The 72,089-nt window shown below is 32.8% G+C and overlaps 7 protein-coding genes and 2 non-coding genes across 9 annotated transcripts in view; 4 read left to right on the forward strand and 5 right to left on the reverse strand.

Moving 5' to 3' along the window:
- Window positions 1–1,462, reverse strand: part of LOC126669497 (protein yippee-like At5g53940) — a 2,133-nt gene extending 671 nt beyond the window's left edge. The window contains exons 1-3 of the mRNA XM_050362981.2: window positions 1,316–1,462; window positions 769–812; window positions 1–70 (exon numbers count right to left, since the gene is read on the reverse strand). The exon at window positions 1–70 is cut by the window's left edge and continues 39 nt beyond it. Coding sequence (XP_050218938.2) covers window positions 1–70; window positions 769–812; window positions 1,316–1,411 — 210 coding nt within the window. The 5' untranslated portion in view covers window positions 1,412–1,462. The remainder of the gene's footprint in view (window positions 71–768; window positions 813–1,315) is intronic.
- A 12,671-nt stretch (window positions 1,463–14,133) lies between these two features.
- LOC126670775 (ethylene-responsive transcription factor 4) lies at window positions 14,134–15,357 on the reverse strand. Its single transcript, XM_050364596.2, has one exon. The coding sequence runs from the start codon at window positions 15,205–15,207 to the stop codon at window positions 14,449–14,451; it is 759 nt and encodes a 252-aa protein (XP_050220553.1). The 5' UTR covers window positions 15,208–15,357; the 3' UTR covers window positions 14,134–14,448.
- Window positions 15,358–33,294: 17,937 nt separating this feature from the next.
- Window positions 33,295–34,975, forward strand: LOC126669188 (putative pentatricopeptide repeat-containing protein At3g15200). The gene has a single exon (XM_050362586.2). The coding sequence runs from the start codon at window positions 33,443–33,445 to the stop codon at window positions 34,973–34,975; it is 1,533 nt and encodes a 510-aa protein (XP_050218543.1). The 5' UTR covers window positions 33,295–33,442.
- Window positions 34,976–36,208: 1,233 nt separating this feature from the next.
- Window positions 36,209–37,790, forward strand: LOC126669187 (pentatricopeptide repeat-containing protein At5g18475). The gene has a single exon (XM_050362585.1). It carries the CDS (start codon window positions 36,209–36,211, stop codon window positions 37,760–37,762), a length of 1,554 nt encoding a protein of 517 aa, XP_050218542.1. The 3' UTR covers window positions 37,763–37,790.
- Window positions 37,791–38,734: 944 nt separating this feature from the next.
- Window positions 38,735–38,889, forward strand: LOC126670877 (U12 minor spliceosomal RNA). Its single transcript, XR_007638867.1, has one exon. It is a non-coding gene; the product is annotated as a U12 minor spliceosomal RNA (small nuclear RNA).
- Window positions 38,890–41,503: 2,614 nt separating this feature from the next.
- On the forward strand, window positions 41,504–42,290 carry LOC126668251 (F-box/FBD/LRR-repeat protein At1g16930-like). The gene is made up of 2 exons (XM_050361457.2): window positions 41,504–42,103; window positions 42,189–42,290. Exons 1-2 carry the CDS (start codon window positions 41,504–41,506, stop codon window positions 42,288–42,290), a joined length of 702 nt encoding a protein of 233 aa, XP_050217414.2.
- Window positions 42,291–43,777: 1,487 nt separating this feature from the next.
- Window positions 43,778–43,910, reverse strand: LOC126670876 (U12 minor spliceosomal RNA). The gene has a single exon (XR_007638866.1). It is a non-coding gene; the product is annotated as a U12 minor spliceosomal RNA (small nuclear RNA).
- Window positions 43,911–46,846: 2,936 nt separating this feature from the next.
- Window positions 46,847–49,382, reverse strand: LOC126669189 (FBD-associated F-box protein At4g10400-like). Its single transcript, XM_050362587.2, has 4 exons — window positions 48,179–49,382; window positions 47,967–48,095; window positions 47,618–47,900; window positions 46,847–47,506 (listed from the first exon to the last, which is right to left on the reverse strand). Exons 1-3 carry the CDS (start codon window positions 49,094–49,096, stop codon window positions 47,625–47,627), a joined length of 1,323 nt encoding a protein of 440 aa, XP_050218544.1. The 5' UTR covers window positions 49,097–49,382; the 3' UTR covers window positions 46,847–47,506; window positions 47,618–47,624.
- Window positions 49,383–56,596: 7,214 nt separating this feature from the next.
- Window positions 56,597–59,290, reverse strand: LOC126669190 (30S ribosomal protein S20, chloroplastic). The gene is made up of 3 exons (XM_050362590.2): window positions 59,066–59,290; window positions 58,820–58,989; window positions 56,597–57,007 (listed from the first exon to the last, which is right to left on the reverse strand). Exons 1-3 carry the CDS (start codon window positions 59,205–59,207, stop codon window positions 56,771–56,773), a joined length of 549 nt encoding a protein of 182 aa, XP_050218547.1. The 5' UTR covers window positions 59,208–59,290; the 3' UTR covers window positions 56,597–56,770.
- Between the last annotated feature and the right edge of the window lie 12,799 nt (window positions 59,291–72,089).

Genomic DNA, 72,089 nt, shown 5'->3' on the forward strand with positions numbered 1-72,089 from the left:
TATATCAGCCACAGTATGCAATCCTGAAAGCATCATCCTCTCCTCTAAGGTTCCAATTGTGATGTTCACTCTGTAAATCATTAGCTCCGCAATATTAATTGAGCTTTACTATTAACATATATCCCTACAAAGCTAAACATGTAGATTTTTCTCAAGCTGTGTAATGAGAAACAATAAATGGATTCAGAATTTTTTTCAACCCGGACCTAACTTCTAATTCACTTCTGATTTTCCGGCAGCTCGGGCTTAACCTCCTTCTAGACCTAAATTCACTTCAACCCTACCTCTACTTTTTTTAAAACAATGTGCCCTATTCTTTAAAAATTTCCGATCCCCGTCGCGTTGGAGCGCACCCTAGCCTAAGGGTAGTTCCGTCCCTAACTATGAATTTGTCACACTTAAGTATACTGCGAACTACTCGTAGCATCTAGGCGATTGCTCCATTGTGTATCAAAACTTCTCCAATACGATTAAAAGTTCGAGCTCGAGAGTTACATATAGTAAACTAGTAAGGATAATGATTTGGAGTGTACATTGGCACAAAATGAAAGTCATATCAACGCAGCCTTTTGAATCTCATTTAAAATTTCTTAGTAAATTTTTTTTTAATATTTAATGGCTAGAGTGCATCCGCTCTGCGATGTGCACTCCGAATCATCACACAACGAATAATTATCCGAAAAAAATAATTACATTATATTGCACCTAAATTTACATCAAAATAAGTAGTTATAAGACGATACATGTGCAACTAAAAAAAGAACTCACGCATTATTGAAGAGGTATGCCTTTCCCCTGCGGCAATGAAAAGACTGTCCAAATAAATAAATAAAAACGTTATGAACACAACTAGAAATTTGATACTAAAATCAAATGCAATTTCTTCATCAAGAACACAAATGCAACCATTTTTAACCTTCTCTAATTAGATTGTATGTTGCACGAAAATGAAAACGTTCAATCCGAAAATGAAATTATATATAAATATGTTGGTGTTTCAATTTTTTTTTTTTTAAAAAAACGAAAATAGTTAATCTATTAATGATGATCATTACGCCTTTATCTTACTACTTATTTATCAATTTCCCTTGAACTTGCCACCTATGGGAAATTAACATTAAAACTAACTAAATTTTTATGTGAACTTATTAATCTTACTCATTAGTCTAAATTTTAATAAGTTAGATATAAATTTTTGATCAATTAGCCACTACAAACAATTTCAAAATTAATACATTGATAAGAAAAAAGTAACAAGTTGAAGGACTAATTAATAATATGAATGAAAGAATTGAGTAGATATGGTGATGAATACCCTGGAGACAAGATCAAGAGGAAGGGCTAAATGGGTATTACAGAATTTGCATCTGTAAGACCTGCCTTCTAGCTCCACCACAAATACTCTGCCCATGAAAAAAGCCTGGTTTTTTTTTTGCTCTTGGTATTGAAGAGTGCAAGTGGATAGCATTTGTTAGATTTTGGATTAGAAAGAGTGGTAATTATGACACATGCCCTTTACTTTGGCAACACATTACAACAATGCTACTACTTTTGTGACAAATATTTGATTTATCATACATCTTTGGCTTTATTTGATAGGCTAACGTCTTAAAAATTCTGACCTTAATATTTTTTTAATTCTATTTTAACATTAAAAATTTATTATTTTATTTTATATTTGGACCCTAAATTTTTATTTTTTATTAATATCTTTTGACTTAAATTAAAATTATTCAACTAACCATGTTTAAAGATAAAATTAAATTCATTTTTATAAAAAAAATTAAAATAAATCTTTAATTTTTAAAAACTAACTAAAAATTATAATTAAATTATAATTAATTTAAAATTTTAATTAATTTAACTAAAATTTAAATAAACTTTAAACATGTACAATTAATATATGCTATATATGGAGAACGTTTTTTAATATTTTTTCCAAATAAAAAGACACCAATTTAATATTTCAGGATACAATTAAAACGATAAATGCGAGATAGGATAAAATTGACAAGTTTTCTATTTCATGGTAGAATAGAAAAGGGGCTATAAGATAGGAGTTTTTTTTTAAAGTATTAGGCCTTATTTGATTTGATTAGTAAGGGCCTTTTTTTTATAAAAGTTATGTTATATTAATGGCAAATCAAAACACTACTTACTAAATTAAATGATAAATATAAAAAATATAAATATAAATTTAATATTTTTATAGACATAGAAACTAATTACGTTAATAGTATTGTTAAATAAAAAAATTACATTAGTGACGGAGTCTGTTTTCTTAACGGGTTAACTTGCAAAATAAAAATTAGGCTGCTAGTTGGACGGTGGCTATCCGATGAGCACTCCAATGATTAAGTCAGAGGTGTGGGGTACGCTTACTTCTGCATTTTTTTGACTGTTTGATGATTACTTAAGAGTTTTTAGAGGTATTGTAATAATATATGTTGGTAGGTATATACCTCAAACAACTTATATAATAGGAAGGTAAGGATATATCTAATAGTCTCCGAATAAGATTAATTTTTCTATATCGAAGTTGGCATAGTTTCAGTAGGATTCTTCAAGATATCTTCTAAATGGTTTAAATTTTCTAAATGATATTAGAACCTTCTATATTGATGTGTAGTTGTATGTAGACTAGTAGTCCGCTTTCAGATAAAATATTATGTTGATTATTTAGAGTAATGCTCTATCCGAACCTCATGGGGTTCGATCTTGATTGGGAGATTCTAAAGGGCTCACCTTTAACATGAGATCTTTAAGGATTTTGTTGTTAATTTAATCTTAAGTTGATCTTTTATGATAGGGTTCAGATACACGAATCTGGTACTTAGACCGATAGGTTCGACTTTCTAGCTCTCCAAAAAGTAAGCCAATTTACTTGGGTATTTTTCCTTTATGGAATTTAGTTGATTTTATCTTCATTTTGGCGAAACCATTGTTATGGCAAAGTGTGTCTTCTGGTGTTGTGGCGAAGCCTTTATCATGGCAAAGCCAGCTGTACAATTTTAAGTATCACCTTATTCTGCTCAAGCACGTCCACACAATCTCCAATTGTTGTTAATGGATGTTTGGCATGTGTTAAGATACATACGTCACTTTTTTTTTAGGATGTGTAAGCGTGTCAGTTTAGGATTTTTCTTTAATTCTACTGTCGTTTTGGCCATGTCTTTTTGGTTTCTCAATTTTTAATGGGGTATAGTAGTCTAATCATTGCTTCTCCCCTTTTCTGAGGCGAGACTCTTTAATTTCCCTTCTTTTTTCTCTCTTTGGTTTATACAAACCATTTTTTCATCTATTATACGTTTTCTCCTCTTCTTTTCTTTCTGAGTTGTCCTACGATTTTTTTGCCATTGTCATTCTCCCGAAGCTCTTTCTCTCGATTGGAGTTTTTTTCTTTTATTCAAGATTTTCTCGTTTTCATATTGCTCTGTACTTTGTCTTCGATCCATTAGATCTTCCGACCAAGTATTTGGTTTGCATTTGATCTTTGCTTTAACTTTTTTAAAACTGTCCTTCGATGTTTTTCATTGTTTCTCTTTGTGGCTTTTCATTTTTAATCCATTTTTTGATTTTGATCTTCTCGTTTTTCAAATTCATATAAGTTCTTTTTTATGTCCTCTTTTTTCCCTCAAATCATAGAATAGTATAGGGGCTTCAAAAAACCGTAGCTGATATGAAGGAGAACACGTGCAGTCTTTCCATGGAAAATTTTAGAGTTGTATCTTCTAAGTATAGCTTTCCTATAGGGTATATGACATTAAGAAGCTAAGTAGAGTTTTTAGGCTTCATCATAGTCCTCCTTTCAGAGATTTGATTATTTTGCTCGAAGAACATTTCATAGCAGTGCTCCGATTTTTTATAGAGCCTCTCATCCTAGATGCTTGTCTATAAGTAGAAATTCTCTTAGGAAAATTTCAAGCTAACACCATTAGGACTCTTGTTTGCTTTATTGAAGGTTGTAGGTTGTTACATCCCATAATTTGAAGTGATTAAATATTGCCGCGTCTAATGTTTTATTAGACGGAAGTACGTAAATTAAATTTAAACGTAAATTTAATTTACAAGTGTACCTAAAAATATATTATGGTATATGATTTCAAATTTAAATTTTTGGAAATTTAAATTTGAATATTTATATAATTAGTGGGGCTAAGAAAGCTTATAAATTAGAAATGAAATAGTTTATAAGTCCCGAAAAAATATTTTCGGTCTTAATATGCGCGATATAATTTAAATAGGTTATTGTTAAAGTTTTATAAAATTTGGATGTATAAATTTTATGAAGTTGGATTGATATGGACCTAATAAATCTTAAATGATTTATTAAAAATAAAATATAAGTCGGATGCGAATAAACATTATATTTTTATTCGTTTTATATTTTATTGGATTTTTGGATAAAATTTCACAAAATTTGGAAGTCGTTTCCGTTTGAGCTACAGACAAATAATTGAGAAGTTGGATTAATTTAGCCAAACATATATAAGTGTTTTGATTCAAATGAAATGAGCAACATAAGCTCTCTAGAAGTGATACGAAGCTAGGGTTTCGATCTAAACCGCTCATTTCTTGGTTCTGACTTTGTTTCTTCTCCTAATACTCGATTATCAAGGTATTAAACCGGTATTCTATGTTTATTTTGATATATTTTGAATATATATTTGTTTATAAACGGTTATCGATCTGAACGATCAAATTATACGTTCAAATTGCGATTTGATACGTAAACGTGTAGTAGGACGTTAAATTAGTGTGTGTGTGTGTGTGTACAGTATTCGGGCCGAGAAAGCAAGTCGGAATGGCCCTGGGATCGATTTCCCCGGGGTTGACCTTCTGTGCGCCCACACAGCTAGCTGTGTGAATGCAAAGCCAGTTTCGTGTGGATACACAGCGGCTTTGGCAAGGGGGGCCTATGGAATTCTACGGTGGACTTTCGGGGGGTGATTTCGAGGAGTTTCGCCTAGTAAGTCGATACGTTTTTCGACGATTAATAAACTTTTTGAATCAAACATTTTAAAACCTAAAGTTAGGTGTTAAAAGGAGGTTTCGTAAGTAAAACCAAATGTTTTAAAGGGACTCTAAGAGGTGTAAAATGGACGTTTAAAACAATTAGCATTCGGTTTCGCTAAACGATTAGTATATGTCTATGACTTGTTTTAACAATTAAGTCTATATTATAGAGTGGTTTTATTTAGATATTGCCATACCTAAAGTGACTTCTAAAGAGAAATTTGAACGTTTTCTTAAAGTGGGAATTGTTCATATGGTTTTAAAAAGGGAAAAGACGATAAGTGTTATATGTTTATGTGATTGTATGCCTTGTCTGGAACTAGGTTCCCGGACTTAGAAATTTATACCTAAAATGCGTATTGATGTTTTATCTTGTGTGTTTTATGTGTTGATACGACCAGCTCTCAAGCAGTCAGACCAGGACTCCAAGGAGTCAGTCACACATACACCAGGAATAAGTATCGGGCATAGCAGTATAGTGAGTTTACGTGTTTACTTTTGAATATCACTATTCAACTGTTTTAAATCCAGAAATTGTCGCACTAAGTATAAAACTTAGCCAAAAAAATATCCATTAGAACAAGCTACATATTATGTAGCAATAGGTCTGCGTGATCACCGGCACTGATACTAGAATAACTTCTATCGTTGGTATATAGGTAAATATGTCTGTGTTAAGTCATTGGGATGTTAATTGTTTTAATATCCCGCGTTTTTTCGACATATTCCGATAAGTTTCGGATCATGTTTTGAGTTGTGCATGGACTCGAGTTATCGTACCTTTATTTGTGTGTGGTTCGTTCATAGGTTCGAGTGGTGAGGCTTGTGGGTTAAGCCGGTGTCCCTGAGGGTGTCGTGCGCTTATATGCACGATTGTGCACCAAGCTTGAGTTATGCATGCATGTCCACTTAAGTGCATGATCGTGCACCTGGCTGGTGTACTACACGAACGTGCACTCGTGTGCACGATCGTGCACTGTCTCTGATAGAGACGTTGGACAGTTCTCTATAAATACGTAAGTTACGTATTTTATTTACTTTCACTCGTTTTTACTCCCTAGCCGACTTTTCCCAACCTCAAACACTTTGAAACACTCAACCCTTCATCCCTCTTCATTGCCTTGGATTAGGTAAGTTGCTTATGTTCGTTTTGTTATTTTATTCGGTAATCGTCATTATCGTTTTTAACTCTTATTTAATTCATTTTAGTTTTGATCTGAGGATTTCTTCGACTATACATTTGTACTCAACGCCCTCACTAATCATTACGCATTGCAATTGATTTCGGTACGTAAATCTCTTGGGTTTGAGCGATGATACGATTTACCGTTTTGATATTGCTACTGTACTTTTCTTGATGTCATTGCTGATCACCTTCGTTCCCATTGTTGATCTTGTGTATGTTTCCCTAAACCTTTAACAGATTGATATGGTCTGTCTTAAACCCTTTTGTTCGATTCGTGTCCGGTGTTGATCCGACATGAGATTGTTGACTACGTTTGTTCAAATGTGTTCTTGCCGATGATTTCATACCACCCTGTTGATTATTATTTTCTAGCATTGGTTTATATAAGTTATGGTGTTTATTAAGTGGGATTGCTTATTGTTTTAGATGTAGAATGGATTGTTTGGTTGGCCATGTATATCGTTGTTTAGCTTCTGTTCGTGTTTAATCTAGGTATTATGAATATTATGGTTGAGTTGTTCATATTCTTCATTGTGCATGATTATTGATAAATCACCAAATGAGATCCGAGCTCCACTAGCCTGCACCAACAGTAAACAGAGGTCAGAAGGAACTCCGGTGGGTGTCACCGGACGTTCGCTCCGACGCTTAAGCAAGATTTCAAGTAGAGGAAGAAGAAGAAGAGAAAAGAGTATTCAGAGTAGAGAAATAAGAAATTACCTAGGGTTTGTCCTTAAACCCCTTATTTATAGTTAGGGTTTAAGGACAAACCTTGCCTTGCTGGCAGGCAGTGCCTCATGTGGTCCTGCAATACGGTTATGCCTACGTGGAGGGTATTCTCGTATGGGACGCAGGTTGTTAGGTGTGTCAGGTGGAGGGAACATTCCTCACGCACCTGTCAGAGGATCTTCTGTGGTCCCAGGATCTGATACACGTGATTGTGCTTGTGGGCCAAACCTCGAAGCTCGGTTAAGACCTAAAGCTCGGAAGGTTCGGGCCTCACTCATATATTTTTAGTTCCTGAGTTAGACGTGTCTCGAGGCTCGGGTGGCATAGAAGCTCGGACAAGATCATTGATCCAACCTTATCTCAGGCACGCATCTCGGATGATGCTCGCGTGTTCATCGATCCGGTGACCCCCCCAGATCGCGTGGTCTCTGGTTTAGGAGATGGTCGGACGCCGAAGCCAGGTCGGTGGAATGCTTGACTTAGCGATGTTCGTTCTTGGCGAGGTTGCTTCGCCCCTACTAGATGTGCTACGTTATCAATTATTATGCATGGGATTTGATTTTTGGTTGACTTGATTCTTACCATATGCTTTTGGCCGATGGTTAACATTATTTAGAGTTGACATAATATTTAAATTGATTTTAATTGGATTGTTTGATATTTATTATTGGGAACGAAAATTGCTTTTAATATTTTAATTGAATAATTACTCGGGTAAATTACAATTTAGCTCTTAAATTTATGCTTTAGGTTCTAAACGTTTTTTTAACTTATTTTGATTAAGTGGTTGTCGGCAACTAATGCTTACTTTTGTTTAAAGCTATTGAGTTCTGTTTTCATTATGGTCTATTATTATATCAAAATTATTATTCTTGGAATTATAAAATGTGGTTTATATTTTTTTTATAAAACATTTGGATCGGGCTAGACTTGGGTCGCCCAACATGTGAGGTTACCTTGATAGTTATCGGTAACTCTGCTAACCCACTATTAGGAATTTGAAGTTATTTATTATTTAATAATTATTTAAATAATATTTTTTAAAACGGATTTTTAAAACGAGAACTCAATAGACTTGAAATTCCTTTAGAGTTAGAATTCGTTTTTAATAATTATTTGTTACCTTGTTTAGACTCGTTCATGCTTCGGAGACGAACCAGTATTAGATTGCTTGCTAGGTTATCACGTGGATTAGCAAGCAGTAAGTTTATATCGCTATTTACCGCTTTATCAAATAAATTGTATATATATTGTATAAACAGCTTTCGAACATTTTTTCGACATTATGGATCTGATTTGGAACTGGTTACTTGATGGTCATCATCGAGACTGCGTGCGTACCGGTATGATCATATGGTATTGAGGTAGGTTAGAGATACGTCTCGCCTTAGAAAAGGCACCAGTAGAAGATATGTCTCCTGGGACTCACGCGATTTATTTAAGTGGCAGTCGGGGATCAGTTATGGAGATACGTCTCACCGACACGACAAATGGATTTGGAATGGTGGTTCAGGGTTTCGATGATTATCCATAATGAATATATGTTTTATAAATGTTTTAAAGGTTTTCTAACTTAATAAATGTAAATGGTTATATGAACTCATCTCAGTATATCTGACCCCGTTATTTTCTCAAATTTTCCAGGATTATGATTTTGAGCAAGTCAGCTGGTCTCCGATTATTTATTTCCTCGGAGGTTTTACTTTATTTTAAATAAAGATGTTAAACTGTTTTAAACTCTTATACCGTAGTAGTACTTCATTGTCTTATGTTTCAGACTTAAGTTATTTGTTTAGACTCTTACTTTGTTGGAATGGTCCAACTGTTTATTTACTGCTAATTGGCATGTTTACATTATTTATGGTATTTATATATATTGTCATACTGTTGGAGTTTAAGATTTGAGGCAAGTATACTTTGGATATATGTTGCTTCTATATACTGCTAAATGAGGCTGAAGTTTCGGTTGCTTCCGATCATGTGGTTTTATGCAGGTACAATGTTTTAAATAATTATTAGTTGTTATCCGCAAGACTTGCTACGGGTTTCGGTACAACCATACCCATACCCTAGCGCCAGTCGGGATCCATGAAAATGGGTCATGACAATTGCTCTGACTTGACTGGTAAATCCTGAAATAGCAGTAACACGGTTACGGTCATAGACAAAGCTGTGATGGCAGTTTCATGGTTACAGTTCAGGTATCAAATTACAAAATTGGATGGTAGTGATTCAGTTCACGGTCTATGCTCTATAGTTAGGATAATTATTGTTACTTATAATTTTAATTATGTTTAATTAGTATTAAATTAGGATTAATTAGGATTAAAAATTAGGAAATCTAACTCTCTTTTTTGTATCATTTTGTGTTAGAGGGTTGTCTTTGATGTTAAAGTGCTAAGTTGCGGGTCTGTTTGATGAAAAAGTTTAAAAATAACTCTTTTCATATTTCGTGCCAAGTTGAGGGGGTGAATGTATCCCTTTTTAAAAAAAATATTATATTGTACATGGATTTAAAATATGTTTAACCTTTATTACTTTATTTAATAATTTCCTCAATTAAAAAAAACGTTACTTAAAATACCTTGTTGGATGTCCGTCATTAGCGTGTAATCACGCTCCTGAAATAACATTTTTTCTTAATTGAGGGTATTACTAAATAAAAATGAAGTTCAACGAATTCAGTTAATCAAAACATGTATAGTATAGTTAAAGGACCTAATTATGATTTATTCTTAATTTAAATGTTAAAAATTAACATTTAATAAAATCAAAAATCATCTATTCACTAATAAGAGTTATTAGGATTAATGGTATACTTATTCACTCTTGACTTATTTGAATGAATGTGATTCATTTTACCCACATACACATGCAAAAAAGAGATGAGTCATTCTTCTTTCCAAGGCAATCTTCAAGTAAGAAGAAAGTCTTTTCAAGAAATTTTATAAGTAAAAACTAAGGTAGAATTATTTAAAAAAAAAAGAATTTAGTCTTTTCAAAACATTCTTCGTCTTATTTCTTCTTTACTTTTTGATTCTCATTCTTATTTCTAGGTCCGTTCTACATATTAGAATTTGAACTTAGAATTAAATGAGCTTTTTGGTTGTTTCTACCAAAAAAAAGTTATTGTGATTATATATAATAGACTAAGCAAACATAAATTCTTTTTTCAAAGCATTTGGAAAAAACGTTATTGTGAAACTTCATCTTTTCTAATGCAATTTGAACACCAGGACATGTGATCTTTTGTTGATTTTTATTTGATCAAATTCAAATTGTATTATTTGATTTTAAATTAAGATAAAATTTCCCATCCTATTAGATTCTTGCTGCTTATGTACGGGAATTGAAAAATAGACCGATTTCATTCGATGAGGAATTATCTAACGGTTCCAATTGGATTTGAGTTTGTAGACGAGTTAGAGTTATATTCATAAATTTTTTTCTTTATCTTATTGGGTAATTTATGTATTCCAACTTTTCAAACGAGCTTAGTGATCGACCATTCGAGTTGGAACCGGTGTTATTAACTTTTTATTAGCTAAACTAGACTTGATTAGACAATAACTAGAAGAATAGTATCCAATAGAATGGCATGAGCTACCAAACAACGGAAGATTGTCTTATCTTATATCAATATCGAACAAATTATCATCATAGTCCAACAATATTTGATTTTGCAGCAGTATGGATAAGTTACTAATAACGTAGTATAATTAATAGGGGCGAAGCAACCTCGCCAAAAACGAACATCGCTAAGTCAAATATTTTTACCGACTTAGTACCAACAACAAATCTCGAGCTGTGACGATCAAGAGACACTTCGACTGGACACAGGAACCCGGAAACACATAATACAAACAACATACACAAGTCGGGCCCGATCACCTTGGGTTCATAGACCGGGTGACCTGGGGGAGTTACCAGACCGAAGACATCTAAGTACCATCTCGGACGCACACATTAGACAATATCGAATCAGAAACTCCGTCCGAGTTTTGGAACTGGAATATAACAGCCCGGTCTCGACAGTCCGGAAAAACGAGCTCCAGGATCTTACGATAATCCACACTCACATGTAACTGATCTTGGGACCACAGAAGATCCTCTGACAGGTGCGTGAGGAATGTTCCCTGCACCTGACACACCCAACAAACCGCGTCCAATACGGGGGATATTCGCCACGTAGGCATAATAGAATTATGAGACCACAAGAAAGAGAGCCTGCCAGCGAGACAAGGTTTGCACCAAAACCTTAATTATAAAAGGAGGTTTAAGGTGCAAACCCTAGGTAATTCTTTTTTATTCCCTGAATCATCTTCTTCCTTTCTCTTCTTCTACTTTCCCCACTGAAACTTACTTGAGCGTCGAAGCGAACGTCCGGTGACCTCCACCGAAAGTTCCTTCTGACCTCTGCTTTTGGTCTGTGCAGGTTAAACCGATCGGATCCACTCTTTTGATAATTTATCAATTACTATCACGTTCATGCTCTAAGCGTACCTGTTAAGTTGATTGTTTAAATTTAAATTTACTTCTTTAACAAGATGACAATGACTTGCTTATTGTCTTCGCAAACGATTTGAGAAATAATTATAAAATCTTTTCCAATTCAAGGTTCAAACTAATTAACGAATAGCTTGAGAAATTAACTTGTCCATTTAATTAGCTTGATCATGTTCTCAAATTTATTAAATAATTATTTAGTTTTTATTCTAATTTTTTAGGAAAAAGTAGATTATTTACTTTCTTTATAAACTTATACACAAAACTACTACAATTTTTGTAAAAATCACATTCATACATTTAAAATTTAAGACAAATTATTTTTTTTAAAAAAATATTTCCCAAAAGTATTGCATTAAAGAACACTAGAAAAATAATGCCAAAATCTAGTGATCAGTCGCCAGAATTCTATTGGAATATTTCCGGCCAAAGCTAGTCAACTTATGCTATATGGAGTGTGGACTAGATGATTTTTGTTAGCTCTTATGAATGGTTTTTAGAAGTATTTTTTAGGTATATTTTCAATATTAATTTATTATTGTTGTTTATTAACGACTGAGATATTTTAAGTGTTGTTTTTGTATTTTATAATATTTTGTATAATTTTGAAAAAAAATGTTAAATTTTTTATCGTGTAAAATATTATTATAATTTTTATTTTTATTTATTAAAAATTATATTTTTTACTAATAACTAATAAAATTAATGACTTCATCAAAAAAACATTAATGATGTTTTTTAAAATCAATCGCTCTTCTATCCTTTTTAATTATCAAAAATAACTAAAAAGAATACATTTAATAATTATTTTAATGCTAAATTTTGTAAAAAGGGCAAACCTTTTATAAAAGTTTCATAAAAATCTTAACCTTTCAATTTTGTCGATTTTGGTCAAAAATATATTATTTGGTTTCAATTGTGACCAACTCTCAATTTATTTTCAATTTTGCCTATGTGGCGTTTACGTGACATGCACATATATTGAAAGGTCAGGATTTTTGTGAAACTAAATACTTTATTTTTGGCAAAATCGACAAAATTGAAAGGTTACTTTTGTAAAATTAAATAATCAGTTTTTGGCCAAAATTGAAAAAATTGAAAGGTCGAAATTTTTGTGAAATTTTTATAAAAAAATTAGTATTTTTACGACATTTGGCCAAATTTTAATACTAAGAAAGTTATAGTTGAAAGGTGAAAGATTAGATGTGCACGTGACGACAACCAGAATCCCGACATGTTCCTCGTCAACACGGAATTACTGCCCCCACATTAAATGCAGCTCTCATTCTCTTTCTATTTTTAATTGACCCAAAACAACCAAAAAGGCGCGCTTTCGCCGTCGGTGCCGCCTCTAATATTTATCACTTGAGCAACCTACACGTAACGCCCACCTTATTACCCTGGACCCCACCTATCCACCCATGCCTTTCTTCTTAACCGTCGGATTATTATGATGCTGGAGATCTGCTCCGTTAAAAGGACAGGCAAGTACGCGTATCACGAGGAGATTTTGCAACAGTTTTTTTATGGGACCACTATTTCTCCCCCCATGCTTCTCATCATCAGCCCGCCCTCCTCCTCCCACCTTTCTCATACTTTTTTTTAATTTGTTTTAATTAATTAATTAATCCAATTTATCAGTTTAAGATTCATAACCGAAAATGTTCAAACAATATTAAAGCTCTTAACTACTGTTTTTATTCTAAATTAATACTAGATGTTTAAATTAATATGAATAATAAAATTTATTTAGCTCATATAAAATAAATTAATTTATAAATTAATTTTTTTATTTCTAATAATTTCTGTGTATTTCGTTTCAATTAAAATTAAAGCACATTTGAAGACCTCAATGCAGCAAAAATCACCAACTTTTCACATGTTTATATTTATCATAAATTTTTAATTTTGACAAAAATGTACACAAATTTTTCAATTTTTTTAAAACACTGGCACCGTTTTAGATGTAAAACAATAGTAATATTTTTCAAAAAAAACAAACAAACGTGGTTTTAATTGTAAAAATTAAAAAATTAATGTATTTTTTACAAAAATTAAAATTTTATATTAAATATGCAAAATACGCGAAAGTTTGTGATTTTTATTATGTATTTAAGCTTAATTTAAATAATATACTCCTACCCAAAAATAACAACAATTTGCTATTTGAACAACAATTTGCTAGATCGGCATAATTTTTTCTACGAACGGTCTTTTTTCTAAATATCAAAAATAAAAATTATAAATAATTTATTTTGATAAAAAAATAATTTTAATATAATATAATAGTAAATTATAAATTTAAAAGTTAAAATTTGATTTAGTAGTTTCAAGTCTTAACCTGTGAATAAGTTAAAGTCCATTAAATTCTGTAAATTATGTAGATATTAGATCAATTAAATTTTAAAATAATCTATATTTATTTTTGTTTTCTTCTAATAAAACTGTAGAAATCTAAAAAAATGTTTGGGTTTTGTACTGATTAGATCTGAATTATTTCAATATAGTATAATATCCATGGAGAAAATAAAGAAAAACCAAAGCCGTGTGGGGTTCCATACGTGGACGTCACGTGGGGGCGTTATAATTCAAACAATTCAACCACAACGCCGGCTACATGTCTGTCCGACACGTGTACACTTCCACCACATAGATACAAACAAACACAGTTCATTCTTCAAGATGCGCAGCCAAAATTACACACAACCACTAAATGACAAATTCTATTTTCTGTTTGGATGCTGAGAAACTGATGGAATTCAATCTGCCATACACTAGAGAATTTCAGAACAAAATTAGCTTCGTTTTTTCACTAATTGAAAGTAAAATTAGAAAACAACAGTTTATGTTGCCAAAAAAACAAGTATCACTTCTCTTCTTTATATACAAAACAAAGCAGATACGTAGTTATGTCAGATTTTCCTCAGGAAATGCACAAAACGACAGGCAGTTAAGCCAAAAACGACGGACACGGGACTTCCTTCCAAAATTAAAAAAGATAAAAACTCCGATCAGGCGACTTCCGCCGGAGGCGGCAGGTTTAGATCAAGATCAAGTGAGATTTCTTTCTTACAACTGCCACGCTCATGATCGTTCTCATAATCAACGACTGAGGATGAATCTGAATCACTCTGGACCCCACCACCATTCCCCATCGTAGCCGTTCGATCAAAAATCTGCTTTTTAAGACTACTTTTACTCTCTACCTGAGCGAAGGCGTCAAAGAAAATGACCGGTTTGGTAACCGCCGCGAGTGAAAACCACGCGCCTCCAGGAAAGTGAACGCCGTTGTGAAAATGCTGCTGTTGGTGGTGGTAATTATTGTTCTGCTGGCTATGAATGTTGAGACTCAGATCAAGAAGAGGCGGACGGAGAGGTGGAGGTGAAGCTGCGTACGGCAGTAAAGACGGCGGCGGAGACGATGACTCAACAGTACTGCTCTGGCTGGGGCTACGTAAAGAAGCCGAGGTGACAGCTACTCCAGCGGCGGCGCTGAGTTCGGAAAGGGAAGGGAAATTAGTTTTAGCTTTAATACCACGAAACTCACGAGCGGCGGCGTCATAAGCACGCGCCGCCTCTTCCGCAGTATCAAAAGTCCCAAGCCAAACACGCGTCTTCTTCCCCGGGTCCCGGATCTCCGCGGCGTAACGGCCCCACGGCCGTTTCCTAACGCCTCTATAACGGATCTCTTTACTATTACTATTAAGATCGTGAACGGAGTTACTACTACTACTATTATTATTATTATTAGATCTCTCCCGAGGAGCCATTTTATCTGAAACTTTCTGTTTGGATAGAGAGAAAATGAAAAGGAAAATAAAAAGTTGGGTTATGTTGAGGCAAGAAAATGGAGAGATATATATATAGTGAGAGAGAGGGAAGGCAAAGGTATGCTGCTTTTGTGGGGGTTGCTTGTGTGTTGGGCTGTGTTGGGCATACAGTCAAAGAAGGGACACGTGGCGTATTTTGCACGTTCAACTGTGGGTAAGTTTGCGATCTAATGAAGTGGTGACACGTTGCATATTTAGTGTGTGTAACCTTTGACAATAAAGCAGGATGAGTTTAACTTCAACCACTGATAACAACACTAATTAAGTTGATTATTATGGTAATGACCGATTCTATTGTCTGCCAATTTGGGTACTTTTTGAAACCTTTTATTTTTTGTTTGGCTGAATATATAGTTTGACCCCTGAACTTGTACCCTTTTACCCATCTAACCCCTAAACTTAACGTTCACCTATTGAACCCCTGAACTTGTTAAATAACCCGATTTGACCCCCGAACTTGATAAATACGTAAACATTGAACCCCTCCGTACACAATTTCTTCTAGAATGTTTCAAGTGACAGGTGGACACGAAGGGTTCAATATTTACAAATTTATCAAGTTCAGGGGTCAAATCGGATTATTTAACAAGTTCAGAGGTTCGATAGGTGAGACGTTAAGTTTAGAGGTTAGATGGGTAAAAGGGTACAAGTTCAGGGGTCAAACTATGTATTAAGCCTTTTTTGTTTCTCTTCTGGAATCATATTCATTATGTTACATTTCTTTTATCTAGATATAATAAATAAAACAAAAATAATTAAAAAAAATAAATTATGTTAATGTTTGATTAATAAAAGAACAGTATTTTTAACTTTTACATATAAAAATATATTCTTTTTTTCTATTTAAAATACCATAACCAACAACAAACGTTAAAAATTTTCTACCGGGCTGAAGAGCAAGAATAAATATAATATTTTTTATATATCACCAAAAATAATTAAATTTAAAATACATAATTATTTTAATAGAACACTGCAATTGATATCTTCCAAACTTTCGTAAAAAAAGAAAAGAAAAGAGAATTTTAATAAGAAAACGATTAATAGTCATTAAAAGGGATAAGATAAAAACTTTTAATACTTAATCAAATTACAATCAAAGTAAGTGTAGACACCTCTTTTTCGGACAGGTAGGAAAGTGATAAGATATTTAAACGTTTGATGATGATTTCCAAAAACATCTGTCCAAGTGACGAGTTAGTGATCTGCTTGTTAGAATTCAAGCGAACTAGATCAATGCGCAACGATAAGTTTGAATGACTGAAGCATAATTGCCGTAAAAAAACATGCTATTTTTATACACATGAATTTCTATATGTTTATATATGTGTTTTGTGTGTTTTTTGCACGCATTTGGCTGAAAACCAAACCAATATATGTCTCGATGGTCCTTATTTCCTCAGCACTTATAGATATTTGATCCACAACTTACATCTCGTTTTTGTGTTTTTGGGCTCATTGTTGGCAAATAATCGCAAGTGTACGATATCGCGTAAGTAATATAACTTGGAAGACCAAGTATCGATCCCACAGATACAATGGACTTAATCACTAATTTCAAATATTCTTTAATCGGCTAGCTAGAAAAATCAATAGAATTTTGTAATTTAATTAAAGTAATATAAACTGAAAACAAATAATAAAATAGGGTTTAAAACAATAAGATTAAAAAGTTCAAGGATTGATAATCCCAAATAAATAAGTAAAATTTTGAAATAGGATTTTTTAGTGATTTTATTGCGAATCGAGCTATTCTAAAGCACCGAACCCCGCCCTCTCAAGCCTCAAAGATCCGAATAAAATCACAACTTAATTAACTAACCAATTATTAACTCGCTCTCACGATATTAAAGCTGAATTAAATAATCAAATTATAATTATGAAGCAAACTCAATGACTACCTAAATTCCAACCCGCTCACACGGCGTTTTTCTCTAAGTTCTTAATTATCTATGTCTATTTAATTAACAATCTCTCAATTAGTTAACTAAACACAAACTCATGAACTAAGTAGCCAATTTAATCCAAGCAATAAGATTAATAATTAAGACACGAATTAACACTAATATATCCAATCCAAGTAATTACCAATTTATAAGTTCATATCAACCCTCGAACAAGGGTTTTAGTTACTCATATTAAAACTGAAACAAAACAAGAAGGATGATGAAGAAGAAAGCATAATTAAACAATAAATACCGGAGTTGTCAATTTCGGAAAGAATTGTCTTGATTAAGCTTGAAATTTTCAACAATCGTCTTGCAGAAACTAATTATAAACTACTTATAAACTGCTGGAAAAAAACTAAACTAAAAGTTATTTAATAAAAACTAAACTATAACTAATGTAATCTAATGTCTAATCTATTCATTGATTTTCTAACTAATGGTATTACAATGCATTTATATAGTGGAGGTAGTCCATGAATAATAAAATAACTCTAAATACAAGTCGGAATTGGATTAGGAGTTGCGTTGAAGTTGAAATAGGAGAAGAATCCAATTCGAACACTGATTCAGCCCTTTTTCGCATGTCTCGTTCGAGACAATGCATGGTACGTTCAAAATAAGTCAAGTCCCGTTCGAAATAATGGTGTCTCGTTCGAAATATAGGCAAAATTGCCTTGGTACGTTCGTACCTCAAATTCTCGTTCGAGACACAATTTCAGCTGCAGAACTACTAACTTCAAAACTTCATAACTCAATGTAGAAAACTCCAAATGAGTCGGTTCTTGAACCGTTGGAAAGCTTAAGACGTCTACTTTATTTCTTATGAAGAATATAAAGTCATTTGAAGTTTTTAACTGCTCCAAAATTATCAATGAATGCATCGGGGTCAGATTTTCATGTGTGCAAATGTGATTTCTTCATTCCTAAACTTCACGACTTCGATCTAATCCACGATTTACACTCTTTATTGCTCAAAACGCTCCATAATCACTAAATAATCCTTGAAACACTAACACACATTATAAAGCATAAAAACACTAAATAATGTATGAATAATACGATAAAAGCGATTAAGTACGCTTAGAAACGACTCGGAATATAGGAGTAATTTTACTCCTATCACTCATCTTTGCTCAGAATTGCTCCCTAGTTGAATTGCTACCCATGTAATTAGTTATAGGATTTATTTTTATAATTTTTCGAACCAATCTTCATTAGAATCCTTATGTCATGTCAATAATAGTGGCACATGCTATGTCATTATGGGATTTGAAGCCCAACCGTCGGGCCACCAACTTCCAACAGCAATTTATGCTTCATCATCCAGACCCAGAATCGATCCAGTTTAACCCAGTGAACTTATGTTGACGAGGGGAACGAATTCCTTGTATTGACTAGATCCTTAATCTGATTATATTGACATATAAATGGTAGACAACTGTCAAAAACTCTAAAAATAGGTTCAAAAGTATCGCTTAACCTTGTATGTATATCAACTGCCATTTAGATATGTAAACAATGTTTACTGCTTTGAATGTATGTCCAGATCCATCAATAACACGATTGATCAAATAATTATATTAATTTAGTTCTAAACTAATCAAATCACATAGAAATCTTAAGACTGCCATGAAAACTGTAATTAGTGGTTGTATAGGTATACAAGATGATAACTGTAATTAGTGGTTTTAGTCTTAATGCATATAATTAGAATACAATCCACCTTTGACTATTGCATGTTAGAAACCCCAGTGTAAGATGATTGTTTAAAAGTATTTGCTACTTGTCCACTATTCTAGTGCAGATCGAGTCATAAATGTAATGCATGTTTATATTTTTGCACTTATATTTCAGATAATTATTCTTCAGTCATTTACATTCCAGCATTCTATTTTTGGACTTCCTGCTTTGATGAGATGCTTATTCTAAATGGGATATGCTTAATAATTCGATAAAATCAATAAGTCAAGTACAAGAGTTGGTTGTGTCCACGAACCCGAATCTTTTGGTCTGATTCACAACGTCTCATCCATAGGCGCATGAGATTGTTTAGTCGGTAGAAAATTATTTCCTAGCTAAGAAAAGTTTGTGGACCTCCTTGAGATTCGTATGTTTGGCTTATCAAAAAACTATTAAAACGCAAGGAAAAACACTCTGATCTTAATGAAATAGAAATATAAAAGTGAGTTAGACATCCTAAAACATGAGTTTCCAAGCGGATTTTGAAGCTAATATGGCAAAAACACTAAGAACACAAAATATGGATGTGTTGTATAAAATATGTTAAAACAGCCTTAAACATGTTTTCAATCAATTTTCATGGAAATCATATCAAAAACACTAAGTTATGGCAGTTTATGAAAATATATGGCAGTTGTACTGAAAATAAATCTAAGCTTGCACCCTAGATTTATGAGATCTAACAGATCTAAAATATACATGGAAAAAGTGATAAAGAGATTAATATTCGATTTTGAAAAGTACCGTTCTGAATCTCTGGCTCGTTTTTTTGGTGATCTGGATGTAGAATTCGGTTTTGGATTAATGCACAACACTGCGTTCTTGAGTGTTTAAAGCGTTTCAGCTTGTTTGAAAGACTGGTGTTTGTGCGTGTATGCGAGGGGGCGTTCGGCCAAACTAGGGTTTCTCCTAGGGTTTATGTGCTTGATTTTTGTGTTTCTGGTCCAACCTATATCTAGGGTATCTAGAGGTTCTATATGGGGGGTGAAACTAGGGTTAGGCTTCCTAGAGTCTAAGTTAGATTAGAATTCTATTAGCTGGAGTTTTGTGAAGGAACTTGCAAACAGTTTAACTTTCAAAAATCATGTGATCCAGCCCTACCATACTGAGTTGAAAACATGGCCACATGTTCTATAGTTAAATTACCCTTCTTTTCTCTAAAAAAACAGACTAAACTCGGGAACTTTGTATCCCCTAGGAAAAGGGTAAAGTTTGTCAATCTAGTCTAGATATGGTTTCATATAAGACGTTATTGGCGTTGATCTCAGGTATACTCCCAGTTTCTCAATCTCGTCTAGTAGCCTTGACCGATCATAACCCCCACTATCTTCTTTGGTCGACATTCATTCCATTCCAGTAAAAGGGTCTTGCAAAAGAGCTTGAAAATTGATTATGGGATCAGCCACAACTTCTTTACCCGGTCTATGTGTCCCGTGCTCCCCTGCGACACTTGACTCTGCATCATTTTTGTTCAAAAGCCTGACTGTACTGTACAGCATACCAGATCGGTTGATCGGCTGTGCCTGATCGGCAAGTCCTCCCCGCGAGCCGATCCGTTCTGGTGTGCATCTGAGATCAACTCTCCGATTTGCTGTCTCGGTAATGCACTCTCTCGTCATGATTTTTGACATGATGGGACACGTAGTCGTCATTACTTTTATGTCCGACATGTTCTACCCTCTACACAACAGAAAGGTCATTCATTAAGTTCTTTTATGACAACTGCTACCTGACTCATGACTTCATCGAACATCGTTCAACTTTCCAGAACAATCATATTCCTTATGGTGGACATTTTGGTGGAAATTCGCGAGTGTGATCATTCAAATCTTCATCATAGACTTGATTAAGATCTTTTAGCCCAAGATCGACCGCCTTCCTCCTACGAGGGGTATGATTTTCCCATTTTATGGTAGGGAGTTTTTGTCATTCTTAGTCATGTTTGCTTCCAAATTAAAATCAAAATCCGCTAATGTCTCGCCTCCTTCCTATAAGCCTATTCGACCGGTCGAATGCGTATATCTCCCAGCTCCTTTAGTAGTATCAATTTTTGTGCTAACCATAAACACATCCCCAGTAGATGTTTACGGAAGTAATTCAATCGCTCGAATCGAATTTTTGAATTTATATTGGGCTCTATTCAGTTTTGATGTTTTAATCGATCTAGTCAATGAGACTTATCATAAATACAAAAAGTATTGTATTAATTTGGAGAATAAGAAGTCCAAGCAAGATCAATAGAAAATTAACCTATCAATCTAGAGACTATGAAATCCACGAAGGTTAATGTCCAACTATTTCGAAATTAAGTTTCAATACGAAGACTAGGATGAAAAAGTCTGAACTTTAATTTTAGTTGATAAAAATGTATGTGTTTCATTAATAAAAGTATTCAACTATTTATAGGAAAACCCCTATTATAGAAAAACCTATTCTAATAAAACACAAACTCAGCAATCCTATTTCAATGAGATATAATTTTTTATTTAGATAATTAATAAAAATAACTATATAAATCCTACTCTAATTTAACTATTGGGTCCAAACCCATGTCAGCCCATTGCAGTCCATGGCTTTAGTTATTGATATTTGGATCGGTGTAAACAATTATCAAACTGATCCAAATTTAATTTATCAATTCAGTTTAATTTTTTTTAATTTCAGTCGGTTTTATACACTCATAAATTTGACAGCTAATCTTGTAAGCGAAAAACAAATTACTCTACACATATTTTTGAATATACATATAAGTAAATACTATAAATTTTGAGATGTTGAATATTGAATAGTTTACACAAAAATATTCATGGATTGTCGATTTGTTTAAAGAATTTTTAATTTTTAATTTGAATTTTAGTTAATTTTAAAATTTTATATAATTGTTGGTGTTTTTATTTTTTGTGTTGTTTTTGTCTGATAACTTAACAAGCCAATTAAAATATCAATTAAATAAAATCTAAAAACAATTAAAATAATAATTAAAACTTAAGGACGATTTCGAGAAAGATATGATAGTGCACAAAATAATTAAGATATCTTCTTCAAAACTAGTACTAAATAGATTTTATTTTTTTCAAAGATAACATTACACTAAATTAGGTGTAATTGTTAGTGTTAATTTTTAAAAAATTTATAAAATCTACTGGCTGATAAAGGAGTGCATCGAACCCATGTTTTTTGCAAATGCAAATGTGAGTGTGACCATCCGGGCCAACACTCAATTGCAGTACTAAATAGATTTTATAAATATTGAACAATTTCATTAAAAGTTATATTTTATTAATGACCAAAGATGATATTTTAAACTACAAATTAATATATTTTTATAAAATGTTGTAAATTTAATTATGAATTCAATCAACTTATTTGAAAATAAAATATAGTAATTCAGTTTAATAGAACAAATGATATTAGTTAATAGATCTTAATTTTAAAAGTGTAAGATAAAGTTAAAACGAAAATAAAAATTGGAATAGTTAATGAAAGTTACTTTTGCTTTTACATTTTGACTAATAGTCCAAACCAATAAGCAATTTCTATAGCTTTACATTGGATTAGGACAGGACCACATTGGTGAGGCGTAGCCGACACAGACGGCGAGAAGGCGGAGGATCGGACAATTGTTAGAAAAAGAAGCCCAAAGATGGCGTCATCCAAAGTTTCACCGTTGTGTTAACCAACGAATGAGACAACTAAACAGACGGCGGCACAACCACAATATGCGGCATTGTTTGTCCGTCTAACCTGCCGTCAAAAACAGCATGTACTGCCGCCTAGCTTTTTATTTTTGGCTTAATTCCTTAAAAAAACCCCATCTTGTACTTTTTCTTCGTTTATACCCTGACCTTGTAAAAACACCATTTGTACCCAATTTTGGGTTTTTATGTTTCATCTCTACCCAAAAGCATTAAATTGTACTTTTTTTCATTTGGAAAAGAGTCTAAAACATACTTTTTTCTATTTTAAAATATACAAATAAATCCTTAAACTTAAAAAATAATCAAATACATCCAAATAATTAATTAATTTTTTTAATTTGATAAAATAATAAAAAATTAAAAAAAATTATTATTATTTTTAATTTTTTTGTCGGAAATATTTTTAAAAAATTAAACAAAATTCGAAATATTTTTTAAAAAAATTAAAAAAAATTATTATTATTTTTAATTTTTTGAAAAAGATGGTATTTTTGTACTATTAATAACATTAATATCTAATTCGTATATAAGTTAAAAATGAAGGATTGTTTTAAACTTTTTTTCAAATGAAAAGAGTACAATTTAATGCTTTTGGGTTGAGATGAAACATAAAAACTCAAAATTGGGTACAAATGATGTTTTTACAAGGTCAGGGTATAAACGAAAATAAAATGCAAGGTGGGTTTTTTTTAAGGAATTAAGCCTTTATTTTTTATTTTTTACTAGTGATTTTCACGAGAAGCTCCGCATGTCGAAACCAATGTTGTTAAATCCGACCTGATCATTGAACCGGTAACGACAAAAGATGAATGGTTAAAGATTCAGCGATGAACGGAATTGAAACAAAAATTAGAAATAATAATATATTTAATAACTATATATATATAATTCTATAAATAATAAATATATAATAATATTACTGAAGAGTATAATTATATACTACATAAATCATAATAAATTATTAAGATAATAAATTAAAGAAAACAAATATATTTCATTAAAAGAATTTAGTCCAACATTTCAAACAATCTCTATAAAATAGTGTAAATCTCTATCTAATTGAGTAATTTAATTAGAAAATGGAATATATATTTAATATATGTTATTTGATAATTAAATTTGAAATAAATAAATATTTTTGTTTATAATGAAAAAAAAATTAGGCGAAATTAAATTACAAACAAACCAGTAATACCCATTAAATTCGAATTGGGTCGAACAATTTTGGTTGGGTTGACCGAGTTTGAGCCAAGTTATTGAAAAAAGGGTTGTATGGTTATTCCGGCCCGACGAAAGCACCGATTTCTAGATTTTTCGCTTGAATCGGGCCGGGTCGATTTTGACAATCATGTCGAACTTAATTTTTATATATAAAATATAGGTTTAATTGCACCAAAAATTACCAACTTTCGCGTATTTTTAATTTTTGACATAAATTTTTTTTCTTGACATATTTAACATTAACTTTAATATTTTAGCATATTTGTTCATAGTTGCGTTTCCATTAAAAATTTATGTCATTTTGGATGCAATTCCAAAAACACGCCAAAACTAGCTTTAACCCGTGCGTTGCACGATATTTATCTAATTTTATTTTTTATTAACTTATAAAAAAATTATTTGGTAGAACTTTGTATTTTTTATTTGAAAGTATTTTATACTTTTTTAATTTCAATAGGTAATGTGGCACTTATCAATCCATGAGAATGCTTTATATATAATAATAATAATAATAGCGTTAGACCCGTGCGTTACACATATTTATCTTATTTTCACTTAATTTTTTAATCAAATTTATTAAATAAAATTATTACCTTTTAGCTAATTATTTTATAAATTATCTATTTTATAGACTTTTATTTGTATTTTTAAGTTAAAAATAATTAATTTAACAAATGTTGTAGTAACGTGAGTCAAATTAAATATATAATTAAGATAAATAAATGGTTTCAAATTATGTTAGGGAAGAAATTAGATGAGCAAAAATATAAAAGTGAATATGTGAATGCAATTTTTTTAAGTTTTATAAGTGACTCCTAATAAAAGCTAACACCCTGACACCCTCTGCTATCAGTATTATCAAAATATGATTCAAAAATTCGACAATAATTTAATTTACTAATTAAAGAAAATATTTAAATAAACTCAAAGCAACAACATTAAGCTAATATTTTTTTAAAAAAAAACAAATCAATTTCTTCTTTTAAAAATTTCTTGGTTTTATACATATTCATAGAGATTTGATTTGCTTCTATTTTTAATAACATGTAAAATATTAAGAACATAAAACATAACTTTTCACTCTAAAATAAAATTAAGCCAAGGATAAATTAAAAAATTTCATCTTCATCACACGATAAACTATCATCAGATTTTAGAGGGGCTGGAGAACACCTACTTTTTTCGATTTCCACGAAGATGAAATTGCTCTCATATTCTTTGTAAATCCCTCGTCATTTTATTTGTAAATTCCTCATCATTTTTATAATTAAAAATATAAATAATTGCAATCAAATGCTCGAATCAATTGACAATCTATATACTACTGATAAAATTTAAAGTATAAGAAATAATTAATTGAGTTAGAATTTTATAAAAAATGATTAGGTTTAAAAAAACATGTATATATAAAATATAGTAGAATGCAAGCACCTTTGAATCGGGGACTGGACGTGCCAAAAAAACAAAGATGGCAGCTGAGACTTTGGTTAAAACCTCCTTTTCAATTCGTTTTGGCTCATCTTCTATTAATTTAATATATGATTCTAGCAACAACAAAAAATCAATTTTGATTAACATCAATATCCAATCATAAAAAAAGACATCTGAAAATCAAGATCTTACTTACCTTAGAATTCGTTTACAAAATTCTTGAGTAGACATTTTTCATTTGTAAACCATGAATTATGATATAGTAAATAATCTTATTTTTTTTAGACATTCCTTTAATCAGCTGAAATTTACATTAGATTATAGATTACATATATAACATCCCAACTAAACTAAATTAAAATAAAGAAACATAAACCATATGTGAAAACAAACCTTTATTGTAAATTATTAGCGAGAATCGGAGAAAAAATTAGCTCAATATACATATATGAAAACAATCTCATAGTTAGACATGATAATGAATTTAGTAGTGATGATCACCACTGCTGGAACAAAAGGACGTATAGTTAATTTATAGAAATCTAATCTTGTTAAATTTATTTTTTTCACAAAATATAACGGTAGAATAAGTAATTTGAAGAGGTTAAAGGAAAGTAAGGAATGATTTTTCAAGGTTAAAGGTTAATTAATTGGTCTCCAAAATGGAAAAGCAAAAAATCAGAAAACATCTAACTTAAATGCATAGATGGTTATAAAAAGCTTAATACGTTTCTAATTGAAAAGGTATATATACTAAGAAAGGTGTATTATATATGTCTATAACGGAAATATAAATGTGTATTTAGTGAGTTTAAGCAGTAAAAAAGTGAATTAATTCAAGTATTAAGGATTTAATATAAAAGGAAAAAATTAAGACTATAAAAGAAAATAATTAAGAACGCTTCTTCAATTTAATTTATTTTTAAATTTTTTAAAATAGACATATGAAATTTGTACGGATTAGTTTATAAAATATTTAACAAAATAATTTATTATGAAATAAATACAAATAAAACTTACCAAACAAATATTCTGTCAATAATAATGGTAATGAAAATAATTCATTATTCTGTCAATAATAATGGTAATGAAAATAATTTATTTCTAATAACATAAATTTGAGTTAATTATTTCTATATTAGGCTATCAATTTACAAATAAGGTTAGAAAATCTATATATCTAAAACTAATTTTGTATTTTTTTAATTTTATATTACATATTAAAAAGGTAATAAATCTATTACCATAAATCTATTTCATCAAGTGAAATTGAATAATGTTAGTAAAAATAACTCAGAAGAAAATTCTCTAATCTTTTTTTCAAAAAAATAGCTACTTTTAAAGCATTAATATAGAAAAAAATTATTGTTACCTTATGATTAAAGTAGATCACATTGTAGAGAACATAAAAATTTAAAATTATTTGAACATATTGTTAATATAATTAGAAAAACACCATATCGGAAAATTTATTTAGTTAGCTTCTATTTAGTAGTATTTTTTTATGAAAATGTTTAAATTTAATATTTAGTAGTGGTCATTAATTAGAGAGTTAAAGATTCAAAAACATTAAAGAAAATAAAAAAATGTATGAGAGAAAGAAGAAAATATATGAGAATGAATGTGGGAGTGCCACTTGTCAATCATTGGGAAAAAACGTCCTGCTTTATATATATATAGTAGATTGATGATTTTTAAGGCAATTAAGTCTAAAATATATATATCCCTATGTTTTTATTTATTTATCCAATCTTGCCAAATATGCTTAGAGCATTAACCAAAACTTAATTGTCCATCAATATTGACCACCTTTTAATGAAAGTGGTCAATTAATATTGAGTGGTTAATCTCTATCAATTCCTCATTAATGTAGAGATGGCCATGGGCCGAATCAGTCCGTAAACCGGTCTGAAACCGGTCTGATTAAACTCGGTTCAGAATTGGTCAAACTCGAAGTCGGATTAAAACCGACACGTAACCGTAGAAAGGACAGTTCTAGACTCGTTCTAAATTTGTTGAACCGTAAACCGGCAATTTAAGGGCCGAACCCGTTGATATATATATATATATATATATATATATATATATATATATATATATATATATATATATATATATATATATATATATATATATATATATATATATATATATATATCTTTATCATATAATTTATTTAATTTTGAAATAAAATATATGTTATACTTAGTTAATTTTTTTGTTAATATTTTATTTTTAATTTATTTTTAATTTTTTTACAATACTATCTGTGTGAGTTATTTTATTGTTAAATTATATTTTTTAGTAATTAAATTTTAATTTTTCTTCTAAACTGTCCTAACCGGAACCAGAATCAGAACCGTCCGGTTCTAAACCGTCATAGAACCGTCTCTTAGGTGGTTCTGGACCGGTTCCACTTTTTCTTAAACTGCGACCCGACGGTTCTGAACCGAAACCGCCGAGTTATGAACCGTGGCCACCTCTATATTGGTGGATTTTTTTTTAATAAACATTGAGTATATAAAATGGAAAACACAACATTAATATAACCTCTTTAATACATAGTATCATACTCTCTCTGTCCCATAAAGATAGACTTAACCAACTTTACATAAAAATTAAGATATGTAAGTTAAATTAGTTATTTATTGGCAACTTCCTACTATACCTCTAATTTAATAATTTAGATGTTTTAAATTTTATTAATTATCTATTTTGGAATAAAAATTGTTATTGGAATTTTAATGTAATCTTGAAAAATTAAATTTATTATTAATTTTAAATTGGAAAAAGTAATTAAGATTACATAGCAAAAGTGGTTAAAATTAATGAGGGACAATAATAGTAATTTAAATTGACAATTTAAATTAAAATAGCAACTTTGTATATTATGGGACGCCCAAAACAGAAATTTTGCCTATCTTTGTGGGAAAATGTGTTTTATTTTTATTTAGTCAAGTTTTTATAAGGGGATTTATCAGGTTTTGAAACTTAATTACCTCGTTATCTATTTTTAGACACATTTATATGTCATATCTTATCTATTTTTTAGGGTTGGCCTTTAATTTCAAAAGTAACTCTTTTAGCTATCAACGTCAACTTCTAATTTTTTGTCTGTAAATAAATTATTTCTCGATTACTGTGATTCACGAAAGAGAAAACTCGCGGCGGAGGAAGGGTATGTTTTTATTCTGTTGTGACGAAGGAGACAGCGGTGAATCAGATAGCAGTCTGGGTCTCAGGTGTTTTGCGTCCCTCTTCTTCTTCTAATAGAAAAGTAGTGCGAGCTGAGTGAAGAAATTTAGTAATTCAGTTGCAAAGAACTCAGTTTGCAAGCTTGAAATTCTAACATTGATTCCACCTTAATATGAGCAGTCTGCTCGGATTTAAGGGCAATAACAGCAGTCTCAGATTTCTCTCGATCTTCGGCTGCTTGTCTAACAAAACTACATTGATACATGCGAGCATAAACAAAATTGTTCATAGTCTGGTAAGAAATCTAGAGCACCAAGTTAGAAATATAATTACAAAAATAATGAAAACAAGCATATAAACACTAAATAACTAGCAGCGCAGGCTAATGCCTATATCACCATAGTCATGAGGAGGAGTATTCTTAAAAGAAGCATGATCCCCAGGTAAAATAAAAGCAGTTACCAACTTCACTACAGTGTCTGAATTTTCCAGTGAGGAATCCAGCGACTTTTTCTTCAACCAAGACACCATCTTTGTCAGGATCAAATCTAGATCCTCCTCAGCAACTCCATCATCTGCATCATCCAAAGTAGCACGCTTTCTTTGCTTCTCGGGAGAAGACCCTACTCCTTTACTCCCGAACATAGCATACAAACCATCACCACCAGACCAACTGAAATAACGTCAGCCTCAGTATACTTGGTCCCCATACTAACCTTATTATCCTCATCGAGAACAGACCAATGCGTTATATCTTTGTTACAAGATTTCAAAATAAGAGGAAGAATTACCTCAGAAGCAACAAGACCATCAACATCGGTAGTAATATTCGTAAGAGAAATACCTTCGGTGGCCGGGATACCCTTAGCTGGCACATCAAAAGAGCCGGCACCAGAACTCCCAACAACGAAAGAAGGTGCACAACGAATAGGAACATGATCCACAAAATTTAAAAGCCGCAAATTAGGAACTCCCCTCGGATCTTGAGTACCCTTCATTAGAGTTATATCTAACACTGCATAACGGGCAAAAACATGAGGACAATAATAACAACCAAAAGCATAAGCAGACACAAAACAAACAAGCAAAACAAATTAAAAACCGATAACAATTTGTGGTATTTGAGTCAATTGCGACAAGTTTTAACTTAGGGACTGTAGACACCTATTTTCTGACAAGTAAAAAGTGATAACGGACTGAAGTTTCCAATGATAATTTCCAGAGAAATTTGTCCGGATGACGAGCTATCGATTCGTTTGTTTGAATTAAAGCAGGTGTGATAAGTGAACAACTACGAACTTGAGGGGTTAAAATGTAATTAACCGGAAATAGTCTATAAAAATCTAAAGAGATTCTGATCTAAGTCTAAAAAATTAGACTAATTGCAATATCTTAGAAGTTTAGGGGCCAATTTGCAAGTTTGACGGACTAAAACTGACCATACCCAAACTCATAGGCTCATAGAAGCCTTTTTAAACACTTTCAGGCACCGAAAATGACTCTTAACCATATTTTACTTAGCCTGCATGATTAAATCTGAATTTAATTAATTAAATGGTAGTCTACCCTAATCCTAACTCTAACCCATCTCATCACTTCACACTCTTTCACCTATCTACAACTTTAGCTAATAGAAACCTAAACTAACTTAGACTCTAAGAACCCTAACCCTAATTCACCCCTATAAATAAATTTCTAGGACAGCCTAACTAAAGGGGAACCGGTGGCGCCGACATATATAGAAAAGCACAATCAAACACTAAAAATCCTCTATTGGCCGAACCATACAACCAAAAATCACACACATACGCAGTTGATTCCCAGTCTAGAAAACAAGCTAGAAACATTTTAATTACTCAATAATGCCCTACTACACACTGATTCAAAGATGGATTCTATATCCGGATCACCAGAAAACGAGCCAAAGACTTAGAACAGTACTTCTGAGGACCCATAATTGGTGCCTTGGGGCTAAGGCTTTACTAATATATACAATAGGATGGGAAGATTGCATGAGTACGACCCCAATTACCATATCATAAAAATCTGTCTCCACCACAAATAATTCCTCCAAGGATGGTAATGCGAGCACATGTGCTGAAATCAAAGAACTTTTAAGAGCTAAGAAAGCTGAGTTTGCAACTTTTGGCCAACCAAAGTTGTCCCATTTTAAGAGTTCTGTCAAGGGTTTGCTTATGATGCCAAAACCTTTGATGAATCTTTTATAATACCTAGTTAGCCCTATAAACCCCTCAATTGCTTCAAATTTATAGGAACTGGCCAATTTGCTACAACTTCTATTCTTTTGGATCAGTAGTCACTCCATCAACATTGATAATATGGCCCAAGTACTCTATTGAGGACTTGCCAAATAGACACTTGCTCTTCTTAGCAAACAGCTGGTTTGCCTGAAGCTTATCAAATACTGCCCTTAAGTGAACTAAATGTTCTTGCAAACTTTTGTTGTAAATTAATATGTCATCAAAAACTTCCAATACAAGTTGTCTAAAAATGGTCTAAATACCTCATTCTTTAAAATTTGAAATGTGAAAGGGGCATTTGTTAATCCAAATGGAATGAATATGAACTATATGATTTTGCTCATGTGGCGCTGATGTGGCAGTGCCACACATCAATGCCACGTAAGTAAAATTGCATAGTTGAATATAATTAAAACGAAATCATGCATTTCTGGACAAATTGTATAAAATTGAAAGATTTGGACTTTTATGAAACTTTTATGAAATATTTGATCTTTTTAGTCGTTTGGCCTAAATTAAAACAATAATAAAAAAATTAGATGGAGAATTAAACATAATTAAAATATAATTATGCAGAATTATCAAATCTTGGTAAATAAACTTCAATAATAATATAAATCTTTAAATCCAAACTTAAAAACAATAATAAGTAAGTGCTTAAATTTTTACTAAGATAAAAATAATAAACTTAAAAACCCTAAAAACGAATTACAAACAAATATGTATTGAGTCAAAGTTAAATAGGAATAGAACCAATCCTATTACAAGTCTACTTAGGAAAATTTTCGAACCGGGCAAAAATGAAGCCCACAAGTCTATTTCAGCTCGCTTAACTCTTTCTCTTCTTTAGATGAAATCTCGATCGAGACATGGGTTATCTATCAAGACTTATACAGTTTTCACACTTCTCTAACAGACTACTTCCAAAAGTGTCGTGGTCTTGATCAAGACTTGGCCTTTTCGGTCGAGACATGCTTAGACAAAAAATGTGTGTCTTTTTTTTAGCATAGTTTCGATCGAGATGTCAGGGTTCTCGATTGAGACTTATTCTCAATCCTCATTTTCTGACTTTTCTTTCTTTGCAAATTCTGAGACTTCATTAATTTCACAATTTCATACTCTTTTCCGCTCATTTAGCTCTGTAATCACCATTGTCGGAGCTAAAATGCTCAAACACAAAAATGAGATAGAGAACCCTCAAAATGCATAGCAAAACACGATAAATGATGCAAATGGACTCGTAAAATAGGAGGAATTCTACTCCTATCAACTATTTCAACTTGTGATTTTATTATTCTGTTTTGATATTGAAAAGCATGTGCGGAGGATGAGAAACAGCTGACTTAAATTGAAATTTTTAGATATTAGGAAATTTTAGGGTCCTAACTTATGGAGCTTGCAAAGGAGACATGTTTTTGTTTTGAGGATTTTGGTTTCAACTCTCTTTTCAAATGAAACTTTGGGTTCATTTTGTTCAAAACGATACCATTTTATTTGGTGAACTTTTAACATAAACGACTTCTTTTGCATCTGCGCCACGCTGTAAATGACATGTCACTCTGATCTGCAACATTTCACAAGTTTTTTAAAAACAGATTAAGCCTACATAATGCAAAAAATACAAAAAGTTATAATTGTATGTAACGTTTAAAGTATGACACTTGATCGCTACAAAGATCAAACCTTAAGATTTAATATGCTAATACGCTTAAAATAAAAATCTCATCATTCAAAAAAAAAAAAAATCTCACGCATTAAAAAAGACTTTTTTTTTACTTTTTTCACTTATATCCCAAACTTACAAAATTTCAATTTTATTCCAATTTTTCAATTTCAATTTAAATTATAACCATATTCTCAAAAAAAAATTCACCTGAAAAAGTGTAAATATTCTTCACCTTTGATATAGTCTTAATTTTTAATACTTTTTAAAATAGGCTTAATTACTTAAAAACCACTCACCTTGAACTTTTTTTTTCGTTTACCCTGACCTAGAAAAAGATTCATTTATACCCTGACGTATGTATTTATATTTCACCTCTACCCCGAGGCACTAAATTAACCTCTTTTCATTAAAAAAAAAGTTTAAAATAGTTCTTCATTTTTAACCTAACCTAATTAGAGTTTAATAATTTTTTTTCCTAAATGAATGACTATTTTAAACTTTTTTTTAAATAAATAGAGATTAATTTAGTGTCTCGTGGTTGAGGTGAAACATAAACACATACGTCAGGGTATAAATGAATTTTTTTCTAGGTCAGAGTATAAACGAAAAAAAAGTTCAAGATGAGTGGTTTTTAAGTAATTAGGCCTTTAAAATATTAAGAGGATATTGAGATTAAATATAAAATATGAAAGACATATTTGAGTTTTTTTAAAGATAAAAGAATTTCAATTTAAAATAATAACATAATTAAAATTGAAAATCGACAGACTATAGCCCCCCCAAATTACTTTTGCTAGAATATGTTCAGTCTCATTTTTGGCTTCCTTCTTCAGACGCGGCTTGCTGTTACTACTGACTAGGTAAACCTCTGTCTTCCTCGTACTTGTGTTATAGTTTTTGTTTTATTTCACCGTAGATTGCTGTTTTCCTTGGAAGTATGAAACAAATTTACATAGTTACCGTTAATTTCCTGAGCTAATTGAAGTCACTTGAAGCTTTTATTTTGAGTTTTTGATGACATTCATTAGTTGCATTTCACTGGGTTGTTTTAGGAGAACACTAAACATGCCTCCCATACCCAAGCTTCACTCTTTCGGCTCCCCGCATAACGAAAATCGCCTAAAGAGTTACTTATCGAATTTCATGTCCCAATGTAAAGTGTTTCACTTTGTTCATTCCGTCGTAGAATCCCCTTCATTAATTGAAATTGAAACGCCCAGCGAACTAGCGTTTAATGTGCAAAATGTTCTAAAGACTTATAGAGACAGCCCATTAAGGAAGGTTGAACTTGCTCTCACCCGATGTAGCCCCGTTGTCACAGAAGATCTAATGTTGAATGTGCTGAAGAGGCATCGTTATGATTGGAAATCAGCTTTTACGTTCTTCAATTGGGTTGCTAAAGGTGGTCAAATTCAATTGGGATCAAATGCTTATAATGAGATTCTGGACATTCTTGGAAAAATGAGACGCTTTGATGAATTGATCCAAGTACTTGACACGATGTCTAAGAGTGAGGGACTTGTCAATGAGGAAACGTATAGAGTTCTAGTTAATAGATATGCTGCTGCACATAAGGTCGAGGAGGCAATTGAGGTTTTCAATAGGAGGAGCGATTTAGGGCTTGAGATTGACTTGGCTGCATTCCAGAAGCTTTTAATGTGTTTATGTAGGTATAAGCATGTAGAAATTGCAGAGACTCTGCTTTATTCTAAGGGAAGAGATTTTGGCTTGGATATAAAGACGATGAATATTGTTCTGAATGGTTGGTGTGTGCTGGATAATGTTCGCGAGGCGAAGAGGTTTTGGAAAGATATAATTGAGTCTAAATGCAAACCGGATTTGTTTACTTATGGAACTTTTATAAAAGCATTGACCAAGAAGGGAAAATTAGGCACAGCCATGAAACTTTATCGAGCAATGTGGGAGAAACAATGCAAACCAGATGTGGTGATCTGCAATTGTATAATTGATGCATTGTGCTTCAAGAAGAGAATTCCTGAGGCTCTGGAAGTTTTCAGGGAAATGAGTGAGCGCGGTTGTATACCGAATGTGGCCACCTATAACTCGCTCCTCAAGCATTTATCTAAAATACGGAGGATGGAGAAGGTTTATGAGCTTCTGGATGAAATGCTGGATAAGAAGGGGAGTTGCATGCCGGATAATATAACTCTAAACTACTTGCTCAAGTCATTGAAGAAGCCAGAGGAAGTGCCTCTGCTTTTGGAAAGGATGGAGAGAAATGGATGCAAGGTCAACAGTGACACATATAACTTGATCTTGAAATTGTACGTTGATTGGGATTGTGAGGCAAAAGTTGAAGATACTTGGAATGATATGGAGAAATATGGGTTGGGACCTGATCGGCGATCTTATACTATTATGATCCACTGGCTCTATAACAAGGGAAGAATTAACGATGCTTTGAAATACCTTAGGGAGATGACAACCAAGGGAATGGTCCCAGAGCCCAGGACTGAAATTTTAGTCAGTGTTGTGAATAGGAAATCGAAAGAAAATGACGCTAGCAAAGGGGAAAAGGTGCAATAAATTAGAAATGATCATCATCTGTGCATAAAAGGAGAAGGAAGATAAATGTAAGGTAATCATTATTAGAACCATTTAATAAATTGAATACTTAATGATACAACATATACCTTTATTCTTAGTTAAATAACACAAACTACCACTTTCATTATGCAGGATGCACTTTTATATCAAACAAATATTGAAAGAAAGTGATACTTAGAGGCAGACAGTAGGTAGAATGTACTAGTGTGTTAAAAACTGTGGCATCACTAGGTTTTTATGAAATTAAATCTTGGGTGATATGATGCACAAGAATCATTTATTGAAAGAAAGTGATATTTAGAGTTGGACTGTTGGATGGTTGACAGAACAGTGAATCATATTGCGGATGCAGTTTTACTAAGCAAGGTACATTGGATAAATTTTTTTTAATCTAAGTCCTCCATTCTCCATGTTGATCTTAAATCAAAACTTGTCACTCCATAGATTATTAACTAAGAAACACATTGTATCTAGAGGCCCAAATGAAAAAGTAGATAAATTATTTTACTTTGTGGTAACGCCAATTCGAATCTCAATTGCATTTATTACTCATTTCATTTTTGCTTTAATTGTGTAGCGGTAGCTCTAGTTTATTAGTTACGTATTTCCAAAGCACCTCTGTTTTCAGGAGTTCAGTACAAGGTCCTGGAACCCTTCTTTCTGTTTTAATATGAAAGTGAAAGGAAAGAAGACTTCGATTTAAACAATTTCTGGGCCTTCTTGTTAGTTTTTTATGCATGTTATCTTCTTGATATTACTTGTGTTATTGGTGTTTTAGATTTGTCTGGTTTATTAGCTAAATCTCCATGACATAAAGGAAGGATAATAAAAGAAGCCGTGTTGATCATATAAATGTGTTCGCTCAGTTCTTCGAACAACTCTCGAGCATTTTCCGCAGAACAATTCTGTATGAGTTCTTAAGTTGAAAGTATGGTTAAATGACATGTCGATTAATTTCTTCTTCATTCCTTTGATAACATTGCTGTTTTTTGTTTCCATTTTTGTAACTATTGGTTGGTTCTGTTTTATTCTGATTATAGTACATGATGAGGATAATGGCTCTGACTTGGACTTGTCTCAGACTTTGTTTGAGAAGTGCATTTTGTTGTATCTTTAAAAAGGAAGGACTAACAGATTTCTATCTACTTCAGGTGATATGAAACAGGTTATCGTCATTAGATGATGTAGTTTATATTAAGTTTTCATGAAATTATGAGGGTCCTTTCACATAACTACCGTACATTCTCCACTTCAACTTCAGCACGATATTCATTTCCATGGATATCTCCACTGCAATTTTCCAAAGAAGCTTCTCCTGTACCACATTCTCTAGAGGAAACCTCAAACACCCTTGTGGAAGCTCCAAGGAAACGAAAGTTCATCTCACACGAGTCTGCCATAAATTTGATCAAGCATGAGAGAGATCCACAACATGCATTAGAAATATTCAACATGGTGGCTGAGCAAAAGGGATTTAGTCACAACCATGCTACCTATTCAACCTTAATCCATAAGCTAGCACAAGCTAAGAAGTTTCAGACTGTTGATGCACTTCTTCACCAAATGACCTATGAAACTTGCAAATTTCATGAAAATATATTCCTTAACCTTATGAAGCATTTTGCCAAGTCCTCTCTACATGAAAGAGTGTTGGAGATGTTCTGTGCTATTCAACCAATTGTACGTGAGAAGCCCTCTCCCAAAGCCGTCAGCACGTGTCTTAATATATTAGTTGAGTCGAAGCAGATAGATTTGGCCCAGAAATTTCTGTTGCATGTCAAGGATTTGAAAATAATGCCCAATACCTGCATCTTTAACATCTTAGTTAAGCATCACTGCAAAGGAGGGGATCTCGAATCTGCCTTCGAAGTTGTGCAGGAGATGAAGAAGTGTAAGAGCTCTTATCCTAATTTGATTACCTACTCAACTCTGATGGCTGGGCTATGTGAAAATGGAAGACTTAAAGAAGCACTTGAATTATTTGAGGAGATGGTGTCAAAAGATCAAATATTGCCTGATGCTCTTACATACAGTGTTTTGATTAATGGTTTCTGCCGCGGTGGGAAAGTTGATCGAGCATGGAAGATAATAGAGTTCATGAGAAATAACGGATGTAACCCAAATGTATTTAATTATTCAGTCCTGATGAATGGATTTTGTAAAGAAGGAAGATTGGAGGAGGCCATAGAGGTTTTTCATGAAATGAAGAATTGTGGGCTAAAGCCTGATACAGTCGGCTATACTACACTGATAAATTGCTTTTGCGCGACGGGGAAAACAGACGAAGCTATAGAGCTGGTTAAAGAGATGACAGACATGAAATGCAAAGCTGATGTGGTAACTTATAATGTGTTACTTAAAGGTTTATGCAGAGAAGGAAGATTCGACGAGGCTATCAAGATGCTCGAGAAACTAGCTTATGAGGGTGTTTATTTGAACAAAGGAAGTTACAGGATTGTTTTGAACTTCTTGTTCCAAGAAGACGAGTTGGAAAAGAGTTGTAAACTGCTGGGTTTAATGCTTAGCAGAGGATTTGTGCCGCATCATGCAACTTCAAACGAGCTGTTGGCTTCTCTTTGTAAAGCTGGAATGGTAGATGATGCAGTTACGGCTTTCTTCGGGTTAGCTGGAATGAGGTTTAAACCAGAACCCGAATCCTGGGCTCTTTTGATCGAATACATTTGCAGGGAAAGAAAATTATTGTCTGCGTTTGAACTGCTTGATGAGTTAGTTACAAAAGAAACTGATAATTTTCCACCATTTTGATCTCTAATAATGAAATTTGAACATCAAATCCTGCTGGTTATATTAGATTAAACTAAAATTGCTGAAGTTTGGTTGTGGACAAGGAAAATCTTGCCTTTTGGCTCATTTATCAGCCAATACAATACTCTTCACTTTTCCTTGTCAAATTACTGAATTACTAAACACCGTCCTTTTTTACTACGCACAGCCCCCACACATTTTATTTTTGCCCTTTTCTTTTTTTTTTCTCTAAAACTCATATTCAAATCCTCTCAACTCATATTTAAACACGAAGAACGGATAATAAAAATCTTGTTTAATTTTATTTAATTTCAAAAATTTATTTCGTTTAATTTGAAAAATATTTTTTGTTTAATTTCAAAAAAAATTCGTTTAATTTGAAAAACAAAATTGTTTAATTTTAAAATTGTCTTTCATTTAATTTCTAATTTTTTTGTTTAGTTTTAAAATTTCGTTTAATTGTCAAAAATATTTCTTGTTTATATTTCCAAAAAAAAAACGATAAATAATTTTTTTTTAAATTCTCGATTTACATCTCTCTAGAGGGGGAGACGTCTCGAAAACGTCTCCCCAGAGGGGGAGATGTCTTCCAAAAACGTCTCCCCCTCTTTGGAAGAGGGGAGATGTAAACTGAGAACATCTCCCCCTCTGAGAAGATGTAAAATGAAAACATCCCCCATAAAAAAGGGCAAAAAGGTAAAAAAAGGGGCGGTACCTAATAATTAGATGCGGTATTTAGTAAAATCCTAGAAAAAAATAGTAGTTAGTTAATGGTTTTGTAAAAAACTAATAGTTCCATAACTGTTTTGTAACTTTTTATAATTCAATAACCATTCTGTAAAAACACTATAGTTCGGTGACTTTAACATCATTTAACCCTAACTTACAAGTTATATAATCCCACATTGAAGACTGAAGGAAAATCCTTGCATGCGATACCATATAGATAGAATTTCTGTACAACTTGCTAAACTGACTTAAACCAATGAGTAAGGAAAACAAAGCGAGCGGTGAGAGCTGCTCGCCGCGCTACAAAATATTGTGTGCAAGTAATTTTGGAGAGTTATAGGCTGGTCGAGTGTTGACGCTGCTTACTTTTGCAGAACTCTCTCGTGCGGGCCTCCCTGTAAAAAGGACCCGTCCCCAAACCAGTTTATAATTATTATTTTTTCAATTTGATTAGGTTAATAAGCGATTAAATTTTTCAAAAGAAAAACAAATTAATTTTCAGTCAGGTATCCAAATCAAACCCTTCTCGGTGCTTCATAGTTGGACCCTGAATTTTGTATTTAAACTTGAGAAATTAGATCAGATCAATCCATAATTACTGTGTGAACTGTGGCTAGATGCATATATAGCTTGCTGCGAGTGTATGAGATTTATTATTGTACGTAGTTAATGAACAAAAATTGGACTGCATTTGATTATTATTTCTTTGGTTTTTACCAAAAATATAAATATTGACTAAAAGAATTAGGAAATTTAAATTCAATGAATTACTTATTATATATCTGATCCATGAAAGTTGCAGAAAGGATATATACAATCAAATCAAAATAAATGGAACGTTTGGTTTCAGATGTTAGAGATTAACTAGACACCATTAAATCTTTCCTGAAAGATGCAACACGGTTGTCTGCTCGGTCTTTTACATGGCATGACTCTCGAGTGGCGTCCCTTTTCGATGATGAAACTTCGACAAGTTCTAGCTTTTATTTTTTATCATTTTGAACCATATCCTAATTTTCAATGTGGTGAATGGTAGCAGTGGCTGTCTAAAGTCGTTACAAAAGCTCAGTCACATTGTAGTAGATCATGACATTGGCTTAATTCACCAGGTCGAAAAGTTGACATAATTGCTGAAATTGAAACTTTGTGCAAACACTAACCTTCTGTGTTCAATCATGAATCACTTGAATACAGACTGGCACGTTTACGTTCTCCGCATTCATAGGAAAGGAAACCGTTGCGCTGATCGTATGACTAAGGTTTCTCTCTCCCTCTTGGTTTCATTCAGCATGAATATATTCCGGATGAAGTTTCTATCATATTTTAGAATAAGCTGCTTTAACAACTGTTTCAGAAGGAATGTCAATGTCTCTCTGTGGAAGCCTTTGATGACCCAATGATTCGTCTTCTCCGCAGTCACGTAATGCGTTTCGCAAGCAAATCTCAGATGGATGCGTCTATTCCGTATCTCGCCATGAACTACTTGGATGAATTCATTTCAGAAACGCATTTTTATTAGTATATATACACAAACCAAACTCCATTCATCCAACATTTCCCAGTACAATGCATTATTACTTATATGGGTGCATCAACAGAAAGACTACCCATCTATGAGAATCGAATTGAAAGATCTGAACGAAGTTAACGGGTCTGAAAACAATCGACTTTCAAACATTTCGTGTGAATGCGCTCTGCTTTGTGCGGTATTTACTGTGTTTAGTAGCAGAACCAGAGCTGAGCTCGAGACCAATTGTCATTCAGCTCATAATTCAATCACAAGCTGGTGAGAGCAATTAATAGTGACTTTTAGTTTTCTGTTTCGGTTGATTGAAAATGCCTGAAATGATGTTTATTCATACGACAGACATAGAGTTTACGCAGTTCAAGTATTCGGTGTTAGCAGCATCAGCTATTTTAGTCACTTGCTCTGCTCAAATTCATGCAGAATACAAGGAAAAGTTCACAGGGACTAATATTAAAATGGTACTGGTAAGCTATAAAATTTCTATTCTCTAATCTGAAACTGAAACTAAAACTGCATTCTATCAGGATCAAGACAAACTAAATGGCTGTGTGAAATTGCTGATTGAGTTTCGGAAAAAAATATGGAACCCGACTGAGATTGCTCCTCAGAATACAATTCCGGAAGGTGATCAAGAGTCAGAAAGAGCTGGAAAGGAGGCGACTGAGATTGCTCCTCGGAATAATATTCAAACCTCTCAAGGGATGACTTGAAGCACTTTGGTACACATTGTCCGTCGCTCAAAGCCTCTCTAGGAATTGCATGACCAAAAGTCTGCGGAAATTTATTAAGCTTAAAACCATTTATAGATTTAAATATCAAATAACTGAAACATCTGAAATGAATTAACATGTTCAAGCTGCGGAAATTTGTTTTTTCTCGGGAAGTGCAATGGAGAAGTAACATAATTGGAGGTGTAAGTTGAAGCTGCGCATGAATTAATAAAATTAAATGAATCAAATTACATTATGCACATAAAACAAAGCATTCATAATAACCTCATACATTGAAACTCAAACATAATTAATAGCAGCTGTCTATTTTTAGATATCCAATAAGAAAAACGCTTCGTATTTCGCAGAAGTGCATGCAATTTACTTACTATTTATACCCAAGAAAGCAAAACTAGGGAAATGTACAAAGATATACAGAAACTAAAAAAGAAAAAAGTCTGATATGGATCATAAGTTGAAAAGGAGTCGAGGAATTGGAGCGGAAGATAGAATGAGTGGTTTGCCAGAGCAAGTTTTGTGTAGCATTTTGAAAAATCTTGAAACAACACAAGTAGTTCAAACCAGCATTTTGTCTACAAGACATCTGGACCCAAGTTAACTCTTTTCATTTCTGTGATTTTCGGATCACCGGTCCCAGTAGAAAATATAATACACAATAAAGATTGCAAAAGAATAGATTGGTGAATTTCGTGAACCGGGTGCTCATGATTTACCCCCTTCCGACAATGAAAAGGCTTCGTCTTCACCTAAGGCATGCACATTTCAACTTCAGATATTGATTCTTGGATTTGGTCTGCAATTATCCATAATATTCAAGAGCTGGATCTTTTATCCGGAATCGAAGGTCCTATCCAGCTTCCTCGATTTCTCTTTACTCTTAAATCTTTAAGGTTTTTGAGTCTCAAATCTAAAATTGGTATCAACAATCTCCCCGAGTCTATTCTCTTACCAAGTCTCAATCGTCTTGATCTTGAGGACTTTGCGTTCGTTGATGATTCTGTTATAGTCAGGTTCTTATCTGGCTCGCCAACTCTTCAAGAACTGGTACTAAAAGGTGTTAGTACGCAGTCCCTGTGCGTATGTTCATCTTCCCTGAAACATTTCAAGATTAAAAATACTCGGTTTAATCTACAAGAAGAGAGTTTTAGGATTGTTATTGATGCTCCTAACCTTGAATTTCTTGAGCTACGTGATAGGCAAACTAGTCAAATATACAAAATTGAGGTTAAAAATTTAACTTCCATTGTTAATGTGATCCATATGGTGAATCTTTGCGACAATGTAACTGCGCTTCATGTCCTGATGCAAATCTCTCGTGTCAAAATCTTAAGCCTACCTTCGAACTTTGTCAAGGTATATTCTCCATTCGTTTGTCATAATGATGTTCTCAGCCTAACAGATGAAAGATAAGACGATGTGTTATATATTGATTGTTCAGGTAAATAAGAATTTGCCATGCTTGAGAAATTTGACTCAATTGGTGGTGACATGTCGGGCATCCTCTCGGTTTAATCTACTTCAATCCAAAACTCCGCATTAAGTTTTCTTCCTTCTTTGCTGCATCCTTTCGAGCTCTTTCTGGTTCTTGATCGCCTTCAGGAACTTTGTTCTGCGGAGCAATCTCAGTCGGGTTTGATATCTTTTTCCGAAACTCAGTCAGCAATTGCACACAGCCATTTTGTTTGTCTTGATCCTGATAGAATGCAGTTTCAGTTTCAGTTTCAGTTTCAGATTAGAAAATAGAAATTTTATAGCTTACCATTTTGATATTAGTCCATGTGAACTTTTCCTTGTATTGTGCATGAATTTGATCAGAGCAAGTGACTAAAATTGCTGTGCTGCTAACACCAAACACTTGAACTGCGTAAACTATACGACTGTCATTTGAAATAATTAACATAATTTCAGGAATTTTCAATAAACCGAAACAGAAAACTAGAAGTCATGACTACTGATCTCACCAGCTTGTGATTGAATTATGAGCTATATACCGAACAAAGCAAAGCGCATTCACACAAAATGTCCAAAATTTGATTGTTTTCAGATGTGTAAGAGCAACAAAACTGATAACATAAAGCCCATTCAAGATTACATCAAACGATCACTCTGAATCCCAAAAATCTTGAAAATATTTCATTTTCTCAGAATCCAAACAGAGACATTGGAAATGAATTCTGATCATTTAAGTGAAAATACAAAATGAAATTTCCAGGTAACCAAACAGAACTTTGCAATCTTTAATCTTTAAGGAATCTTTAATTAAGTAGTTGGTTGAGATTCATAATAAAAGATTTCTCAACAAAAACTTTAACTTATGAAGTGAACTATACTTGCTCTCCAAGTGTTTAAACAAGTCAGAATCACCAAGCTTGAAATGCAACTCATCTCCATTGTATTCCTCGTAAATCCTAATTGTAGTGCATCATCTGGTAATCTCGATCAGTTTAACTCGATTCTAACCAAATTTGAAATGCATGTCTACTAATGGCCCATTTAAGCTGATGAGACACTGAAGTAGAGGAGGAGGATTAGACAATGATTGTTAATCAAGAAATCCTGAGTACAAAGATCCAATATACGTACAAAGTTTCAATTTCCGCAATTGTGTCAACTTTTCGACCTGGTGAATTAATCCAATGTCGTGATCTACTTCAATGTAACTGAGCTTTTGTAACGCCTTTAGACACGCAATTAATGCTACCATTCCCAATTAACAGCACCTCATCCGCAGTGTGAATTCCGTCAACTTCGGGCTGCATTGTTCCTTGTTAAAATTGCTCTATTATGGTCCTTAACAATGCATTCTGTTGTATGATTGTGATACTGCGATCCAGGCTTGATCGAGGCTGATCATATACCTTCTTGGCAAGTGCGGTATTGCCTGATCCTGCCAAGCCCGCAATTAAAATCAAATAGTTTTTCTTACATACCTGAATGAAAATCAAATAGTTTTTCTTTTTGGACAATTTAATCACTTATTAACCTAATTAAATTTAAGAACTGGTTTGGGGTTGGGTCCTTTTTACAGGGAGGCCCGCACGAGAGAGTTCTGCAAAAGTAAGCAGCGTCAACACTCGGCCAGCCTATAACCCTCCAAAATTTCCTGCGCGAGCAGCTCTCACCGCTCGCTTTGTTTTCCTTACTCATTGGTTTAAGGCAGTTTACCAAGTTGTACTGAAATTCTATTTATAGACTATCGTATACAAGGAATTTCCTTCAGTCTTCAATGTGGGATTATATAATTTCTAAATTAAGGTTGAATATTTTTAAAGTCACTGAATTATAATATTTTTACAGAACGGTTATTGAATTTTAAAAAGTTACAAAATAATTATTGTACCCCCTCCGTCCCAATAGAGTTGTCCGCTTTGAGAAATTGTTTTGTCATAAAACTCTTGTCCACTTTTAAAAAATAACTAAATTTTATATTCCATTTTCCTATACTACCCTTATTTAAAATCCATTAATGAATAAATTGAAAGTAAGTTGCAAGTGGACTCTATATTAAATAGGGGTATGCTAAGTATAAAACCCATAAATAATAATTGTTTTTCTTAAACTGTGTGATAAAGGCAAAGTGGACAACTCTATTAGGACGGAGGGAGTACTATATCTTTACAAAACGTTTAACGAACTGTAAAAAGTAACAAGATGGTTACCGAACTATTAGTATTATTTTTCAAAACAGTTACCGAACTATTATTTTTTTCCTTCATTGCACAAACCTCTATGAAACACGTTACAAGTTATAACATCAGCTTTGCATTTCACAATAAAGATAACACAAGTAATATCTACAAGATTACATGCATACAAAACTAACAAGAAGGCCAATAAATTCATTAAATCAAAGTCTACTCTCTGTAGCCCTTCCTAATTTTAAAAAACACAGAAAGAAAAGACTATACGAACTTGTACTGAAATCCTGAAGTCAATGGTAAATATGCAACAAATAATCGAGTGGATAGTTAGTTAACTTGACAAAAATAGAGAAATTCTCAACCCAATTTGAATGGGAGGGATTACATTTTACTTTATACTAAGCTGTTACATGAGGGAAGGGATGGGACAGTAGGATCAGTTTTATTGGGCTGTAGAGGGAATTTTGGTTGATTCAGATGTAAGCAGAGACGGTGTTCCGCCGTCATCCGCTACGACAGGTTGGATTCCTCCAGCTCCTAACCTGTTGAAGATTAATATTGACTTAGCAGTGGATAGTACTGGTGGAAATGCTGTTGCTTTGGGGCTCATTATCCGGAACTAAAACCGTCAAGTGATGGTATCGGCGCGCAAGCGTATCGCAGCTGTTCACAATGTAGCGTATGGTGAGAGTCTTGCTATTCTGTTTGCTTTAAATATAGCTGCAGATTATGGATTTTCAGAGATTATCGTGGAAAGCGATTCTTTATCTACTAAAATGGTTCAGCAGATTACGACTCGCATCAAGGGCTCATTGTGGAGGGCATTTTCAGTTTGATTCCGAGATTTAAGTGTATTAATTTTGTTTTCACTCGTCAAGAGAACAACAAAACGGCTCATGCGATGGCTCGATGGGCTTTATCATGGAGAATGTTCCTGATCACATATGGATGTTTTTTTTGCAATTAACCCTTAATAATATGTTACAATATTAATCTAAAACTCTAAAAATTTCATAATTTTTTAAATATAATAATACAAAATATCTTTAAAAATAAACATTTAATATAAAAGGATATAATTAATAACTAAAGTTACATAATTTCTTAGGAAAAAATAATACTAATGATGATGTCTTCTATGACTACGCTTGGGGGTAATTTGAAAATAGCCAATGACATATAAAACCAGTATCGTACAGAAAAATCCAGTAGGAAAAGTAAGATTACTTAAACTCCTAAAGTTTTGAGGTATTGATCCAGAAAAGTCGTTGTGACTCAGTGTAAGCACCATAATTTGTGGTGAGACGATCGTAGGAATGGCGCCAGAAAATTTGTTGAAGGAAAGGTCGAGATAAATCATGCTACAAACAGGGAGCTTAAACGATAGCATGTTTCTTGATAGGTCCAGGAGTTTTAATGATGAATTTGAGTTGGACATCGGAATTGGACCAGAGAACTGGTTGCTAGACAAGATGAGAGTCTCAAATTTTATAGGGTTGCCAATGTTTTTTGGCAAGCTTCCTGATAAATCAAGATGTTGGAATGCGTCAGATTGAAACATGAACGGGGCTTAAAATCCGGAAAGGAAATTTCCTGATAGGTCCAAATAAAAAAGTTTTGTTTGGTTTCCATCTTAAAACCAATTGGTATTAAGTGGAGATGTCGGGATTTCCCACTTTAACACTCCCCCTCACGCGTAGCGTGTACGGGCCGAGCAACAAAGTTGCCCGTGGGCCGGGCCAAACTCAAATTGTGTGAATGGAAAAGGCTCTGATACCATGTTAGATTCCATCTTAAAACCAATTGGTATTAAATGGAAGTGTCCAACCAATATATAAACACATGTCCACTCACACACACAACCAATGTGAGATTTCCCACTTTAACATGAGGCCGCAAGATCTCACAGATAAGATATACAGTGACGCCTATAGCATCCGCATTTTTCCACAAATGATCATTGCCGCCTCAAAATGCTCAAATATCTGAAATGAAACAGCCACGTTGGAATCTCACCACTGAGCAAGTTATCGTCCAAATAAAGATACTGAAACTTGGACCTTTTCTAGCATTCTTTTATCAATTTGATTGATAGCGTTGGATGTGTAAAGTCATTACAAAAGCTCAGTTCAAGTGTAGAATCTCAATTCGATACGTCTATTCCGTATCTCGCCATGAACTACTTGGATGAATATTGATGAACTCATTTCAAACCATAAACTTCCGGTATTGAAAATCTTCATTTATTTTAATTTTCAGTTTCTGTACTAATCAATAAAGTATACTCAGTTGGATTAATTTGTTGGATGAATAAGACTTTAGGAAACGCAACAGTAGCTTATCGTAGTCGTGTCTATCAATTGCTTGGAAGATGATGACTCGTGTTTTCAGAAACGCTATTTTATCGGTATTACTTATATGCAAACCAAATTCCATTCATCTAACATTTCCAGTACAATGCATTATCCTTATATGCTTGCATCTACAAAAAGACTGCCCACATCTGCGAATCGAATTTAAAGATCTGAACGAAGTTGGGTCCATGGTTCTGAAAACTATCAAATTTCGGACATTTTCGTGTGTATGCGCTTTGCTTTGTTCGGTATTTACTGTGTTTAGTAGCAGAACCAGAGCTGAGCTTGACACCAATTATCATTCAGCTCATAAATCAATCACAAGCTGTCGAGATCAGTAGTCATGACTTCTAGATTTCTGTTTCGGTTGATTGAAAATTCCTCAAATAATGTTAATTAATTCAAATGACAGACGTAAAATTTACGCAGTTCAAGTGTTCGGTGTTAGCAGAATCAGCTATTTTAGTCACTTGCTGCTCAAATTCATGCAGAATACAAAGTTCACATGGACTAATATCAAAATGGTAAGCTATAAAATTTCTATTTTCTAATCTGAAACTGAAACTGCATTCTGTCAGGATCGAGACAAACTGACTTAGTCTCAGAAGAAGATATCGAACCCGGCTGAGATTGCTCCGCAGAACACAATTCCTGAAGGCAATCAAGAACCAGAAAGAACTGGAAAGGAGGCAGCGAAGAAGGAAGAAGAATTAATGCGGAGTTTTGGATTGAAGTAGAATACATTTTATGAGAATGTGGACCTGACAATGGACGAATCTCTATTAAATGTAAAATTGAAGCTGATGAATGTAAAATTTAGACCAACATATAAAGTATACTGTAAAAATAAATTGAGCTGTAGAAGAACTCACTTGAACATCAACGGCATGACACCATTATACTATTAATGTTTGAAAACCTTGATAGCTTCTCCATAAGCTTTTTTTCAGATTCCGTCTTTTTACGATAAAACACAGCTGATATTCTAACTTTCTTCAGTACCTTAGCATTTCTTAGCACAAATTCTAACGTTTCCATATCTCCTTCTATGTCTTGAAATGATTCCCATTCAAACCTCTCAAGGGATGACTTTAAGCACTCTGGTACACATTGTTCGTCGCTCAAAGCCCCTCTAGGAATTGCACGACCAAAACTCTGCATACACTTATTAAACTTAATACCATTTATAGATTCAAATATCAAAAAACTGAAAGAATTAACCTTTTCAAGCGCGAGAAGTTTCAAATTAGGTGCCATTCCAAGAATGTTAAGAAAATTGGACCCATCCTTTTCCCAACATGTCACCACCAATTGAGTCAATTTTTTCAAGCATGGCAAATTCTGATTTACCTGAACAAAAGGATAGCCACATAGTCTAATATTTCATCTGTTATGCTAAGAAGATGATTGAAGCAGTCAGATGGAGAATTTACCTGAACCGAGATTAAAGGTAAGCTTAAGACTTTGACACTAGAGATTTGCATCAGAACATCAACTGCATTGTCGCAAAGATTCACAATATGAAGAAGCACATTAGCAATGGAATCTAAATTTTTAACCTCAACCTTGTATATACGACTAGTATGAAAATCACGTAGCTCAAGAAATTCAAGGTTAGGAGCATCAATAACAATCCTACAACTCTGTTCTTGTCGATTATACCAAGCATTGTTATTAATCTTGAAACGTTTCAGGGAAGATGAAGATACGCACAGGGCCTGCGTACGAACATTTTCTAGTACCAGTTCTTCAAGAGTTGGGGAGCCAGATAAGAACCTGACTATAACAGAATCATCAGCTAATGCAAAGTCCTCAAGATGAAGACGATTGAGACTTGGCAAGAGAATAGACTCGGGGAGATTGTTGATACCAATTTTAGATTTGAGACTCAAAATCGTTAAAGATTTAAGAGTAAAGAGAAATCGAGGAAGCTGGATAGGACCTTCCATTCCGGAGAAAAGGTCGAGCTCTTGAATATTACGGATAATTGCAGACCAAATCCAAGAATCAACATCTGAAGTTGAATGTTGATGCATTAGGTGAAGACGAAGCCTTTTCATTGACGGAAGGGGGTAAATCATGAGCACCCGGTTCACGAAATTCACCAACCTATTCTTTTGCAATCTTTCTTGTGTATTATATTTTCTACTGGGACCGGTGATCGGAAAATCACAGAAATGAAAACAGTTAACTTGGGTCCAGATGTGTCGCCATCTTGTAGACAAAATGCTGGTTTGAACTACTTGTGTTGTTTCAAGGTTTTTCAAAATGCTACACAAAACTTGCTCCGGCAAACCACTCATTCTATCTTCCGCTCCAATTCCTCGACTCCTTTTCAACTTCTGATCCATATCAGACTTTTTTCTTCTTTTGTTTCTGTATATATTTATACATTTCCTAAATTTTGCTTTCTTGGGTATAAATAGCAAATTGCATGCACTTCTGCCAAATATGAAGCGTTTTTCATATTGGATATCTAAAAATAGACAACTGCTATTAATTATGTTTGAGTTTCAATGTATGAGGTTATTATAAATGTTTACTTTAAAGATAAAAGAAGTTGAGGAGAGGAATACACCTCCAATTATGTTGTAGTATACCCAGTCCATTGCACTTCCCGATATATTTATGAGTGTATAGTATTAGGGTGAAAAAAGAGTGTTTATCCCATGCAACCGTTGCGCCACGTCATTTTTACATCAAGCCAATGAGCATTTGCGATAGGGAATCTTTTAATTAATACTTATTTTTTTTATCATTCAATTTTCCACATGGCTAACGCACAATTGGTTTGTTGCACGAATGACATGGCGCAACGGTTGTGTGCAATAATTTTTCGTGAAGAAATTAGTACAACCAAACAATTAATTCTAGGTTATTTTTGAAGGAAAAAAACTAACAATTCAAGATCAAATTGAAATTTATTTTAATTTGGGTAGAATGATTAAAAACAACTGGTTAGATCTATTATACTACCGGTTAGTCTATATGTAAATGTGTATAAATGACATAGAGCAGATTTCTATTCATACAAGATTGATGTTAAAAATTTAGATTCCATTGCTAATGTGCTTCTTCATATTGTGAATGTTGGATATGTCCTGGATATTAGTTTCAAGAGAAGAAGAAGATAGCAAAAGTAAAGGGGTTCTAAGTTTCATTACAGCAAAAAGCAATTATATTTTGATACAAAAAGAGCAGTACCAAATCTCCATAATTTAAGGAGATTTGTTTCCTTGTCTAAAGGCTAGATTTAAGCTCCACCACAATTCATTTAAACTTCTAGTAGATTCATAGTTTATATTACAAAATATCCAAATAGCAAAAAATAGCAAAAAAAAGGTGCATAGCTTTAGTATCAGTACTGTTCTTAACACTCCTCCTTGATGCAAGAGCTATGCACAACACCAAGTTTGTCTCTGAGTTCTTCAAATCTGTTCTTCTGCAGCCTTTTGGTGAAAACATCAGCAACTTGTTCTTCGGTTGAACAATGCAGCAACACAACTTCACCTTCCTTCTCTGCTTCTCTAATAGCATGATATTTGATTTTAATATATTTAGTTTTTCCATGATAAACTGGATTCTTTACCATTGCAATAGCAGACTTATTATCACACAAAACCTCCGTAGCAACTTCTTGACGAGACTTCAAATCGTTCAAAACTTTCCTCAGCCATAAGGCTTGATTAACAGCTACGGATGCAGCTATATATTCTGCCTCCGCAATTGATTGTGCGACAGAACCTTGCTTCTTAGAACTCCAACATATAACACCAGATCCAAGAGTAAAGCAATACCCAGATGTACTTTTTGAATCTTCAAGTGATCCAGCCCAATCACTATCAGTGAAACCAAGTAATTTCAGGGCTGAACTCCTCCTGAAAAATACACCATATGAAAGTGTACCTTGAATGTACCTCAAGACCCTTTTAGCTGCTTTGAAATGATTTTCAGTTGGTGTGTGCATGTATCTTGACAGAATACTCGTCGCGTATGTTATATCTGGCCTTGTGATTGACAAATACAACAACGAACCAACAACACTTCTGAAAATTGAAGGTTCGATAGATGGTGAACCATCATTTGCCTGTAATTTCAGTCCTTGCACAGCTGGTGTACTGACAGCTTTGCAACCATTTAGAGAAAATTTCTTCAACAATTCTACTGCATACTTTGTTTGAGAAATAAAAATTCCCGTTGAAGCTTGAGACACTTCCATTCCGAGAAAATACGACATCTGCCCCAAACCATTCATTTCAAACATGCTCGCCATTTGCTTTCTGAACTCATTCACAGGGCCTGAATTGCTTCCAATGACAAGAATATCATCAACATAGATCGAAACAATTAAAATTTCAGCACATAATTGCTTCACGTACAATGTTGCTTCGTTCATGCTCCTTTCAAATCCCAAGTCAAGCAAGTAGCCGTCAATCTTAGCATACCAGGCTCGAGGGGCCTGTTTTAAACCGTAGAGTGCCTTTTTCAATAAATAAACCTTATCAACATCATTCTTGGCCACAAAACCTTCAGGTTGCTCTACAAAAATTTTCTCCTCAAGAAATGCTGATTTAACATCAAGTTGATAGACTTTCCAGCCTTTATGTGCAGCTAGAGCAAGCAATAATCTGATCGTATCAAATCTGGCCACAGGAGCAAAAGTTTCAGTAAAATCAATACCTTGTTGCTGAGAGTAGCCTTTCACTACTAATCTCGCCTTATGTTTGCTGATTGAGCCATCTTGATTCGTCTTGACTCTAAATACCCACTTTGTACCGATCACTTGTTGATGTCTTGGTCTGTCAACAAGCAACCAAGTGTCATTTTTCACCAAAGCGTTGAATTCCTCCTCCATGGCAGCTTTCCACTTTGGAGATTGTAAAGCTTGATCAACTGAGCCAGGTTCAAAAATAGCAGCATTGCATCTGCTATAGATGTCATGTAAAGTTCTTGTGCCTTTGACGGCATGATGCTCATCATCTGAATCCTCCTCCTCAGAGCTGTCATCATGAATCTGAGGTATGCTAACATCACTAATATTTTGGTTGGAAGACTCTTCAATCATTTTCTCCCAATTCCACGCATCTTTTTCATTGAACTTCACACTTCTGCTTACATAAACCTTTTCAGTTTTTGGATTCAAAATTCTATAGCCTTTCGAAACTGTGCTATAACCGACAAACACGCCAACATCAGCCTTTTGATCCAGCTTGTCCCTCTTCTTCTCTGGTACATGGGCATAACAAATGCTTCCGAATACCTTCAAGTGTGCCACTGATGGTTTACAACCTGTCCATGCTTCATAAGGTGTTTTACCATCTACGGCTTTAGTTGGAAGTCTATTCTGTAAATACACAGCCGTATTAACTGCTTCAGCCCATAATTTCTTTGGCAACTCCTTTTCAAACAACAAGCACCTTGCCATATTCATGATTGATCGATTCTTTCTTTCACTTACACCATTTTGCTGAGGTGTATAAGTGACCGTCAATTGATGATTAATGCCTGCCTTTTGAAGAAATGACTGAAACTGAGAAGAAATAAATTCAGACCCGTTATCAGATCTTAAACATTTAATCGAATGTCCACTTTGATTTTCAGCGGCAGCCTTGAACTTCAGAAACATAGAAAACACTTCAGATTTGTATTTTAGAAAATAGACCCAACAATACCTTGAGACATCATCAATGAACAGAAGAAAATATCTACTGTCATTGTAAGAAGGTGTGCTCATGGGTCCACATACATCCGTATGAACCAATTGGAGCTTCTTAGTTGCTCTCCAAGCTTGGTTTACAGGAAACGGAGTTCGGCTCAGCTTGCCACGTTGACATATACCACAAAACTCAGAGTTTGCAGTCACTATAGGCAAATCATTCACCATTTTGGATCTTTCAAGTAAATTCAGAGCATCATAATTTAGATGGCCCAACCTTTTATGCCACAAGCAAGAGTCGGATTCAATACTGACTAATGCTTGAACTTCAATATTTTTCCAATCAATATTAAAGCTCCTATTATGCATTCTAACTGCCAAAAGCTTTAGACCGGAAGGATCAATGATTTCACACATTCTATTCTTGAATTTAATTGAATAATTCTTGTCTAACAACTGACCAACACTCAATAAATTATGTTGAATCTCAGGCACAAACAACACATCTGAGATAAGTTTTGTACCTGAATGAGTATGTACATAGACAGCACCTTTGCCTTTGACATCCACTAGTCTGCCATCACCGAGCTTTACTTTGGAAGAATATGCTCTGTCCAAAGTTTTAAAATTTCTCAAGTTTGCTGTCATATGGCAAGTGCAACCACTATCGATCATCCAAGAGCTGTTTCTTTCAGTTGCAGACGAGCATTGTTCAACAATTGAGGCAACGAAAAGTTTCTCCTCTTGAGTTTCAGATCCTTCGGTAACTTCCGCAGGCTGAGCTTGATTTTGTTGACCAGAATTACTTGGACAAATCCTTTCAACATGTCCAAACTGCTTGCAGGCTTTGCATTGAACACCAGGTCTGTACCAGCAATAATTTTCAGTATGATTTGTCTTCTTACAGTGAGGACAAGGAGGATACTTGCTTCTTCTATTGCTTGCTCTGTTGTTTTGATTAAATTTTTTGTCTTTGCCCTTCTTTAGAAAAGATCCTTTCTTTGCATCATCAGCTCGCACTTTTGCCTTTTGGGTTGCAAAAAGTGCATTTTCTGTTGAGCTTTCTCCTTCTCTAAATGCTTTTCTTTGTTCAACAGCTTGTAGAGCACTTACAAGCTCAGTGAGAGAGAGTTGAGACAAGTCCCAAGCATCTTCAAGTGAAGAAATTTTGGCTTCAAATCTTTCTGGAAGAGTCACCATCACCTTCTCTACAACTCTTCTTTCAGGTAAGTCCTCACCTAGCAACCTCACTTGATTGACAACTTCCATAACTTTGTCAATGTACTCCTTTACATTCTCAGTCTCCTTCATCCTGAGAAGTTCAAACTCCTTCCTTAAATTGAAGATCTGCATCTGTTTTGTCTTCTCACTCCCTTGAAACTCCAACTTCAGCTTGTCCCGGACTTCTTTTGCTGTTTTACATGCCATTATCCTTGTAAAAGTAGTGTCATTTACAGCTGAATGAAGACTACTTAAGGCTCTAAATTTTCTAGAGACCTTTTCTTCATACATCCTGAGCTGATTCAAGGATGGATTCTCTGGCAATTCAGTTTCAAGATCTGATTCAACATCTCCCCATAATAGCAGACCTTTGAGATATGCTTCCATTTTCACAGCCCACACATGATAGTTTTCACCTGTGAGAATAGGAGGAGTAGGAGCAGAAATATTGCTGCTTGTGGCCATCTCAAGTGTTTAGGGTTTTTTTAAGTGAGTTTTCCTGACTTGTTTTCTCTCACACACAGTCCCACAAAGATCAAATTTAGCTCTGATACCAGTTGTTGGATATGTCCTGGATATTAGTTTCAAGAGAAGAAGAAGATAGCAAAAGTAAAGGGGTTCTAAGTTTCATTACAGCAAAAAGAAATTATATTTTGATACAAAAAGAGCAGTACCAAATCTCCATAATTTAAGGAGATTTGTTTCCTTGTCTAAAGGCTAGATTTAAGCTCCACCACAATTCATTTAAACTTCTAGTAGATTCATAGTTTATATTACAAAATATCCAAATAGCAAAAAATAGCAAAAAAAGGTGCATAGCTTTAGTATCAGTACTGTTCTTAACAGTGAATCTTTGCGACAGTGTAACTGCGGTTCATGATGTTCTGATGCAAATCTCTTTTCCAGCTCTTTCTGACTCTTGATCACCTTCCGGAATTGTATTCTGAGGAGCAATCTCAGTCGGGTTCCATATTTTTTTCCGAAACTCAATCAGCAATTTCACACAGCCATTTAGTTTGTCTTGATCCTGATAGAATGCAGTTTTAGTTTCAGTTTCAGATTAGAGAATAGAAATTTTATAGCTTACCAGTACCATTTTGATATTAGTCCCTGTGAACTTTTCCTTGTATTGTGCATGAATTTGAGCAGAGCAAGTGACTAAAATAGCTGATGCTGCTAACACCGAATACTTGAACTGCGTAAACTCTATGTCTGTCGTATGAATAAACATCATTTCAGGCATTTTCAATCAACCGAAACAGAAAACTAAAAGTCACTATTAATTGCTCTCACCAGCTTGTGATTGAATTATGAGCTGAATGACAATTGGTCTCGAGCTCAGCTCTGGTTCTGCTACTAAACACAGTAAATACCGCACAAAGCAGAGCGCATTCGCATGAAATGTTTGAAAGTCGATTGTTTTCAGAACCGTTAACTTCGTTCAGATCTTTCAATTCGATTCTCAGAGATGGGTAGTCTTTCTGTTGATGCAACCATATAAGTAATAATGCATTGTACTGGGAAATGTTGGATGAATGGAGCTTGGTTTGTGTATATACACTAATAAAAATGCGTTTCTGAAATGAATTCATCCAAGTAGTTCATGGCGAGATACGGAATAGACGCATCCATCTGAGATCTGCTTGCGAAACGCATTACGTGACTGCGGAGAAGACGAATCATTGGGTCATCAAAGGCTTCCACAGAGAGACATTGACATTCCTTCTGAAACAGTTGTTAAAGCAGCTTATTCTAAAATATGATAGAAACTTCATCCGGAATATATTCATGCCGAATCAAACCAAGAGGGAGAGAGAAACCTTAGTCATACGATCAGCGCAACGGTTTCCTTTCCTATGAATTCGGAGAACGTAAACGTGCCAGTCTGTATTCAAGTGATTCATGATTGAACACAGAAGGTTTGTGTTTGCACAAAGTTATTCCACAGAGTCCCCATCTTTCCCAATCCTAACTATTAGACATGACAGATTTTCCATCCGTAGCAAAATTTTGGAAAGAAAAAGTTAATTTTGTTAGCTATTGGTAACTGAGACTGAACTGATAGCTTAAAGGTTGTTGATTGCCAAGGAATTGCATAAAAAAAAGAGAAGAAAGGATCAGTAGAATAAGAAGAAGCCAATTTAAAGTATTAGTATAGATTTAATTTATTAAGTAATTAAAGTAGCCAATTTGATTTAAGTAAGAAATTAAGAAATTGTTTCAAAAATAAAAAAAAAATATGACATTTTTAAATCTCTTACTAATAACTACAAAATTTATTATTCATGTTCATTAAATTTAAAATATACTAATCAAATTAAATTTAAAAATTAATCAATTGAAGTATTAAATTTATTTCTATTAAAAATTCTAACTAATTTAATATTGGTGATAAATAAAATAAATAGTTATACTTATTATTAATTTAATTAGTATATACATTAATGAGTCACGTTACTAACCACGTGCGTTGCACGTAATGCAAAACTAACAGTCTTCTTGTTAAATCTCAACAAAAGAACCTTTCTCATGAATTTTTAACAAATAGAGAAGGGTCGTGATTTTTAAATACTAGTTTTAATTTATTTTTTAAATGACTTTTTACATAAACCTCTTAATCTCTGTAAACTGTTAATATTATTTACTATTGAATAAGATATTGCTTAATGTAAATATAGAAGTTCACAAACCATTCGGATAATGCAATTCAAAGATAAAATATCACTTTAGAGCTTAAATTTATTTGCTAAGCAAAGCTCCAAATTTTCATAAATATTCTTGTTTTTGTGTAAATTCATGATGTTATTTAACAAACAATGTTAGGTGGTATAAATTGATTATTTAATTTTTACGAGAATATAATATTATTTTTTAAAGTATATAATTTTATTAAATTGGACTCATGAGATTTCCATTTTTATAAGAGCAGATTAGTCTGAAAAATGGTAAACCTTGGTTAAGAATAGCACAGAGATTAGTAACATCTAAAGAGGCTAAAATAAAGCTGATGTGCAATGTCATGCAACTAGAGGCATTATACATATATATAACAGAAAAAGGAAGAAGCAGCAATGATCTTCAAAATACAAAACAAAAAAGGACCTTGACTGATGCTCGGATGCTGACTATAAAGCACGAGTCCTAATTCCTAAGTAACGGTTTCTGGTGCAGGAGCAGGGGTATACCAGCCGTGGTGAATCTCCACAGCCTTTTTTCTCCGAGCAAGTCGTGACTTTCTGCGTGCTCCGGTATTTCTGTGCAACGTTCCCACTTTTACTGCCTTATCAATGACCGAATATGCATCTGCAATAAGCTTCTCAATAGGAAAGACCTCCTCTGCTTGTGCATCGGGTTTCTTTCTCAGACCATCCAATGCTTCCAGGACCTTCAATATGTGACGGAAGTAGAATCAAAGAGTAAGAAGAAGAGATTTATTATTCATTTGGCATATAACTCAGCATGTAAACTAACAGACAGAATTTGCAGTATTTCAGCAACTTTCACATAAATATATTAGCTTGTTCACATAAAAATAGCAGTTTAAGATGACAAATCAAGATCTATTATCCTCCTTAATTATACGAATCAGAGACTACAAATATAAGGTGCAACATCAAGTACAAAACCAGAGTCATATTAAACAAAATAATTTTCTTGTAAATATCTTTTGAACTTCTAATTCTAAATGCGCCAATGAAATACAGAAAACGTAAGCATGTATATAACTGCAAATTCTCGAGCTTACTACTAATAATAAAGGCAATGCTTGCAGGCCAACACTTCAAGCGAGATAATAATTCGTGACTTAGAAAATGAGGATCTAAAATATACTTCAAGCATATTGTCTAATGCTTCTTATTCTAGCCCTCATTCTCTGCCTCTTCAATTCAAGATAAATACTGTGATACCATGTATACATCTTCAAGACAAAATGATTATGTAATTGACAGAACCATTGTCTACTAGAGCAATTTTAGCATATCATTACGGTTCAATCCTATTTCAAGATGTTCGTCAAATCACATTTTGAGGGTTTGATATCAAATAAGGACTAAATATGACCTATACGCTTCTCTATGTGACTCAACTAGGATCAACCCTTCTTCAAGTTCTGACATGAGGCCAGCCACTAAAGAAGTAACACTTTCCAGAGAGAATATATTATTCTGAAAGTTGTAAGCACGGTACATCTATAATTACATCCAAATTCCAATAATGTATTTTTGATTCCTAACCTCGTTAAGAGCATTTCAGCAAAGCATCCGACAAAGTATATGATCTTCAGCTGAGAATGTTTCTCTCCTATAATACATCATTACAAAACCAGGGAATGAAAAGACCGTATTCATCCCTTTAAAACCAAACCTTAGTTTTGTTTATCCCATCAAGATCTCGTTTGAATAATTTGAAATAACTCAATTTCAAAGAAGTAGTATGTCCATTTTGACACGATTTCATTCCTTTCAAAATGCCTCAGTTTCTCTCTAAGCTAAAAGAACTAAATTGTAGCAACTACAGACCCTCCAAACAAGAAAACTGAACTAACAGAAATCAATAGAATTACATTTTGTAGACTATGTTGCACGAATTCACACGTCCAGTCCTAAGCTTCGGAATTTCATTTTCATTTCTAAAAATGCTTCCGATACTCCAAAATTCTAAATTCTAAACCCATGTTTTACTACTTTCCGTTTCAATTTCCATTTGCATATAACATAGTTTCTAGACTTTCCACACAAAAAAACACAGAACAAATCAGAACCAAAGTAAACAGAATTCCAAAGCAAACATTGAAAAGTAGAGGCTAAACTTATTTTGGGTCCCTGAACTATAAAACTTTTGATTATCTGGTCCCTCATCTTTAATTTTGCCTTTTCCAGTCCCTAAACCTCTATTTCTTCAGCAATTGGGTCCTAAAAAGTTCTATTTTTCAGCAATTGGGTCCTTAAACTTCTACATTTTCAGCAATTGGGTCCTTAAACTTCCACATTTTCAGCAATTGGGTCCTTAAAACTTCTATATTTCAGCAAATGGGTCCTTAACCTTCTATTTCATTTTCAGCAATTGGGTCTTTAATCTTCTAAATTTCAGTTAAAGTTCTACATTTTCAGCAATTGTGTCCTTCTCCAGTCACATAAAAGGACACAACTGACAAAAAAATAGAAGTTTAGGGAGTGGAAAAGACAAAAGTAAATACCTTCTTCATGCGGGTTCTAACTTCAGACTTGTGAGATTTGTTGTAAACGCGTCGTTTCTCAGCTTGACGAGCTCTTTTAGCAGCAGAATCAGGTCTTTTCATGGGAGCAGCCTCACAAACAATGGAGTGCCCAATTGGCCTTTTAACCACTACGCTCATCGACAAACACCCTAAAGCCACACAAAACCAGCATTACTCAGGCTCACATAAATCAACCAAAGAAAAGGAAAAGAAGCCAAATTTTACCTTTGTTGAAGAGATGGTGGGAAATGGAAGAGGAGAAACTGAGAGATGGGTAATTAGCAGAAGAAGAAGAAGTGAGGGACAGGTTTTTGAGTTTTGTGGGAACTGAGAAGCAAGAAGATGAAGATAAAATAGCTGCTGCCATCTCTCTCACTGCGTCTCTTTTGCTATCCACAGTTTTATCAATTTAACTCAGACTAGTTTGTGAATTGTGCAACTGGATATAATGATTCAAGGCTGTTTGGCTCTATCTATTGCTTATCCCTGTCTCCAGATATCCCAATACTTCACGGCTTAATATATAGTTTAACCCCTGAACTTGTACTCTTGTACTCTTTTACCCATCTAACCTCTAAACTTAACGATTTTCCTATCGAACCTCTGAACTTGTTAAAATAATTTCTTTTAACCCCTGAAATGGAGATTGACTCTCAAACGCACTAACGTGAACGTGGCAAAGGACCTTTGACCGGGTTGCCAGCTCGTCTGCCACATCACCAAATATATAACGCTTAATACATTGTTTGACCCCTGAATTTATACTAATTTATCTATTTGACCTCTAAAATTTCTGTTTAACCTATCACACCTATAAATTTATTAAATTATCATTTTTAACCCCTGAACTTGAGAGTTTTAAATTTATTTTAATTTATATTTTATTTTTGATATATCTTTAGTTTAATCAATAATTAATAATTAAAAAATTAATAAAATATTATTTGTATACACTATTAATTTAAATGATGCTGTTTATTTTTTTTATATATTATCAGTTATAATAAAATTCCAATGAAGAATAGTTATATTTTATTGAATAATTATTTTTATTTAATTTATTTTGCAACAACAACGAACGAGATGAGATTTAAACTATTAGGTTAGAGACAGTTCAAATGGCCAGTAAAACTATTATATTGTATTGGTTAATATAGTTTTCATATAATAAAAAAATTAAAATATTATATGAGAAAATAATAATTAAAATTAACAAAAATATATAATATAATAAATATTAGATCAAATGAAAATAATTATATATAAGATATAACAATTTTTCATTAGAATTTTATTAGAACTGATAATTTATATAAAATAAATGCAAAATAAACGATTTATATTAAAAAGAATATAAAGTATGGAAAAATAATAAGTATTTTATATAAAATTATTTTATTAATAATTATTAATTAAATTAAATATATATTAAAATGAAATATAAATTAAAATAAATTATAAACATTCAAATTTAGGGGTTAAGAAGGATAATGCCACAAGTTTAGAGGTCTGATGAGTTGAACAAAAAGTTTAGGGGTCAAGTAGGTATATTAGCACAAGTTCAAGGGTCAAACGATGTATTAAGCCATTTTATTTTGTCCACCTAAGTTTTTCTTTTTCGCCCTAACGTGCCAATTCTTTTTTGAACACACGCGCCAAAGCCAGGTGGGCGAGTAGGGGGTTTAACGTTTACAAATTATCAAATTCAGGGGTTGAAAGGGATTATTTTAATAATTTCAAAGGTTCGATAGAAAAATCGTTAAATTTAGAGGTTAGATGGGTAAAAGTGTACAAGTTCAGGGGTTAAACTATATATTAAGCCAATACTTCATACTTCTCCCTTTCTTTTTCTACTAGCGTCCGGTTCGTAGTGGGACTCGTCAAACATTTATTGATATATGAATTGACGTTGATTTATAACTTATGATATAATTTCAATTTATTACAAATTATATCAACGTATTTATTTATGTTTAGTTTTAAATTATTTGTAGGAGTAATTTTCGTCGGATTACAAAGTATTTTAGGAGATCGATTAAGATAATTCATTGCCTATACTCCCTCCGTTCTAATAGAATTGTCCACTTTGCCTTTATCACACAGTTTAAGAAAAACAATTATTGTTTATAAGTTTTTCTTTTCATACCCTTATTTAATATAGAATCCACTTGCAATTTACTTTCAATTTACTTATTAGTGGATTTTAGATAGCGGTAATATAGAAGAGTTAAGTGTAAAAATTAGTTATCTTTTGAAAGTGGACAAGAGTTTTGAGATAAATTTTTTTGTCAAAATGGACAATTTTATTGGGACGGAGGGAGTATTAATTATTAGTGATTAAAGTAGTAGTAGTAAGTGTATTTTAAAAATATGTTTTAAAATTAATATAATTTACTTATCAATCATTTTATTATTTTAAGTGAATTTTTCCTATAAATCATTTTTTTATATCAACTAATTTTACATAGATAGTTATATATAAAAAGATTTTTAATTTATGCAAATAGTTCTCCAATATTAATTTGTTAAATGGACAAATAAATGATAAATTATGGAAACATATTGGAATTTATTCTTATTTATAGCTGAATAAACAGTTAAAATAGCAGTAGTAATAATAGTTTGTAACAAGTAATAATTTAAAATGTTAATTTTGTTAAGTTTTAGTAATTAATCTGTTATAGATAATGTAGTTTCTCAATCCATGTTAAAGTCTCGTTACCTTTATTAAATCAATGTTAAATTTTTGTTTCCTTTATTTTCGAAATAAGTATAATTTTACTTTCTAATATCGATTTTCTGAGACTAAAAGAGATAAAAAGACCTTTCAGTAGCTTGAGATTATATGACGGCGAATTATTGATATACTAGTCGTAAACCCGCGCATTTGCGCGGAATCAAATTAATATTTAATTTAAATAATAATTTATTTAGAAAACTAATTCACAGCAATATTTTTTGCAAACTAATAAAATAAAACAAATATATATTCTAATATAATAGCAATGGATTTTTCATATGATATATATGATAAAATGTTTATATTGTATATATTGTATATATTTATTATGTTGAAATTTATTTATTTTCTTCTATAATTATTATAAGTTTACTTGCAAATTCACATGCATCTCTTATTTTAATGGAATGTTGATCGAGCCTCATAATTTTTAAATATTATATAATCTTTATCAAATATACTTGTGTAATTTGTTTTTCTATAATTTGTAATAAAATTCATATTCATTTTCTATTATAAAATATATGTGCATTCGTACATGCAAAAACCGCATATTTATTTTTCATTTTATAAGCTTCTTTAGATTATAAAGTTCTCGTATTTTTTTCACGCTAAATTTTAAAGTTTGTAATAATAACTTTGAGTAAAAAGTGAAATTTTATACAAATTAACATTTATGGGTTATATACGGTTTTAATTGATGGGAAAAAAATTACTACCGAATATAAACGCTCAAGAGGCCGCAACCATAAAGTATTCATTAAAAATCAAATAGAGCAAAAACTTAACCAACTATTAATTGGTCATAATAAATTTAATTTATAACAATTAAACAACTCACATTAAAAAAAAAGAGAATAAAAAAAATTCACCATCTTTTTTTTTTTTGAGAAATCTTCAGTTAGAATCTAACACTATTTGTAGCACTTTAGTGAATTAGGAAAATTTCCACCTCCACCACAATCTCTAAAGCAACATTAATACATACACAACAATCAAGATCATTTAGTAATACATATACAAACATTTAAGAAATCAACTACAAATAAAAAAAAGTACAAAACAAAAGGTAGCAGAAGATGAAATGCAAAATACAAAAAAAATGGAAAAAAAATATCATCATGAATTTTATAAATTTGAGAATATATGTACACAGAGCATTTATGCAAATACCAAAATATTATCAAGGGTTAAATGCAAATTCATACACCAACTTTGACCTAATTTGCAATTACAACATAAACTTTAAAACTTGGCAATGTCAGTAACCAACTTTACACTTTTGGCAAATCGATACACCAAACTCAAAAAACACTAACGTGGATATTGTAATAAACTGCCATTTGTCGTTTTATGATTGGTCGGTGTACCAATTTGCCAAGAAATGAAAGTTGGTTACCGACATTACCAAGTTTAAAAGTTTATGTTGTAATTGCAAATTAGGTCAAAGTTGGTGTATGAATTTGCATTTAACCCTATTATCAATAAAATACAAATGAATAAGCAAATAATAATCTTGCTATAAAAGACAAATTTAGTGACTGAGTTTCGAGTCAGAATTTTTACATAATTAACGATCCGTTTGCTTCGCAATAGAAGATCGAACTGATTTAAAAGTTTCTCCATGCTGTAATAGAAGGTCGTCGAACTCCTAAAATTAATAATTTCTTCATACTGTCAATAAAATTCAATAAATTTATAGTGTTAATCAATACCATGATATACAATTTATTTTAAATATGCATTAAAAAAAATTATAGATTTCATAATCTGGAAGTGTTAAAGTGGCGGTGGCTGGGTATAATCACTAATTCCAACCATTCACTATGGTGAGTTAGTAGCAACTAAATTGAAAACGTTTGAAATTATATAAAGTTCAAAGGAAAGAGAGTTTGTATTTGATGAGATTACATGTTTTGGATAGATACAAATACTGCAAATGTAGCTGGAATAAAGAAAATAATGAGTAAAAATTAAAATAAATATAAATATTAAAAGATAAATAGTTTGTTGAAAACTCTTCAAAAATAATAAAAGATAAAATAAGTTTTTTAACAAAGTTGGAAACTACGAAAATGCTCTATTTGTTAGATACAAATACTGCAAGCGTAGCTGGAATAAAGAAAATAATGAGTAAAAATTAAAATAAATATAAATATTAGAAGATGAATAGTTTGTTGAAATCTCTTTAAAAATAATAAAAGATAAAATAAGTGTTTTAATAAAGTTGGAAACTACGAAAATGCTCTATTTGTTGAGAATGAATGAGAGACCTCCGTTGGTCCTCTCAATTATATAATACAAGAAAAAAGACTCCACTTTTCACATAATGCAGTTTTATTAAGTTTGTTTACTTTGTTACTATGTATGAGTGTTTTATTTCATCCAACACCATCTTTTCCTAATAACCTACCCATGTCCTATACTAAACCCTCATTTATTTATTTTTTTAATAAAAAAAAAGGGTCCCCTTTTACAGCAGGCCTGACGCGCGTCAAGCCTGCTAACGCGTGAAACAGGTGCACATGCACCTGTTTAACGATTTCTTGGGAAACAGGTGCATGGTGCACCTGTTATCCCATATTATGTATATAATGGGGACCTTTTTTTCAAAGGTCCTCATACACTTTTTTCAATATATAATATATGTTTATATATATTTATTTATTTAAATGTTAAATATTTATCTTAAATATTTTAAAAAAACTCAAACGATTAATTTATTTATATATTTTATAAATATAACGTATCAAAAATAATTTATTTTATATAAATTTTAGAGATATTAATTTTAAGTTTAAGATATATATTTAAATAGACTATTGTTAAATTAAGTTAAAAATTAAAAAATAATCAAACATATAATTTGATATATCTCGATACATATTTGATATATATTCGATCGTTCAAAATATTTTCTTGTTTTTTATATTTTTTTAGTTTTCTTACATATTTTAACTATACATATTTAATACATTTCCGATACATATTTGTTGTTTGGTGCATGTTCATATCATTTAGAGCTGGTGAATTTTTATTAAAAATCAATATTTTTGTTAAAACCAACCCTTGATTTGCTAGTGAATATGAGAATGGTGGTGTTAGTTTTTTTATTATTTTACAGCTATAGTGAAATTTTTCGACACATATTTGATATATTCTGATACATATAGGATTCATCTTCGATACATATTTGATACATCTCTCATATATAATTTAGATTGTTTGGTCATTTTTTTTATCGATTTAATTAAATCAACCGACTAATTCTATTGGTTTTTATTATATTTTAAAAAATGAATACATCTCTAATACATATTTAATACATCTCGTAATTAACATGATATATATACTTTTCATATTTGATACATAATTTATACATGATAGATATATTTTTTCATGTTTTTAATACATATTTTTTTAAAGTTTTATTACATATATTGTTTATACATATTTGATATATCTTCGTTACGTGTTTGATATTTCTTCGATACATGTTTAATACATGTTTGATACATGTTTGATACATCTTCAATATATATTTGATATTTTTTTGATACATGTTTGATACATATTTGATATATTCGATCATTCAATCCATTTTTCATATTTTTTATACATTTTTTTTTTTGAATTTTATTAGATATATTTTTTAATATCTGTTTTAGTACATCTCTGCGACATATCAAAATTTGTATTACATGTATGATTTTTATACATAATTAATAAATCTATAATACATAATTTATATATAAAAAATATATTATTCATGTATCAGACTCATATTTGGTATGTATCAATAATGTATCCGGTATATAATTTATAAAATAATATTTTTTAAAAATTATATTATTTATATATTTTTAAAATTTAATTTTTAAAAAAAAATTAAATTAAACAAATTATTTTATTATTTAAAAAAAAAATAAAAAAAAAATAAACACCATGTTAGCAGGTGCACTTGGTGCACCTGCTAACATGGGTTAGCTTCATGTGAGCAGTTGCACAATGCAACTGCTCACGCGCCAGTAGGTCTGACGCGCGTCAGACCTACTGACGCGCGCTGATGTTGGTGTCATACGCTGACATCAGCGCACATGATATGGGTGTAATATTTTTTTAGAAGATGGTACCCATGAAATAAAAGTCAATTTTATTGTAAAAGACGAAAATGGTAGCCACTTTTGTGGTAATTTTGTTATCTTCTCAATAGTTTATATATTTTTTAAAATTTAAATAGTTTATATATTTAATTGGATTATTTAGGATTGGTAAAATCCGTATGCAGGTTTGATTTGTGTTTTTTTATTACTTTTGTAGCTATCCTTCTGCATTCGAAGGAATTAATTGTTTTTGTTAGTCCATATATGCGAGATGTTATTATGAATTTGATTTTTGTTATTATGAATTTAATTTTTGATTTTTAAGTATAGCATGTTCAACGTATTTTTAAGTAAATATAAGAGTTAATTGACCTTTAATATATACATGTAATATGAAAATTAAACATTTATTTTAAAAAGTACAAACTCATATTTTAACATAAAACCAACTATACCCTGCCCGGAAACACAGATAGACCTAGAATTCACTGTGAAAACAACTGCAAGCTACACTCAAATCTATCCATGAAGACGCTCTTCCCTCAAATACTACGAAGTTAACATATTCCTTGTAACCAACCGACGATGGACCTAGTATTTATTCACACAGCAAAAATATGAATGAATAATAAATTGTACTGAGTTAATGCCAATACAATTTGATTATAGACATTAATTTATGAAGATTGATATGAAAATACCATTCTAATTGAATGAAATATAGGCAGTGCATAATATATATACTAAAATAAACAATGAGAACTTTTTCCCACAAATTGTAAACAAATATGAAAGATGAATAAACAATGAGATATAGGCAGTGCATAATATATGCCTTCTGTAATTTTCAATGCAGATGAAGATTACTGTAATTTTTTCACAACTAATTGTAATTAAATATGATAGCTTTTTATTTTTCAAACTGATGTTGGAATACCAAATGAAGAAAAAAAACGTTAGATTTCGGCTGAATAAAGAATGATGTAAAGCAATTATGATTGAATGTAAAGATTAAAAGAGTTATAAATTTTAACGAAGACTGATTTAAACCAATGAATGAATAAATAAGTATTTTGAAATAGGTGGGAACTAACAATGAATAAAATAAAAAATTATAAAATTTAATAAACATAAGTATTTTGAAAAAAGTGGGAACTAACAGGAATGCTCTATTTGATGAGAATGAATGAGAGGGCTCCGTTGGTCCTCTCAATTATATAATATATAGATTTTTATATTTTGCTTTTATTAATGTCGAAAAAATGAGTTGTTAATAAGATTTTGTTGCCGTAGTTTGGAGTAATATACCATGCTTCACTCAGAACTACTGTTTTATGAATTACTTTTATTGCTGAAAATTAATTTTTTAAAGTTAAATTTTCTATTGAGGCTTCTGGTACTATGTTTTGTGATTTGTAATGTTTGGAGAGACTTAAAAACTGTCATCTACGTGTTCATTGTTCTTTGTTTCACAAAACACTGTCTCTCATTTTACTTAATTGGTTTTGGTACCTCGATCACCAATTATCTTTTGCCTAGATGCCATCTTTGAGAGCAATCCATACGTATGTTCACTTCTAAAAATTAGGTCCTTAATTAGAATTTTAGATGATTAAATAATAATCTAGGGTGGCAAACGCTCTACCCTAACTTTGGAGCTCATCTTCTCGATTTTGGTAATTCTGATCATAGACCTATTCTGTTATATGGTTAGAAGAAGCGGAATTTCAGGAATAGAAGAAGAGGGAGTAGATTTCATCTGGAAGAGGTATGGACTACTCATGCTGAATTTAAAGATAAAGTTGCTGAGGTGTGGAATTCTGGGGATAGAGTGATGTCTATGGAGGAGATTCCAAGGAAGCTGAATTTTTGTGCTAAAGAGTTACGGCATTGGGGAAGACTTAAGTTTGGGAATTTACAGAAAAGAATTGCAGAGAAGAAAGGCACTTTAAAGAATATTCTTAATGCTAGTAATGGTTGTGTATCCTTGGAGCAGGTGAAATCTGTGGAATTGGAGATTGAGGAGCTGGTAAGGCAAGAAGAGATTTTTTGGCGGCAGCGATCTCGGGTGGATTGGTTAGCTCATGGAGATCATAATTCTCGATACTTTCATATGAAGGCATCAAAGAGAAGAGCTGCGAACAGGATTGAGGGGCTTCAGGATGAGAATGGCAACTGGAAAGAAGAACCTAATGAGATTCAGGAGATAATTCAGAGTTATTTTGCAAATCTTTTTGAGTCCTCTAATCCTAGTGACCAAGAGATTCAGAAAGTGACTCAACATGTGGAGGCTTCTATTACAAATGAGATGAATGAGAAACTGATCAGAAGCTTTACTGCTGAGGAAGTTATTAACGCTATCAGAGATACTCCAGCTACTAAGGCTCCAGGTAGAGATGGCTTCCCTGCGATATTTTTCCAAAAATATTGGGATATAGTTGGAGAGGAGGTGGTTAAGGTATGTCTTAATATCTTAAATGATGATGGTGATTTAAGGTGTATTAATCAAACTGTTATTGCTTTAATTCCTAAAGTAAAGAAAGCTGCTAGGATGACCCAATTTAGACCCATTAGTCTTTGTAATGTGATTTACAAATTTGTGTCTAAGGTCTTAGCAAACAGGTTTAAAAACACCTTAGATAGAGTTATAGATGTTGCTCAGAGTGCTTTTATTCCTGATAGACAGATTATTGATAATGGTCTTATTGGTTTCGAGTGTATTCATGTAATCAAAAAATCTGTTAGGAAGAAGAATGGGCATGCTGCCATTAAGCTTGACATGGCAAAAGCCTATGATAAAGTAGAATGGAGGTTTCTAAAAGCTATGATGGAGAGAATGGGCTATGTAGAGGGTGGATTAAGAAAATTATGAATTGTTTAAATTCTGTCCAGTTTTCATTTCTGGTGGAAGGGCAGGTTAAAGGGAATATTAATCCTGAGAGAGGTCTGAGGCAGGGTGATCCGCTCTCACCCTATCTCTTCCTTATTTGTGCTCAAGGCTTGTCGAGTTTGTTGAATTCAGCGATTGATAATGATTTGATTAGGGGTCTGAAGTTTGGAGATGATTGTGTGGTGTCCCATTTATTTTTTGCTGATGACAGCCTTATCTTTACCAGAGCAAATGTAAATGATTGTGCAGTTATTAGAGATATTTTGCAGGTTTATAGTAAAGCTTCAGGTCAGACTATTAATCTTGATAAGTCTGCTATATGTTTTGGCAAGGGAGCTGATGTGAGACTTCAAAATGAAATTAGCCAGATTCTTCAAATTCCTATTACTGAATGCCATGAAAAGTACTTAGGGCTTCCCTCTTCAGTAGGAAGGAGTAAAAGCCAGAGTTTCAAGTCTATCAAGGAAAGAATCTGGAACAAGTTGCAGAGTTGGAAAGGAAGTCTATTTTCTAGTGGAGGGAAGGAAGTACTCCTCAAAGCAGTGATTCAGGCAATTCCGAGCAACTATATGAATTGCTTTAAGTTCCCAAAGAGTTTAATTAGAGAAATTGAGAGGCTTTGCTGCAGGTTTTGGTGGGGAAGTGAAGATGGAAACAATAAAATTCACTGGGCTAGATGGAAGACCTTGTGCGAGCCAAAGTGTCTTGGTGGTTTGGGTTTTAAAGACTTATGTTTTAACAAGAGTCTATTGGCTAAACAAGGGTGGAGGATTTTTAAGAAGCCAGATTGTGTGCTAGCAAAAATTCTTAAGCATAGGTATTTTAAGGACGGCTCGTTCTTAACAGCAGGATGTCCTAATTCTGCTTCCTATACTTGGAAAAGTATCTGGTGGGGAAGAGAGATTCTCATGGAAGGCTTAAGATGGAGGGTCGGAGATGGTAAGTCTATTTATATTTATCGAGATAAATGGCTTAACAGAGAGAAAACTTTCAGAGTGATTAGTAATCCTGTTCTTGCTGAAGATGCTGTAGTTGGGGACCTTTTCCTATGCCAGTGGCAATGGAACTTGGAGCTTTTAAAGGCCTCTTTCGTTCCAGATGATGTGCAATGTATTAGCAGTATCCCTCTAGCAAATTCTGAGCAAGAGGATCAATTGCGCTGGCATTTTGATAAGTCAGGTAATTACTCTGTGAGGAGTGGTTATAGGGTGGCTTTTGATGCTAGAATTTGTGGTTCAGGATCTGATAGTACAGGAGTGAGGCGCTGGTGGAAGTTTCTGTGGTGTTTAGCAATACCCTCAAAGATAAAGATTTTTATTTGGAGATGTTTTCAGAATTGGCTTCCTGTCAGATTGAATTTGATTAATAGAGGTATGTGTATTACTCATATATGCCCTGTTTGCAATAAAGATAGGGAGTCTGCTATTCACTGTCTTTGGTTTTGTAAAAATGCTAAGAGTGTGTGGAAGGAGTGGAATTGCTATGATAATTTTGAGGTTAGAGAAAATTGGAGTATTCAGGATTTGATTTTCTATGGTTTTCATATTTTAGAGAAATCTGATTTTATTGTTTTTGGTGTGGTGTTATGGCTCATTTGGAATAACAGGAACGGAGTTGTGTTTGGTAGAAATTGTAAACCTGCTGCACTTGTGATTGACTGGGCTCTTAGCTATATTGAGGAGTTTAATTCTGCTAAAGTGCATTGTGCTAATACTGTCCTGCCCCATATATTTGCAGTGGGAGATCGCAGATGAGTACCTCCTAAGCCTGGGACCTTCACTGTGAATGTTGATGCAGGTTTTGATGTAGGCAATGGCAGATTCAGTACTGGTGTTGTTATCAGAGACACTTTAGGGAAGGTGAGAGCTGCGGCAAATAGAAGATATGAGCAGCAAATGGATGTTAGTTCTGGAGAGGCTTGTGCTATCAGAGATGGGATCAGTTTGGCGATGGAAGCAAATCTTATACCTTTTTAGATTTTATCTGATTCGAAGGTAACAATTGATACTTTCAATAGCAAAAATTCTCCCTGTAATGAACTGAGTTTAATAGCTGAGGACTGCAGAAGAATGATACCTATGAATTGGTTTTTCTTATGTCAATAGAAAGGCTAATAAGGCAGCTGATATTATGGCTAGATTGGCTTTTAAAGCTATTGATAGTTTTTCGGTTTGGTTGGGGTGTGTCCCTTCTGAAATCAAAGATTGTGTATTGGCTGATTCATCAGCTGTGTGTTCTTGATTAATAAAGTTTTCTATTAAAAAAAAAAAATTATCAAATATTTATAGTAGTCTATTTTAGTTAATGCTCTAGACAATTATCTTGACATAATATTATAAGTAGTTTATTTTAATTAGTACTCACAGTAATTTATTAAAAGTAGGTTATCTTAATTAAACTTCTAGATGATTAAATAATAATTAAAATGACAATTATTAAATATTATAAGTATTTTATTTTATTTATTATTCTAAATAATTATCTTAACATAGAATTATAAATAGTTTATCTTAAATTGTACTCTAACTTTAATTACTATCTCAATATCTCGATAGTTTTTTAATAAATAATTATATTTTATAAAGTAAAAAGGATATAAACATAAATGTGCTTTTACCCCCCATTCATGTTTTTATATACTCCCTCCGTCCCATTCTAATTGAACACTATTTCCTTTTTGGGTGTCCCATTCTAATTGACACTTTCTATTTATAGAGTACTTTTCACACTACTTTTCTCTTTATACCCTCTTCAATTAATGCATTTAGAAAGTATATTTTTCACACTACTTTGTGTATTACTCATATAGCATCAATCAGCTTGTGCGTAACTTTATTTGGGGATGTCAAGAAGGGTCCCGAAAACCCAATCTCTTAAAATGGGAAGATATGTGTTCCCCTTGTTCTGCTGGAGGTAGCGGCCTCAGGGACCTGAAAAAACATAATAATGCTTTTATTATGAAACTTGGGTTTGCGATCTTGACGAAACCGGATCTCCTTTGGGTGCGTGTGCTTAGAAACAAATACGGCTGGGAGAAAAAAGGGAATACTTGTAAAGCTGGCAACAACAGTTCAGCTCTCTGGAAAAATGTTGCTCACTTGTGGGAAACTATCTTATCCGGGTGCAGCTGGGCGATTGGTGACGGCAGCTCGGTTAGCTTTTGGAATGACAACTGGCTTGGAGACCTTGGTCCTCTTAAGCTTCTTTCTACTGTTCCTATCCCCGATTCTGACTTTGTTTTTAAAGTGAAGGATTTCACTATGAATGGAAATTGGAATTGGGACCATCTGGCCAGTAAACTTCCTAACCCTGTCCTCCTCCACCTGGCTGCCGTTAAACCTCCTGACCAGTGTAATGATATTGACCAACCCTTTTGGAGCCTCACAAGTTCTGGTAACATTTCTGTTAGGTCAGCCTATGAAATTCAAGACACTGCTCTAGCGGAAGACAATCAGAGAGATTGGCAAACTGTGTGGAGCTGGCCGGGAGCCCACAGAGTCAGGATTCTTTTATGGC

Source organism: Mercurialis annua, linkage group LG2 (assembly GCF_937616625.2).
Source record: "Mercurialis annua linkage group LG2, ddMerAnnu1.2, whole genome shotgun sequence".
Taxonomy (NCBI): domain Eukaryota; kingdom Viridiplantae; phylum Streptophyta; class Magnoliopsida; order Malpighiales; family Euphorbiaceae; genus Mercurialis; species Mercurialis annua.

Coding starts and splice junctions, on each gene's coding strand:
- LOC126669188 (XM_050362586.2), top strand. CDS start 33,443: ATGACATTCATTAGTTGCATTTCACTGGGTTGTTTTAGGAGAACACTA.
- LOC126669189 (XM_050362587.2), bottom strand. CDS start 49,096: ATGGATCAGAAGTTGAAAAGGAGTCGAGGAATTGGAGCGGAAGATAGA. Junction 48,096..48,178: donor TACCTTTAATCTCGGTTCAG/GTAAATTCTCCA, acceptor CCTTTTGTTCAG/GTAAATCAGAATTTGCCATG. Junction 47,901..47,966: donor AACTTCTCGCGCTTGAAAAG/GTTAATTCTTTC, acceptor AAGTGTATGCAG/AGTTTTGGTCGTGCAATTCC.
- LOC126670775 (XM_050364596.2), bottom strand. CDS start 15,207: ATGGCTCCTCGGGAGAGATCTAATAATAATAATAATAGTAGTAGTAGT.
- LOC126668251 (XM_050361457.2), top strand. CDS start 41,504: ATGCACATTTCAACTTCAGATATTGATTCTTGGATTTGGTCTGCAATT. Junction 42,104..42,188: donor TACCTTCGAACTTTGTCAAG/GTATATTCTCCA, acceptor TTGATTGTTCAG/GTAAATAAGAATTTGCCATG.
- LOC126669187 (XM_050362585.1), top strand. CDS start 36,209: ATGAGGGTCCTTTCACATAACTACCGTACATTCTCCACTTCAACTTCA.
- LOC126669190 (XM_050362590.2), bottom strand. CDS start 59,207: ATGGCAGCAGCTATTTTATCTTCATCTTCTTGCTTCTCAGTTCCCACA. Junction 58,990..59,065: donor CCACCATCTCTTCAACAAAG/GTAAAATTTGGC, acceptor GTGTGGCTTTAG/GGTGTTTGTCGATGAGCGTA. Junction 57,008..58,819: donor TTAGAACCCGCATGAAGAAG/GTATTTACTTTT, acceptor CACATATTGAAG/GTCCTGGAAGCATTGGATGG.